Source organism: Abramis brama, assembly GCF_963993115.1.
Source record: "Abramis brama genome assembly, chromosome: 24".
NCBI lineage: Eukaryota > Metazoa > Chordata > Actinopteri > Cypriniformes > Leuciscidae > Abramis > Abramis brama.
Genome location: NC_139986.1, coordinates 21,279,278 through 21,351,366, shown reverse-complemented (window position 1 = coordinate 21,351,366; position 72,089 = coordinate 21,279,278). Strand labels below are relative to the sequence as shown.

The following is a 72,089-nucleotide window of genomic DNA, read 5'->3' as shown; positions in this document are numbered from 1 at the left end:
GTTCATCCATTTCATGTTGTCCTGATCCTATATTCAGAAATCATATTTATAACCCAAACAGAGTGTTTATAGTACCACTCTCTTAGATTAAACGGTTAAAAAAGTTGTTGTAGCACCTTATTAAAAAATCTACTTACTGTAGAGGGTTAAGTTGGCTATGTTTCTTTGGAGATTTAAAACTTTATTGATGTTTCAAAGGTTCTTTAGATCCGCATATCTATCTATCTATCTATCTATCTATCTATCTATCTATCTATCTATCTATCTATCTATCTATCTATCTGTCTATCTGTCTATCTGTCTGTCTATCTGTCTATCTGTCTGTCTGTCTGTCTGTCTGTCTGTCGATACTAGATACTGTAATAGATACTATTACAAAATTATGGATTCAATTACTTCTAATGTGGCAACTGTAGCCTGTATTACTGTAATTATTTCAGCAACAACGGTGATTTGAAACATGTGTCTTGCATTGTTTGCTGTTGAATGAACTGATTGTTAAAAGTACTAAATTGAAAGAAGATCATACTGTTGTGTTTCTGTGATTAAACCAAATGTTCTCATTACATATTACAATAATCTTGTGTTTGAAACAATGGTTATGTGGACTTAAAAGTGTATAACTGTAATGAAAGCATGAGATCAGGTTTTGAAAGAATGACTAGCTGTGTTACAAGTGTGATCAGTTTGGATTTTTGTACTAAGAGTTTTGAAAATGTACACCTTACTTGTGAAAATAGTACCAAAGCGAATAAAAAAAACTGTAACAAATAAACTAAAGCTTTAAACTCTTGTTTCAGAGGCTTTAGTCTCTGTATCTGAATCATCGAGATTGATTACAAGAGAGTTTCAAGCATTAAACTTTATATAAAGAGAAAGTTGAAGTTAAATATAGGACCTCAAGAACATGTACGAGTGCATTATCCCAGAGTGTGTGGAAAGGTGAACACCCAGTTTGTCCCAGTTTGGTCAGCTCGCCTCTGGGCATTTCTGGCTGGGCTGGGGTGTACAGTAGGACTTCAGAAGACTGTGTATGACTCTCTCCACCCACTAGCTAACTCCTGCCCGTGCACCCGGGCTGATTAATCTCCATTTCCACTGCAGAGCATGGAGGAGTGTAGAGGGGATATCACATGCTCTCACTTATTCCCTGCATTAATACAGTGGGCGTGGGTCACCTCGCTGAGGAGTCTGTAGACGCTTTCTTTATCTCTCTATTCTCAGCCCACGTTCTGAATCAGCTTTCAGGGCTACAGAGGTTCCTCTCTTCCAGCAACTTTTGTTTCGGCTGAATATTATAAATAAACCTCAAACACACCTCTCGATAGGATGGGAGATTTAGTGTGATTTGTACAGGTTTATCTGCTCCATATAATTCCCTTGTCTTGCATGTCACTGAATGGATGTAGTTACTCTTTAGTGGCCTCTCAAATTTTGCCATTTTTCTTCCAGGCATTTAAGTTTCCAGCTGGACTTTTCCGACTTTTCCTCAGGGAAGGATGCGTGTTTTGTGTCATAATATTTATTTTTTATAAAGTTGTCTGTAGGGAAGAAAAATTAAAAATAGATCTTTTGAATGTCCCTGTTTCTATTAGACAGCAATGAGATTAAATAGAGAGCACTGCATTATAGCACTGTACTCTCTCTGTATGTCAGCAAATGTATAATTTGGTTCTATTTTATTCTTGAAGCATCTGAGATAAAGTCAGTACTTTTGATTTTGCCGTTTTAAACGATGTAGGCATCGCAATGGAACAAATGGATCAAATTATGTCTCGCATTTATGTAGCGCATCTCATGACAAGAAAAGCACAATATGTCAGCCTGTAATGTGCACATATGTTCAATACTGCTGTTTGTTGACACAATCAAGTATTTATATCCAATAGCGCATTTTAGTGCAAATAGAGGCAAGAGGCAAGAAACTGCTGCCATTTGCTGAAAAATGTCTGTTTATTTGAAAAGAAAAAGACTAAATACTAAGCTTTTAATTGTCTTAACCACAAATTATTAGTCAGGAAATTAGCTAAATTTAAGCAAATGCACTACTTAAAAAGCCATTGCTGTCTCAGAAAAACATCAAAGACAGAATTAAGTTTTTGGGAGAATATGGGAAGTTGTGTGTGGAGTGATGAATCATAAGGAAACACGAGTTGCATGGTGATGCTCCAGACAGTGTCTTCGAAAATCTGTCGAGAAATATAATGATAAATGCATCTCTACCACAGTGAAGCATGGAATAAGAGGTGTCGTTGTGGGGAGCCTTTTTAGCTACTGGTATTGGTGAGCTACTTCACTGTGATTTACTAGTGATTTCTACTGAAAAGTTGGAATGATCAGATGTTATTTTTTAATGAGACAATGCTCCTGCCCAAATTCCAAAGAGAACCAAGAAGTGGCTTGAGAACATGTCCATCACGCACATGTTTTGGCCTGGTCAGAGTCCAGATTAGTGAATATTTGGTCTCACATTAAACTCAATCTAACTGGGAGACATTTTTTCATGAACTGTTTGAAGCCATTAACATTGAGTGGAACAAAACTCACTCTTCTACCTGTAAAAAGCTGTCTGCAAGTTTGGGAAGGCTATTCCATGCTGTTACTTTATCAACAGCATTTGTGCAATTCTTGCTAATTTCCTGACCTAATTTCCTTGCTAAATATGTGATGAAAATGGTTAACACAATGGTTAACACGACATTTTTGCCATTTTTGGCTGCTGTTCATTACAAATGCATGATTAGCATTTTGTTTTAGTAAACAATCTCCAACCATATTTTTGATGTTTATTAATGTATTTTTATATGGTTGCAAAAATCTCTGAGAAATGCCTTTCTCTATATATTATGCTCTATAGCGTCTGAGGTTATAAATAAGCCCAGATATATTTTCTGAAGCCCAAGGTAATAATTTAACACTAAAAGGAAGCTGTTGTAATTGTATTCCACTCAAATAATACCCTTCATTACTTAATCAGAATAACTGCATATTATCCAGCACAGCGTTTACATTTCTTTTGTACCTTTACACACTCTTTCTTCTTAGATTCTCATTACTCTCCCTTGCGGTTTCTTCTTACAATACAACAGAAATGGAGCTTTAGCCCTTTCGACATAATCAGCACAATAAAATCTGCCTTGTTAAAGATGATGAAATAGAGTTTTCAGCCCAGACGGGGAGAGAATAGCACTGATTTCTGTAAAAGCATATAGCATAGCACTGCAGCACAGTATGATGAACTGCACTCCAGTAATGTTGCATAACAGCATCCTACAGTACCGCATATCATTTTCCCCCATGTAACAAATTCCCTTAGTGTTGCTTCGATCTACTCCTCTCTATTCTTCTTTATGGATTTATGTGGGTTTTACTGTGTTCTCAATATGCAGAATGCAGCTCTTAAAGATATAGTTCACCCAAAAATGAAAATTTTGTCATAATTTACTCATGTCGGTAATCAGACAGTTGTCACGATCACCTGTCACCTCAGCACTTCATTTCCCATAATCCACCCGCACCCGCACCTGCACTCAAAAAAATTATATGTTAACTCTTATGTGTCAACAGGTTCCACATAACTGGGTTAAGTTAAACAAACATAATTTGTTCATGTAACTTCAACATCATGGAATGAAGTCATTTTAAGCGACCCATTTAAGTAGTCTCAAAGTGAATTTTAAATTTGAAAGTGACATTATTCTGAGATTCATGTTTATATATTCATTCATCCATTAAGATTTTATTTATTTTAATAACACACATTTGAATTGATAAACTATAACTAGCTATTTGCTAGCAATACCACATATTAGCATCTTAAATGCTTAGATTGACGTGCTCATTTAACCAAAGATCAGTCCACAGCCTAACAAAATGCTCCACTCTTCTCCACAATGGTAACCCACTGTAATTTAAATGGTTCTAATAATTCCAATATAATTGAACATTAAGCACAATTACACACTATCAAGTCTTCCCCTTTTCTCATTTTCTCAAAAAAACATAAAATAACACTTAATTTTAGCATTTATTCTCTCTTAATTCAAGCATATGCAAAGCATGCTGGGAACTAACAAGCACCGCCCAGTTTTAGTTAATGCAACACAAATCATTCATGTAATCCAACACAAACGGATTAAGTAAACCTAAATTTTACATATTATATTTAAGCAGATTGAACACAATCAAATTAAGTTAGGACGAAATGTATAACTTAAGCTCATTTTAATTAAGCAATTTGAACAAGCAGCAAAAATCATTTTTGTCTGTGTGCCCTCTATTTCCATCATCAGCTCCACACCATAAAAGCCTGCACCACACTCTTCTTGTGACTCTGGTCTTTGACTAGGACTACCAGTGATTCTGATGATGTTCTTTCTTGAGATACTGATCCCCTGTGTGCTTCCCGTCTCCAATCTCATATGATTTATTCTGCTGTCTCCCGATCTCCAAGTCCAGCAATCTGTAAGAGAGAAAGATATCCTTTTCCCAAGTTATCAGTGAATCTAGTGTGTATGTGTGTGGTGCAACATACCTTCGTTGGATTGCTCCATCTTCGTCTCCATCCTCCTAGTCTTCATTTACCTGCGAATACTCACCTTTACGTTCTCCTGTTTATAAACTTAATTGTTGTTATTCACTATTCCTGTGAGTCTGTGTTTCCTGACAACAGTTGACGGTAGCCATTGACTTCCATAGTATTCATTTTTTCCTAGGGAAATCAGTGGGGCCCAAAATAGTTTTTGCGTTCAAAAGAAACACATTCAGGTTTGGAACAACTTGATGGTGATAGCTCAGAGCACCTGTAATCTAAGTAGAAATGAGATGTTTGTCTTTGTTTTTTCAAAGAAATCATATTTTACTGCCCGATTCATTTGGAGATAATGTGAACTATGATGTTAAAACAATAAAACAAACTACACAGTCACATTTCTGAGAATGAGAGCTTTCTTTTTGATATGTAAAAAATATATATTCATATTTACATTTCTGCATCGCCATTTTGGGGGAGGAGCGATTTTGTGACGATTGTTTTTTAAAGCTTTATATTAATTATTTGTGTTCCATATAGGCTACACAAATATCATTATATTCTGTGTAAAGATGAGATTTTAAGATTTAAAATGATACTATATATGGGGTGATAGTATCTCCAGAAACATAAACAAAATAAGTTTAAACATAATGACGTAGCTCTATTGCCCGCCCACGGGCAATCAGAGTGGAAGAGGTTAATAAAGTCTACATAGACCAGATCATTTTGTCCTGGAATAATTTGATTGGAAATTTGCATTTTATAATAATCTCATTATACTTTTGAATATTTGGTCTCTTGGTAAATATAAGCACAGTTTGAGACATTGACTTTTTTTCTGAAGCTCTTAAGGAGCTGCATGTGACATTTTTCTCAGGAAAAAAATCCCACACTGTAAAATGTAATGAGTTGAGTTAACTTAAAAAAGTGAGGAAACCGATTGCCTTAAATTTATAAGTAAAGTAATGCATTACTTTTGAGTTGGTAAAACTAAGTAGTATTCGTAAATTAAACTGATTCATTAAGTATAGTATAGTATCCATTTTAAGTTGGCAAAACTAAATAGTATTTGTAGACTAAACTTAATCATCGAGTACAATTAAGTACTGGTGACTCAAAAGCATTAGTTGAGGTAACTTATTATTAGTGTTCACTTTACTAGTAAATTTAAGGAAACCGATTGCCTCACATTTTTAAGTAAGCTAAACTAACAAAAACGAGTAAAGCAAAAAACGAACTATGTTGTCAAAACATTCATTTTATTGTAACAGTGTACAAAAATTGTTTCTTTAAAGCATTTTTAAAGCAAAAAGGGCTGATGGTGAGTGATTTAAACAACCAATTAATCAACCCTACAATAAAACATTTGTGTTACTGCAAACACCCATCAATCTGGATACAACACCCAAAATGCAAATAAAGACCTAAGACAGTCTTGTTTCTGCTATTACAAACATTTGAAAAACAAGTTTCGTTACTGCAGTTTTGGTTTTTGTATCCAGGCTGACAGTTGATTAAATAAAACTCACAAATTACGTCAGAATTGCAACAATTACAGTTTTGCTTTTTAGGATTTGTATCCAGGATGACAAAATTATACATCCAAAGTGTAAAAACAGACCTACAACAACAGTCTTGTTTCTGCAATCAGCTCAAATCCCTTTGAAAAACCCTTTGAATGAACTCAAAAGTGTTTTTAAGATGTGAAGGGTACTCCATATTTAAAGCATAGATCAGCCCAAAAACAAAACACATGGCATGTGAAACATTCTCAAGTCCATCCATTGCTATAACACCCTCCAAAATTATTGCTGTATCAGTGACCTCCAATGGCAAACCTTGTGGAGACATAGGGCTGTCCTCTGGCACCACAGTGAGAATTCCTATTGATACTTGAGGTGCAACAATATCAATGTCCTAAGAAAGACAGAAAAGCAATATTAAAATACATTCTTATATTCCAAACGCAAAGAAGTGCATGTTCCTTTTAAAAATTTAAACTGCTTAAGGTGCTGTTAAGTAACTAGTAAATTTGTAACAGGGCTTCAGTGGGAATTGTCAGTGATAATTTGGATCTTTTCAGCAAAAGAATCATTGAAACATTTAATAGCAATGTCTTTAGTAAAACATTTACATCCATCCCATGATCGGTTTGGTTTCAAACATTCCTCAAAATATCTTCCTTCGTGTTCATCAGAACAAAGAAATTTATACAGGTTTGTAACACAATGAGATCCTTTCCCTATCCTTTTAATGTTCAACTTATTTAACGCTAATTATTGGTCATCGAAAGGCATTTTTGTTGTTACTGCTTAAACCGTCTGTACCAGCAGAGTGAGGCGATAGGGTGGAGAAGGGATGCTGCTAAAACTGTCACGGGACATAGGTAAAGAATGGCTATATATACAGACCTCTTTGCGCTGAGTAGTTGGATTGAAATTGAATTGGAAAAATTCAAGACACTATTCTATATGAGATTTTTATACTTTGAAAACGGTTTCATCCACATTAAGATTTATTTGATCAAATGTTATGGAAAACAAAGAATATATTTTACTTGCATTTTATCTATCTTCTATGTGCTTTATATAAGATCTCTTAAATAAACGTAATGCTGACACAGAAATTGGGACATCCTTCTTGTAGCACTTTTTACAGATATTAAATTAGAAGAATACTTACAAAGCATGTTTGGAAGAAGTCTGTAGTGTCTTCCCCAAGAAGGACCGCAAGACCACGGAGAACTGCTGTCCGTCGAGCAGTGACATCAGTGATGTTCTAAGAAATAATATATAAAACATCAAGCTCAACAGTGAAAACAGATCACTTTAAACTTGACAAAAAACACTTACTGCAGACTTCATTTGCATTAGAAACTCCGAGAGCTTTTTTTCCAGCTGTGCCTTTCTTTGATTCGAAAACTTCCAGAAAACGAGAAGTATGTTTATCAAGGGCTGAGAAGAATTCTTGCTTGAGGTTTTTGTTTGTGATCCGGTTGAACTCAGCAATAATCTACGAAAAGGAGAACAAAAGAAGCACATTAAAACTTAAAACATTTTACATGCCCTAGATAAAATGTGTCTTAATTACCTGACTTTCCCTGAAGAGTGCTGGCCATCTTTGTAAAGTCTCTTTTACTGAAGGCTCCTTTTTAACCAACTCTTTTCTTCTTAGCGAAAAAGTTATGTCCATGTACTGTGCGATCAGTGTAGAACTCTTTTCACAGAAATAAACACAGAACTTGCACTTCCACTGCACTCTTCAAAGAAACAAACTTCTGCAAAAAAGATAACAGAGTTAACAAAGTATATGGATTAATGGTAACAAGCAATTTGTAAAAACATTATTTTTAGCATCCACTTTAAAAACTTGCATAAAATATTGGTTTCTTTGCAGCACATCTCTTATTTAACATTCTTTTGCATTTTAAGGCATTGAATTAATGGTTTTCGGGTCGATTCGTTTGAAAACAGAGAAAGGCGATCTAAACTGGTTCACGAATAACTAATTTGTTCAGTATATGGTCTGAAGGCACGTGAGGTGTTTAAAATCAGAATGAGTTTTTAGTCTTAAGAAAAAACAACAACAATGTCGCTTAGACACACGTGCTTACAGAATATATAACCTTACACGTTATTGTATGTATTTTAGAACAGAAGGCAAAAATCCTGTGTACTATGCTCAAATGTTCAATTGCAGGTATGAGTAACGTTACTCATGTAAAGAGCTTCACTCGTCCATCACTAATCTGAAAACAGTTGTTTATATATATAAACGACATCAACACTAATTATAAACTTGTTACTTTTCCATTGCAGTGTTTCCCACACATAGACTAATTTGTGGCGGTGCGCCACAGAATCAACACCGGCCGCCACATATTACGTTTCGTTATTTAAAAAAAAATAATACAAAAAATACGCTATTTAAAACACGAAGCGTATTCATTCAACTGCATTTCCTTTCCCTGCTCTCCCTCCTTCTCTCTGTCACTCACGCGTCTCTCTCACAAGCAATTTTTTGTCTCGTCAAGACCTTATTTGATCGGTGAGTGATGTAGATGACTGCTGCGCTTGATAGATAGGGCGCATATTACTGAAAGAATGAGCAGAGAGAGAGGCCCGGTCGCGCGCGCGCACCCTCACCGTCTTCAAACTGTCTTGCTCTCTCTCGCTCCCTCGCGCATATTAATCAAAATCAATTGAGAATTGACACGATGGTAAAAGATCGGAAGACCGAAGTTTCACATGAAGCATTCGGGTATTTTTTTTCCTGAATTACTGCTGGAACACGTTTATCTTAAAGCGAGACGACTACCAATTGTTAGATTGCTAAGAGCAATCCAACGTCATCCATCGATTTTATATCAATATTTTAACAAATACTACTGTTTATGAACTTTGATTGGTATATTGCTATTTTGTAATGAAAATGTAGCAGTTAAACTATAAAAAAAAAAGAGACTCACCTCATCATGCTCTCATCCAGCCACGTGCAAATTAATGAACCGGCTAACTGAACCAAGTAACTAAGCATGTGTAGTCTTCTTCTTCTTCGTCCAATTAATGAGCTCTCACTCCTTTGGAGTATTACCGCCACCTACTGTATATCTGGTGCATTCACAATACTTAAACTTTTAAGTTGAGCTAAATGAACAAGTTGAGTTTAAGCACTTTGTGTGGGGAAAAAGTTGGAATTACTTAGTTAAACTAAGTAATGTCAACAAACTTAATAAAGTAAGTTAAGTTTACTTAATCATTTTAGTAAGCTCAGCAATTACATTTTACAGTGCAGAAGCAAGAAGCTAAAAGTCTGCTCTCCATTTCCATTATATATCCTATATTTGTGTGTGAGTGTGTGTGTATATATATATATGTACATAAGGAGCAAAAAACATTTCTATTCTTAAAGTACATTTTGGACATTAGCTATATTGAACATATGTTGAAAATGTATCAAACTAAAATATGCATTGCAACTAAAATAAAGCAAAAAATTATATTATGACATACTCATCAACTTAAGCCCAGAGAATGTTTGCAGTCCATTTGTTGTGATTCTAATGGAACAGAAATGAAGCTCTTCACAAATTCAAGGCAAGTTGCTAAAGATTCCATTTCATCCTTTTATGTGAACTATTTCCCCTCCAGAATGCTCGCTGTGACGATTACTGTAGAGGAATCGCAGACTAAGAGAACAGATGGGAAGGAGTGATGAGAACGAACTGTAGAATCTTACCCATCAATCCTGTGTGAACGCTCTCCAAGGACTCACATGTGGTCGACTTCCGTCTGCCGTGTTTCCAAGTATAGGCACTAAGAACACACACGCTCTTGCACATACCCTCACCCCTGACTCATGGGTGGGCTACAGATGTGCACCGCCAGATGAGCATCACTGTCCTACTTAATTCCTCTTTCGTCTTTTATATCACTCCATCCCCCTCTCTGTCCCTTCTATTACCTCTCTCTATCTCTCCTTTTCTTTCTCAGCAGCTCTGGTCTGTACACTATTCTTACATCGTAATCAGGAAACACTTCTGCGGCCCCTTGAATGTAACATTTAATTAACCCTGCAATTATTGCATCTGGAGCTTATTAACATATCAAATGAGCAACCGCTGGGACGCAAAAGGAACTGGGGCTCTCGGGAGGCATTGATTACCTTTTCAATGCACAGCTTGCTTCAGTATGACTCATTGTGTTTAAAGCAGCCTGTTCATTTTCCCCTGTGCTCATTTTGTAAAATGTAAATGTGTTTTAGCACATTTTCTCAGCTCATTAGTTTGAGGTTCACGTCAGCAGCGTGCAGAGATGCTGCGGCTGAAGGAGTTGGCGGAGGTGATGCAAATCTTTCTGCAGGTTTGCTGTGTAGGGAGAATATATGAATAATTTCTTGTTTGTTTGTTTGTTTGTTGATTACGTGAGGGCTGATGGGGACGTTTCTGTCTTTAACCTGTCACGCAGACTCTGGGATCTGTTTGATCTGGGCTGTCAAGTGCTTGTCATTTCTGAGACTTCCATACTGTATCACTTGTAAAGAAGGGTGGCTCTCCAAACAAAGATTTGACATCTGAGAGAGAGCAGCTCTGTAATTATAGGCTGCATATGTTGGGATTTCGCTTATATATTTGTGTGGTTGGTGAGGGAGCATCACTTCTACTGTTGCTCATACTTAGGGTTGGGGGATTGTTCAAATGTAACACTACATCAAGGTGTTACTGCATGTTGATGGAGCACAAAATAGATCACAGAGAAGAAAACCATGCACCGATTATCCAAAATATAGCTGGATTTTAATCTAACAATAGGTGTTTATTATTTTAGTGGAATATCTGCATTAAACCACTGAATTTTATTGTTTTACCCTTTAAAATTCTATTGTTTTACAAAGAGTAAAAGGTTAATATAACTCATGAAAAGAATATTTTTATTGTCATTTCCAGTCAAGCTATCTGTACACTACAGTTCAAAAGTTTGGGGTCAGTAAGATTTTTTTTTTTAAAGTAATTAACACTTTTATTCAGTAAAGGTACATTAAATTGGTTAAAAGTGACACTAAAGACATTTATAATTAAAAAAAGCATGAACTATGTGACACTGGAGACTAGAGTAACGGCTGCTGAAAATTCAGCTTTGCCATCATAAGAATAAATTATATTTTAAAATATATTAAAATATGTATTTTTTTTAAAATAATATTTCGCAATATTACTGTTTTTACTGTTATTTTTCAATATATCAAATACGTGCAGTCTTGGTGAGCATAAGAGACTTCTTTCAAAATATTAAATCTTATTGAACCCAAGCTTTTAAATGATAACTTTGTATTCTGTGTATTTCTTTGCTGCAACAGGGCACTAAATTTCAAATGATCTATTCTTTTTTAATTACAGCATGTTTGTTTTTGACCTCCAATGTTGTTCTTTGGATCCATGGCTTGGCACAGATGGCTTTAATTGTGATTTTGCAGGCATGATGAGTTCTGCCCTCAGAAAGACAATAAGCACTTTGGCACACAATTCTATGTGTTTGTGGGTAGTGGAGCATATGGAGAGACTTGCAGTAGTGAAGAGGGGTACCAGGTGCTAGGGTTTTGTGATGAAGTCTTTTGTTAACCAATGGACAGCCATTGGAGTCAAAGGCGTACCTTCATGAGCAGTTTTTTCACAAGATTGCCTTGTCCTTGAGACAAAAAGAGAGGGAGAGAGATTAAGGGGTTAATAATGCAATTATTTCTGAAATTACAGCACCTTTGGAGTCTGGTGAACATATGTGCGATCTCACATATGGAGAGAGGTCTGATTGGCCATGAGCTGATCTGATGAGAAAACCTGCACAGGTGTGTATCTACCAATCTCACAGTCCTCAGGGGGTCAGAGACAAACTGCAGTGTGTCGTTCACGAGATACCCTTCACCATCTTTCCGCATGTTACACAAATAGCATTTGGCTAGGAGCAACAAAAATAAGTTTTCACAAAGTTGCAACATTTACAGTCCTCTATCTATATTATGTCAGTTATTTTTCATAAAGCCATTTAGAAATATGTCAAGGGCTTATAGCGTTCACAGGGGTCAATATTATTGTTTTTTTGTGTCACTTTCTGCGCCAAGTGAAATTCCAACTAAGTTCAGAATTGAATACTATCATACTACTACTTTTAATATTTATTCACTATATGTGTACACTGCGTGTCTCTATCTATCTATCTATCTATCTATCTATCTATCTATCTATCTATCTATCTATCTATCTATCTATCTATCTGTCTGTCTGTCTGTCTGTCTGTCTGTCTGTCTGTCTTAATTCAATTGTTTGTATTCTCTGTCTGTCGTTCATTCTATTGCTTGTAGCCTATTCTCTGTATGTAAGGCTCGTAAATCTTCAAGCTTAAACTCTGTTACATGTTTTTGTTTGCATATATCTAACAGGTTAAAAATGACAATATCAATATGAATATCATTGAATTTCAGTTACATTCAAAACCATAATGCCATTCTGCATCCTGTTGTATCTCAATTAAAAAATATATATATTTGGATCTTGAAAGGCTTTCTAATTCACTTCTGAAGGGTGCACAACCCTGGTGTGCAGTTTGCTTATGTCCATCCGCCCTTGTGTTTCATTGTTTGAGCAAACCGATAATCCTGTCCCAAGATCACCCCATTGGTTGAGCCATAAACTCATTGGGCCAGTAATGTTTTAAAGCATCACTGCACAAGTACTTGAACTTTTAGAGAAGTCTGCCTATATGGCTTGGTTATAGTTGTGTATGCACATTAAAATGGAATAAGAGAAAGTATTTTAATATCAAAATTACACTAAATTATTTTATGAAAGAAATAACCTGATTTAATAAGGGCCCAGAAGAAAAATTTGAGCGCTTTCCGTCAAGGTTACTAGAAACATTTTTGTCATTTCTAGTCTCCTTTTGTGTCAGTATTTGTAGATGCATGTTATTTCATTATCTCCGAATGTGGGCTGTTTGATGCTGTGATGGAAAGTATGAATTTAACAACACTTTGCTTTCACAGCGGCTCAACAAGCCACCTTGTCTCTGAGAGGTGTGTGGCTTTGTCTAATCTAATTTTGCTTTGCAGCTGCCTTGGTCTCTGACGTCAGCCCTTTGTGCTTCATAGGCGAACCCACAGAAACTGTGTGACAGGGAAATATGGAAGGAGTTATTCTGCTACACAGAATCTGTGGCCTCAAGCAAATTCATAATTTTCACACTGATACGCTGGAGCCAGTGTCTTTGCACTTAGTGCCTTTTATAGCTTTTTGAAATGTTCCGGCGCTCAGGCACACTGAGTCAGAGGAGACATTTATTCTCATTTGTCACATTAAATGACCAAACTATTCACGCTGGGGAACATCATGGAACATTTGTAACCCTGAAAGTCTCTCCTATGTTAAGACCCCGATATACTCACAGCAAAGGTTTTTTTTTTTTGACCTTCGCTTAGGGGTAAAAAGAAGTTTGAAATATGTGGCCAGAGTTATACTTTTAGCAAACATCTCAATCTTTAGATGAATATGTAAATGTGCGCTGTGCGCTTTTCTCTCAATAACAAAATAAACAACTAAAATGTCAGAGGTGAATAAACCAGCAGTTAAGAAAGCATCTGATTATAGCGATGGATATGTTTGCACTAGCTCTGCGATTCAGCACTTCAGTCAAGTCACAGTTATTCATATTACCACTTTATATAGTGTATATACGTTATATATGTATTTTTTTTAATGAAGCAGTTTTACAGTATTAAACATGAAAGAAAAAAACAGTGTCTGTGTCTCTTTCAATTAAAATTACAACTTAATTTTCTACTATAAGGCGGCTCTCCAGTGTGTTCATGTTTTAACTCGCGGACGTCCGACGAAGAGAAGATTTCAACTTCAAAGAAGGCAGAGCCTCAGTATACACCTACTATTATGTAATCGCCATTTACCAATTGTATTTCGATGGTGTTTACAAGCCAGAGTGAACTTTTCTGGTTTCAAACTCCTGATATGAACTTCAAACGAACTTTGTTTTTGCCTGATTTTGTTCAAATTTACGCCACACAATTTCACTTGAAATATATCGGGCCTTTAAAGTGCTCTAGTCAGATCTGTTGGGTTGGTTGCAAACAAGGTGAACGTCTTAATGTCTCTACCTCAAAAACATGGTTCAAATTCCACAAGCACAGATATGGGTCATTTAATGTCTCTGGTTCATTAGCAAACATGTTTAACCATTGATTGACCATAACATGAGATGATTGCTGTCTTTCTTTGAAGATAACTTATTCAACTTCACTGAATGAAGTCTAACTTAGAATAAACTTCAATAGCCATTCAAATGCAGTATATAATGTCCTAGGTTATCTGGGTGATCTTTAACTTGTGGACATGAGCCCATGAGATTACATCACACTTTTATTTGAAAATTTAAAGGTATAGTGGAGGATTTTCCCGAATTTTAGAAAAGAACCGCCCCCTCTCCACTTTTTGAAAAAATGCACATGCGCAACACTCTACCTGCTCCCGAGAGGGAACTCCTATTAAACGTGTGCACGAGAGAGCATTCACGAGCCCAGTTCTCCTCGTGCACGCTCTGTTTACAAGTTGCTGTCTGCATGGCTCATACAAGCCTACTTTCCAAAAGAAGATTTGCACTATTATGTTGCAAATTATAAACTAACTCAAAAACATTCATGCAAGACAAAATGTCAAATGCCCTTCCGTGTTTTATTTACTTATTATACTGATCGATTGAGTGAGGACTCAAGACATGATCTGCAATGGAGAAGTAGCTTATTGCATTTGTGTAATAAATATTATGGTGAACACATTGGAATTATCAAAAATGAACACACAAGGTTTTAGAACATTTCAGCGTGATACCTTTTACCATTTGGTCATAATGCTACTTTAGACAAATTGAGATGTTTACTGTGTCTGTGCGGTGCGTGACTTGTGCCAGGGCTAGCATCGCTAATCATAGTTTACATTAACTTTTACTAGCAGTGATTTTAAATGGATTTCTCCAAATAGCATGACAAACTTTACCTGTCGAGTAGAAACTTAATGACTGAGGCATCAGTTGGAAGCCCAACCTGTGCTTTTAGCGCACGCCAGCGTGTGAAATATTCTCCCAAAAACACTCTGGTCTTGTTTCTTTCTTCAGAGGCCTTTCTCTTCTTGTCATCCAATTCGTAGACACTTTTTCTCTTGCGACCCTCAGACATTTTGAAAAAACCCGGTGAGAACGGCGAGCTTCAATGAATGGCTGAAACCGTAGCTCACCACACATATACACCTGAAAGTGCGCATGCGCAGAAAGCGAAAACTACCTAGGGACGAGCACGTACGACGGCCTTACGTAAACATATCACCAGAATGATTGACAACTAGGAGGACCAATAGTCTTGATGATCCACCCGGAAAAAGAAAATCCTCCACTATACCTTTAATACATTAAAATAAATATATCAGAGTGTGATTGACTTGCAGTACTGGTCACTGACACTTTGGCAACACAATAAAAAAAATGGGGGTTTTTTTTGTTTGTTTTTTCTAAACCAATAAATAGAAATAATTATTAATTAACAGAACCATTTTGTAATAATGTACTCCCTGTTTTGTGTTTTGGAACAAAGCAAATGGATACCAGCTCTGAAAAACATTTCATGGTCTGTTTGTGACCTCTCTAAGCAGGACAAGTTAAACACATTTCTGAATATCTACACATCACAAAGTCAGTACAAGGGTGCAGAATGTAACGGTACAGGAAGTGTTTCCTGTTCTGTGAATCAGTAGATGTTTAGTGTTCAGTGGAATTCAAGAGCAACGTGCACTTTACTGAGATCTGCTCCTGTTTAAAATGAGCTGTCTGATGTGTGAAGGTGTCCTGATATGATATGAATATGATCGTCTACTGTTTTAATAAACAACACTGACTGATGAAACAAAACTCTTATTCTTCTGTATTGAATTTAGTCAAGGTTTCTCTTATAAAGCTGATACTAGCACATCTGCATTATTAAAAGTCATAAAGGACAACATGGCTTTTTATTTTATGAGTGAAGAAAGGTTTATCATCACTAGTGGCAAATTCTCATCCAAAAATCAAATAATGAGAAATGAGTTTAATGAGTTTTTTAAAAAAAGCAAACCATCTGCATTACAAAGTGACGTATTGATTACAAAACAATACAAAAGTGACACCAGACATATTGCATGACAGTCTTTTTCCATTTAAAATGCTGTTTGCCTGGATTTTCCATAATGATCATCTCTGCTTTGGGTTGGACTTTAAGATCACTGGTCAATAAGGAGAATAATTAAAGGCAATTCAACTTGGAGTTCGGTTACATGTGTCCTTGCTCATTATAGGAACTTGAACCACTTTCTTGCTTCAATGCTTTCAACCCCTAAAGGCAAATAACTGCAGTTAAAGTCAGGGACACTCAGACAATGTTCTGTGCAAGGCCAGGTCAGATGTGATGAATTACACCAACAACGGCAATTGTCACTCAGGTCCTTCTTACAAAAACATTTAATTAAATGAGTTCCTAGCTCTCATGCACAGATTCTCACTGGGTTTCAATTAATTAAAAGACATTCCTGAACAACGGTAATAACTTCGTCAGGTAGTACTGTGAAATTTTGTATTGAAAAGGGCAGCAAAAAGGAAATATAATCTTCACTTTGCAGGAGTCCAGATGAGCTCAAATCACTAGACTCAGCCGTCTATAATGGAAACTCAATTAACCTGACTGGAGATTGAAGATGGATGTAGTTTGCACAATCAATATTAGTCATTATCTTGCAATATTTGTATTCACAAATTAGGTTACTGTGTGTAATGACTTCCTATAGGTCATATGATCAAAGTAAGTTTCATCCATCCATCCATCTGCTTGTCTTCTGTAGAATTGAGGGGATGATGGAAAATGTATATAAAAATGGTGCTTTATCCCTGTCAAAAAGGAGTAAAGGTATACCCAAAAAATGTGAAAATACTTTTACCTATCCCAGCTTGAGAATCTCTCTTTGTTCCATTGAAAACGCAAAACAAAATGACCTCTGACCAAACGCATGATGTATTGATGAGCGCTGAAGTGCAGGAATAGAGCAAAACAAAACACTGGTCATGAATTAGAAATGTATAGAATATTTTTTCAAAGGGAGATGTTGGAGGAGCTTGAGTTTGCTGCTAGCCCCATCAGAGTTCACTCTTCGGCAGGAACTCGACTTGCGTACGGCATTCCATAACCGGAAACTAGTGATTATGAATTTAAAAATATGGATATTTTTCTTACAAAAACGCATCACTTCGCTTCAGAAGGCCTTTATTAACCTCCTGGAGCCATATGGATTTATTTTATGATGGATGGATGTGCTTTTTTCGGCTTCAAAATCCAAGTTTCCATTCACTCCCATTATAAAGCTTGGAAGAGCCATAATATAATATAATATAATATAATATAATATAATATAATATAATATAATATAATATAATATAATATAATATAATATAATATAATATAATATAATATAATATAATATAATATAATATAATATAATATATACACACCTAGGATGGCTTGAGGGTTAGTAAATTATGGGATAATTTTCATTTTTGGGTGAACTAACCTTTAACTGAAACATTTAGTGACAATATTTCTGTCATTTTGACAGATTTACCTGCTTTAGAATCATTACAGTAAACACTGCTAGGGATTAGAAGTGAAAAAGGGAGACAATTAAATTTTAAAGAATCTGTGTGAAAACAACCCTGGAAAGAGACGTGAGGATTTAGGAATAAAACAAGATATCTTTATGCATTCCAGTGAATTATTTATGGGATATATCATAAATTAAATCGGGAGAGCAGACCACAATTGCACAGTAGCCTATATGTTGTATTTTTCACGCTGTTACAGTGGAATACAAAGGGAAAAAGAAAAAAAACATCAGGAGGAAAAGTATGCAGCGACTGAAAAGAGCTCTTGCCATTGATATTCTTGCATCATGTCACATTAAAATACCAAGCGTTGTTATTCTCATCTGAACATATAACATGAAGGACATTTTTACAGTTCATTCAGTCAAATGGACGGATAAGGTTTCTTTGTAGCACAACCTTATGATTTGAAATGATTTGTTTCAGGAACTCCCCCAAACTGGTAGTGCCTCCCATAATCTAAAGGTGAATAGAACAACAATTCCGAATCAACCAATGACATGAGGGGGTGTGGCAATCTGTTCTTTCAATTAAGGTTATCGCAGTTTAATAAAACTAAAACCATAAAAACAGTGTAAGGCCTACTTGAAATAAGATTTCGTTACATGAAAAAAAAAAAAAAGATATATAAAAAACAAACTGATTTTATTTTAGCTAGCTGCTAAAGCAACATTTCTCATTTTCATTTAGTTTAAAGCACTTCTGGCCCTCTATAGCGGTTAAAAAACAAAAACATGTTTTGGTTGGCTCTGTGTGACTGTGCGGATTAATATGGTTCGCAAACAAAAAAAAGTTACATAGTGTACCTTTAACTAAAAATAACTCAAATAAAAATGAATAAAAACTATAGACAGAAGAAGCAATATTAATAAATGACAAAAACACAAAACAAAATTATTAACTCTAAAAATAAAACAAAATTATAAACTGATTCAAAATTCAAACTAAAGTTTCTTAATGATACTGAAAGCATAACATTGCTTTCAATCAATTTTTGCAGTTATATGGTAAAAATGTCTAAACATTAATGAACTTACAGTATATGCCTGCTGATAGTAGATGGTGAAATGTTTTATTTTTCATATTGCATGATTTAGCAACATACAACGCTGTGATGGCTCCGCTGTTATTTCATTTATTTGTTAATGGACTCTCTCGCATAGAAAAACATTGCTGATTGCTTCATTGAAGTGACGATAGAGAGAGTTCACCTTTGTATTATCAACAAATACGCCTGGGATCAAGCGATCCATTTCAGCTGAGCTGACATAAATGCAGAATTTTCCATGGATATGTAGTCAGGTGAACTGTACGGTGAGGCTGACACTAAAGGTGCGCTTAAAGCTCTATAATCATGGGTTTTTGAGCTAAAAGGGGTTAAGGTCAGGCATTCTACTGAAAATTTAGACTGACGAATGGAGTAAATGACTATAGGGAAAATTGAAGGCAAAGCAGATTTTAATGGAACATCATTCAAAAGCTGAACAGGGTCTATGTGGGTTCGTTCACAGTCACGACAGCCACATTTAACATAATGTAGGCTTACTTCTAAGCCTTATTGTCTCTGATAGTGTGTTCTGAAATGGAACATTAAAGACCTAAATATATTGCTTTACTTGCACTTAGACTTAAATTCAAAAGCCTTAGAGGTTCAAAAGCCTTCCTGTGTCACGAATCAACAATGTCCATAAATCTCTGTCTCTGCTTTTAGATGTACTCTGGAAATAAAGCTTAAATGCCAGAACTATAAGATATAAGAACACGTTAGAGGTTTTTAAAGAAGGAAACCATTTGTATATGTTATCAAAATATCATATACAGTTTTATATATATTAATGCATCATAGTGTAGGATGGGGGAAGATATAGGCTAGTTGAATAATTGAATAACTGATGGCAGGCAAAGCAGAATCCCAGTAAAAGAGATTTGTCTGAAAGGTAAAATTATTCTATGAATATTTCATACAGGCATATGAATATTTACCTATTTAATTGCCCATATTTTAATTAAAGATATAATAATTATTAACAATAATTAACAATAATTATTTAATACCTAACAATATTCAGGGGCGTTTGGTGGGTCATCTTGTCCCAGGGGTCATCTTATCCCATTCCCAACGTACCGGGGTATTCATATATGGAGGAAATTTTCAATATTCCATTGTCAGCCGTCGTACTCCTCTGTGTCGCCCCCTATCAGTTCTGTGTGGATCAGCGGCGCTAACTAAATCTCCTCAATTACTACAAGATTGATGTTTTGGTTCTCGTACGGAATTTATTTGTGCTCCATGCATTGGCATGAGGCGAATTATTTATTTTCAGTTAACTTGTGTGCACCATAAAACATTAAACTGTTTATTATTAGAGTCGACTTATTAATGGAAAACATTAATAATCTTATTTTTTTTAAACCTTTTTTTTTTAACCAAGTGGCTACTTAGGGGTTCTGTGGAATTTTTCAAAGAAAAAGTTTTAAAAGGTATCATTATATTTCGCGATATTTGGCATTAAAAATGTAATTTTTAGTTATAGTTGCATAAAGTTATTTAGTACATATCTACATTATAGTCAACATTGTTTGGTTTTTTTGGGTTTTTATCAACCAAAAAATAAACTGCAAACGGGAACTCCAAACGAAGCATTAAAGCCCATTTCCTCACAGTTACTAGTGAGAGCTTGATGTGTGTGGGGGAAAGTGGGTGTCGCTGTTTAGAATAATTATACGAGACAAGGGAGGTATTTTCTGACTAGTCGCTTCACAGAGGACTCAACAACTCGAGGTCTGAGAGGACTGCTGTGCCTTCATCTGCAGCACGGGTCCCGTGAACGGATTTGATCTGGATTTTCGACAGGTATAGGACCGGTCGAAATGTGGATGTAATGTATCCAAGCACACATTGTCTCGAGATCTCGAACTCTTAAGTGGACCTATGATGATCTGTCTACGAAGAGACGCGAAGGGTGCAAGCCACCACAGAAGCCCCTGCTGTTGTCTGAGAAATGATAACAAATGAACGACACGGAAAGGAACATGGTTGAAAGGACCAGTAAATTTCTGTTGATCGTCGTCGGATCGGTCTTCTTCATGCTGATTTTGTACCAGTACGTGGCTCCCGGGGTGATAAACTTCGGCTCCCCGCACGGGTACCTTCTCGGCGAAGAGGACATGACCATTTTCCCCACTCCGGATCCGCACTATGTGAAAAAGTACTACTTCCCTATTAAAGATCTAGAGCGCAATATCGATTTCGAAATCAAGGGAGAAGACGTGATTGTGTTTCTCCACATCCAAAAGACCGGCGGGACCACCTTCGGGAGACACCTGGTCCAAAATGTTCGACTGGAGCTTCCGTGTGATTGTAGACCGGGGCAGAAGAAGTGTACTTGCTACCGTCCGAACCGAAAGGAGACCTGGTTGTTTTCTCGGTTCTCCACCGGCTGGAGTTGCGGTTTACATGCGGACTGGACCGAGCTCACCAACTGCGTCCCGGGAGTTCTCAACAAAAAAGAGAGCAAGTCGAAAAAAATGAGGTGAGTTTGTTTGTTTGACCCTGCAAGTGCTGAAAATCTCAAGGTTTTCAAAACATTCAGTGTCGCGAAGAGTTACTCTGAGAGCGTAAGTCAGATTTTGGGTTTATCGTTGCCTGTATAACGTTAGATAACTTTAAGGTTTTAAACTGTTGTAAAATCGCCTCAGTAACGTTAAATCTCCAGTCGTGTGTAAACAACAGCATTTCTGTAGCCTAGTTCTCGCTTAGAAAACGTTCAAGTCACCGTTTACCCAGTCAATCTTAAGGTGAGTCCGAATGAGTTTCGTTTGGGCAATATCGCTTCATTTTTTGTTTGTTTCATTTACTGCTTCGGTGTGGGATGGTGTTTCCTCATTTGTTTTACCGAAGTTATGCTGTAGGAGTTGAAAGGGACATTCCACGGCATTTCCATTTTGAAAAAGTGATTTTGACGTATTTTGTTTTTTAAAAACATTTAATCAGACAAAAAATATGATTTAGATAGATCATTTTCATCTGTAGTATTCTCTGGGACCTATATATAGCCTAATAGCCTAATATATTGCCATATTGAGATGTAGTATTGCTGTGTCTTTGAAAAGGCTGATGGGAAATAGTTGACATCTTTTAGTTAATTTAGCCATTGGTCATGTGTTCAAGCCACGGTAGCACTACAAGTCGTATGTTAGAAAGATTTAATGCTCACGTTTGATATGTCCATATTTTTAATAAACAGTTGTTTACTCTATATCATGGTTACAGGACTGACTATTTAAGACCTACTGACAACTCATTTGACACTTGTCCTTAAAGCGTTTACATGCTGAAGAGATGATGATGTCATTATGACATTTAAAAAAATATATATATTAATGGAATATTACATCATTAAGTTGAAACTTTTATTTAGTCACTTGAACTTGACCTAAAGAAAAATGTATTACTCAGTGGCACAGTAGTAATAGGGTTAGTTTATTGCTCCATCCCTTTGAGTTTAAACTTGTCCTTAATTTCTATGAAAATGTCCCATAGTTTCTGCAAAATTATTTAGTATTTGGAACTATCAGAACTTTTTCTTATTTAGTTTATATTTTTGATGAAAGTGATATCACAAGTCCTTTGGGTGAAGGTCTCTGCGTTACTGCCTTTCTGCGTGGCAAAGTAATTTAATTCCATTTAAGCTTTTATCTGACTCCATTTAATCATGACCTTGAATTTAAGCTAGATTGCCAATTGGTTATTGGTCAATTATATAATAGTTAAGCAATAGGCCTACATTGGATTGTTCAATTTAACTTTTTACTTATATTTTACCCGTTCATATTAGGAAGCTATGTTGCTCAGAGGTCCTCACGCCTTGTTTAACGTGGGTCTCACGATCACAATCTCGCCTGCTTCGATCACTAAACAGAGGTTATTGCTATATACCTGAGATTGGTCGCATTCACGCTTACACAATCAAAGATACTTTGGTATAGCCCCCGTGATTGCATACACTTGAGACTAAAGTAACGTTTACTTCAGTAGAGGTATGGCCACTACTACAGATATAAGTCAAATTACTTTACTTGTCTTATAATAGCTTTGGATTGGCCATGCCGTGGTTTCCCACGTACACTTTACTAAAGTAACATTAAATTAAAACAGAGGTAAGACACATCCAGATTTACGTTGGTCAAGCATCACTTTTGCTGCCCTAAACGGAAATTCACTTTTTGTCTTTGCAAAACACGTACACTTGAATTAGTGCCAAATATTAGTCATCACTAATCTGACGCAAAATTTGCAGTAACATACGAATCCGTTTAATCTACTTGGGAAAACAATTTCAGAGTCAGTCGGAATAAAATCAAATGTAACAATTTATTATGTACATAATCAGTTCAAAGATAATAAATACAAAACCTCAAATGCTCTGGAATAAAGAGAAAAGATGCAAACCTGACATTAGAAAATACATGATGCTGAGAGTCTTGGCCACTCTCAGTATCACAGGCTAATTTGAGCTACAAATCGCCCTGAGCATCTTGTTGCATTTTTTTATATAAACGGAAACTTCTTTCACATGGAAACATTTGATAACAATGGGAATTTGCATTCAGAGTTTACACCTTTTGGGAGCAGGATGCCATTTGCCTGGAAGACACACCCTCCTCCGTGTGTGAGTTATCTCTAAACTCTTACACACCTTACCTTTTGGTTTACTTCTTTGGGAATGAGACCTTTGTACCAGTCGCACTGAGACATTTCAAATGATACCAAACATGTGTAATACTGTATGATAATTATTCACATTAAACCATATAGATTCTTGGGTGAATTTTAGTGATCTCAGCATGAGAGAGAAGGAATGGGGGGAAGAGGGAAAGAGATGTAGATTAGGGTGATTCTGAGGTGAGACTTGCATCTCGAATGGTGCACAAGAGTTCGAATGTTAATTTCCTTTCCCTCTCAGAGAGTTGCCCTCTTTTCCAGTTTTTCCAGTCTTACATAACTATGGTATTTTTGTGGAAATTGTGGTTCCACCACCCCATGCAGGGCTTGAACCTATACAGGGTTTCATTTTATAGTTTTAACCAGTAAGCAATATCACCCCTATTTCTGTCCTGCATGTCAATTTTTTTAAGCTGATCACAAAATGAAGTGGCTCAGTTGTGTTTATTGTCACAATGACTAGAAAACACCAAAGCAGTTTCAGTTTATACACAAGGAAGCTCTCCAGCTGTGTAACCAGTTAACTCAGACGCACAATGGGGTGTGTTTTAGCAGGCCTGCAGGGAGAGCTGAAATAACATGCTGATATCTTCCTATTCCGGACAGCTTAAAAAAACATCTTTCATGACTTCTTTGCGCGTTTAAAAATCACTGGGACTAAATGTGATAATGGATACTGTGAGTCATGTTTCAGAGTTACTAAGTGCAAGGAAAAGTCATCCTAGAACTTGCCTTGCCTTTCACTTTCCCAGGTGGTTTTCTAAAGGATTTTTTTTTACTCTGCCGGGGAACTTTGTGGAATGACTGAGCATTCCAGTGTACGTTTAGCAAATGGCCAGCTAACCTCTTGGACCTCTAATTGACATGATGTTTGGATAAACCTGCACTTTTCAGTCAAGACCTTCTAAATCCACAGGTTTCTCAACCATTGAATGGCCACGTTCTGTCAGCTGTAGGCTAGGCTGATGAAAATTGGAAATTTCATGGATGGTTATGTCCAATAACTGAAAGAGAGGGTTTAAAAGCTGGCCCAACTAGCCTAATAGGTATCCCGCTGGCTGAGTGCATCACATATGCCTTGATGCACAGGCCTAAGTGACTCGCACTACCAAGAGAGCCATCAGTTGTTACTGGCTGGTCTCAACAGCCCCACGCCATCAGCCACAGTTACACTTAAACAAGTAGAGCGCCGTTCACACTCCCCTGCTGTTGACATGTTTTCAAGATGGAATCGCCCTGTGTTCAGTGACTACAAAGTGCTTTATAGTACACAATTCACTGGGTTTTAATACAGAGATAATGTGACCCTGTAGGAAGGTTAAGTTAAAATCTCTAAGAAAGTTTTAAAAGAGATTAAGAATTGTGTTCACATGCTAATGAAATTGATGGTATACACAATATAGCAGTACTATATCAGTTATCAGACTATTATAATATATTTAAAATTTTTTCATTCAGATTATGTTTGCCATCTAATTCTCACTTGAAGTTAATCTACTTTTTTATAAAAACACTGTACTACAATGTATACTACATTCTACTAGAAGTTGAACCTCCTTCTCTAATGTGTTTTATGGCGGGGGCAGTTGCTTGTTAAGATTATCATAAAATTCAGAGAAAGGTCATTATCTGTCCTTCCCCTGGGTAACGTCTTAATGACACACGTGTGTGTGTGTGTGTGTGTGTGTGCACGCCGATGAGAGAAGGAGAGCAATTTGAGACTCAACCAGAAATAGAATAAGGTTAGTTGCACTTGAGGAAAATGTTGTAACTGATAGTTTGGATGGGGTCTACCGTCTGTGCACTACTGAATTAACATCGCATGCAGTTGCATGGAGAGGTGTTGTGTAAATGACTCATTTGTGATTTGTGACTGTCTATGAATACTTTGTGTATCTTGTGTTTGTAATAGGCCTTTATCACACTACCGTGTTCAGGTTCAAGCTTCAAATAGTAGTGTAAAAAACGTCCGCTGTAGCCTGTATCAATGGCTGTGCCCATAGCACGGGATTGTTGTGACGTCAAATTCAGCACAGATAGGCCTACTTCTTCTAAAGACACCAATCTCATTTTACAATCATTAATTGAGTATTGTGAAACAGGAAAAAAAAAGGTGTCGTAATATTCCGACACATATTTTGTGATTTACTTCAAGTCCTTAACCTAACTATAATGATAACAACATAGAGGAATAATATTCCGTTTTTCCCACAAGATTTTGTGAGACTTCATTTAAAGGGGAGTGCTTAAGCCATACTGTATGTGTATGCGCAATACTTCAGAGTCTGACACCTTATTTTATTAGAGAACTGCAAGATTACAATACTTATTGTATTCAACTTATTGTATTAAACAATAATGTTCGCATTTTTTCACGCACTTACTTCACAATGTAATCATCAATAATTAGATCAAATTGAAGTTGTTTAAATAAAGGGGTGTTTCCAGCCCATGCACAATTCACGAAATTAACTGGTTTGGTTTGAGCTATATCCTCCATGTTTGAGTGTAATGATTTGATAGCATTATACTGTAGTGTAGACAAAAATTGGTGGTAATATAATGCAAAATTAAAGAAAATAGCTTTAAAAACAAAATGAAATCAGTCAGATATTTCCTCTGGCAGTAACTTGAGCTGCGTGCTGCCCGTTAACCTCATGACTAGTTGACAATCGCGTCTCAGATAATGTGACACAATAAAATAAAAGACGACATACATAGGGTCTGTAAACAGTTTTAAATATTTTTGATTTGTTTGATTAAATTAGTTTATTTTAATTTTCTTCTCAAAACTGGCGTCCGTCCATTGACAATAATGCAGGCGGAAATTCGTTTACGCTACTAATCGGAGCCGGTTGTGAAGACGCTGACTGTGATAAAGGCCTATACAGGAAATGCAAGAGCAAGTTATTATAAGCAGAACAGCTTCAAACAACCTTTCAAATATTTGAGCAAACTCAGCAGATTTCACAGTAAATAGTAATTTCAAAATAGTATTCAACAAGTCAAATTATTGGGGTATTAATCATGCCAGTAGCACAAACTGTAGACATTGCTAAAGTTTAATACTTAGCGTTTTGAAGAACATTGCATTCTGCCCTGCGCTTAATCCATCACCCACACACACCATGTTAGTTTTCACCTAAGCATGCAGCTATTGACAGCTTTAAGTCCAATCTGTCTGTAGCCCTTGGCAACAGACTGTTTACATCGTCTGCATGTCATGAGGGTTGCTTATCTTAACGATTATATAGGAAACTGCAGTTTAAATGCAGGGCTGGCATCCATAAACCTTATATAATAAGATTATGTTGCAATAATGTTATTTATTAATCTTTATGTAATTTAAGTAGCACCACACCTCTCTACTTTCTGGGCTGATGATGTGCAGTTCAAAGTTGGAGATGTGATGAAACGCTGGCTGTCATAGATCTGGATCAGGCGGGATGGTGACATAGATTTAGACAGAGCTGCTTTTGTGCTAAATTTGGGTCTCGGGCTCCACTGGGAACTGTTCAGGGATATTATGTCTAGGTAAGGTCTCTTTGTAGCTTGAATGATTATAAGAGGATTTGTTCTGGACATAAATGCTGATAAGAATCAGTACAGCAAATCTTCAGCCTGATTTTTCCACCACAGCTATTATGAAACTAATGTGCAGCATAGGTTTATTAGGAATTGCTTTGCAGTGTTCATGGTGCTTGTGACGTTTTGTGATGAATACTTAGCCCACTAGAGTCAAATGGCTATTTCTGGAAGACTTTAACTGACTAATAGGTTTCAGTCGAAGATGTAGCCTACTGTATGAATAAAGCAATTTGTGTATTAAAACTAAAGGAGACTGTAATAACGTAATGATAGAACAGAAATGTCTGTTGGCGTTCCTATTTGTCATTATATGTAGTTCTAGCATGTGTTTAGAACGATATCTGCATCATCAACATATAAATAGCATCTGAAATGTATTTCAAATGAACAACTTTAGAGATGTAAAAATGTTAATGGATAGTTTTAGGTTCGTAGGATATTGAATTCATTGAGTTGTTTTTATTGTGTTTAATCAACACGAATAATTCAATCTGTTCAATTCCATCAAATATGTTTAATATATTTACCTCATGTCACATTATTAATGGTTTTATTCTGCTCTGTGTGATTTATGATGCCATATTTAACTAATGTAAAAGGACTTCATCACTTTAGTTTAGCCTAAAAATAATAAACTAAAGAAAATGATTAATTCTGTTACATAATCATACAATTTTTGTAATGGTTTATACTTTTTTCTTTTTTGAGAAGGTTTTTGGCTTAGTGTAGGATTGAGGTGTGGTTTATTTATTTGCTTTTTTGAGGGGTTATTTATTTATTGGGGGGTTTGGACTCTTAAGATTTATTTGACTTTCTGAAAGTATGAAAAATGACTGTTTTCTATTATGTCAACAGATTTTAAAATGTAATTTATTCCTGTAATGGTAAAGCTGAATTTTCAGCAGCCATTACTCCAGTCTTCAGGGTCACATGGTCCTATACAAATATATTTATGATATAAATATGACATAAAGGATTCATAAAGATTTTTATGCCATTTTTAGCACATTTTTTAGCCTTTTGAGCACCGGTAAAACATAATATAATAAAATAAAAAAAAGTAGTTTATATGTTGCTTGCAAAAAAATATATAATTACGTAGTTTTGGCATATACCGGTAGGGCCTAACGGCTGAACATAACCAGCTGAAAAATGAATACAATGATCAATGAGATCGAGGGGTCACAAAGGTTATAAATAGACTCTGACTGGGTGAATCCTCTTTGCCGCACTGGTGTAATCTTGAAGAAGGTGTGTGGACTGGTAATAGTAGTGGTGCTGGCTGCAGGATGTGATTTACAGTGAGCCAGAGAGACAGGACAGCAGCCTGTGAGGGAACAGGCCAGCGGTAAGCCACTAACTACCTGTCCGCTGAGACAAATTAGGGCCAAATTCTCTCAGACTTTCCCCTGCTCTTATTTTTTTGTTGTGCTCATTACCTCCCTCGCTGTATCTACTGCTCTTTCTTACCAATTCATAGCTTTTCTCTCTCTGTTCTTCTCTGCGAGCATGACTGAAATGTCTCCTTTAATGTAAAACTGCACAATTATGACCATCTTCTTTTGTGTTGCTTGCGTAGTAAAATGATGCTGGAAAAGTATATAAATTGTGGTTACCTGACATGCGAGTTTAATGCAGAAATCTGGGCATGGATTTCCTGTAGCAGGCATGAAACTGGATGAGCTCTGGATGAGCGGTGGTCTGTAGCGGCGATGAGAAGCAGGAGGTTCGTCGCTAAATTGAATCAGATACTGTCAGGCTGTGATGGCTCACGGTTCAGTGAGAGCCACTCAGACACACTTTGGAGGTAATTGGAGGACTTTTCTGTTCAACCTCACTCGTTCTTACGTTGATTTATCTTAAGAGATACCATACCGGTGTAGAGCTGATATTATTCTTATTTTTCACTGATATCACTCATTCAGACCCTTTTCTAGGCCTCATGGTCTATCAGTCTCATGTTGAATTTTGAAGTCCGCATTGGAGCTTATTCATTCCAACAACCACACTGTGAGACATTTGAGGTAAATTGGACATAATTTTTCAAGTAATGTGGAATATAATAGGTTTTTTTCTTCTCTCAAACTCAAATCCATTTCATTTTTTTGTAGTCTGAACTCTGAACAGTTATTGAAATTAGATTCAAAACAGATTTTGTTAATGCATCTCAGTCTGAACAACCGTTGTCGTTTTTTACGATGCATTTGGATTTGGTTAACTGACCTCATGAAAAACATAATCAATGGCGGTCCATCAATTGCACATTTCTTGGACATTGCACATTGAATTGGATGTGGTGTTTGCAAAGTTCAAAGCCTTTGATGATTGTGGTAAAGCTCAGTATTAAGGTTAGCTGGTCAGAGGATACACCTGAACTTTGGGACGTTAGCTGTGTCAGTGACTGTACATTGCATGATAGCGTAGCGCACAGCTATGTCCATATGAGCTGGGACAGCCTTAGTGTGTTAATCCAATCAGATCAGCGAGGGATTAGAGGCCGTTGTCTCCGAAGAAAACCATGGAGTTATGCTAATCTCTTTAGCGATGTGTGCTGGGCCATTGCGTCTCTCTCTCTCTCTCATGAGATGGAGACAGACAGTTGGTTCCTGTGTTGACATGGGGTAATTTCATACAAAAAAGAACATCCACGATGATGCATTTTTTTTTTTTTTTTGGACCACAAGGGTTGGGAACATAGAAACATCTTAATGCCAATTCACACTGAACTGACAGACGCCGACCAACGGCAACAGGTTTTGTCGGATCAGTGTGTTACCCCTGTCGGCGTCTGTTGTCGTTGGTCAGAGCACGTTTTCACCATTTGAACGTGTTGAATCTGTTTTTTAGGGTCGTGGAATGTCTTATATATAAAAAATTGTAATGAATCAGAAACATGCAGCACAACCATGGCTGCATTTCCCAAAAGCATCGTAAGCCTAAGTGGATCGTAAAGAGCATTGGTGGCAATTTTTCTACGTTTAACTTAGGCTTACGTTGCTTTTGGGAAACACCGCCCAGTATAGTTTGATTCCTAAATTAATTAATATAATGAGTCAGTTCTTTTTAGTGAATCAGAAACATACTGTGCAACCAGTTTCTTCATTGTATAAATCTTATGAGTCGGCTCATTTTAGTGAATCAAAAACATAGAAAACCGTTATCGGAAACACTTTAGTTTAGGATCCAATTCTCACTATTAACTAGTTGCTTATTAGCATGCCTATTACTGGTTTATTAGTATTTATAAAGCACATTTTGCCTTATTCTGCTTGACCATATTCTACATCCTTTAATCCTACCCAATACCTAAATTTAACAACTACCAAGTACTAACTATTAATAAGTAGTAATTAGGAGTTTGAGGCAAAAGTTGTAGTTAATAGTTAGTGAGAATTGGACCCTAAACTAAAGTGTGACCAAATGATCTTATTTGGGAATGCAATTGCATTTTTTCCCCCAATGTTTATTTCCGACAATCACTAAGAAACCAAGAATTTCAAGAATCGTTACTGGAAGTGTTATCGGAACCAGAGCCGTTAAATTCTTTACAATTTTGATCCCTACAGTGTTACGGAAAAGGCTTAGTCAGGCCTCGGTTTTAACAAACTTGAAAGTTTTTTCTTAAATATGAAACTCTTGTCTGTACCAAACCGAGAAACACTTTAATGTCTTATTCAGCATGAAAGTTGAAATTGATGCTTACAAATGCGTCACACTTTTAATGGCAAAAAGTCCTGCTCGAATACGCCCTGCGCTGCCTCAGTGACTAGATGACTGATGTTCACATCATTTGCCGGGACTCAGTGCTGTATGAAATTGAATTCAGGGAAAGCGAAGCCCGCAAGATGGGGATTTAGTAGCTGATCATTGTATTCTAGTAGGGAGAGAAATGTTATCAGTTACTCCCTTCGGGAAAAGCAGGCTTAAACCGAAGCAAACCTATACGGACTTCACCACACAAGAAGTACACGAAAACTGGTCGATCTGTCAAATAAAAGAGTTTCTCATGATCTGTGTTCCTGTCGTTCTCATCTAGCATCAAGGACATTAGGGGGATGAGGAATTTATGTTGGCAATAATGACAGTCGTGCTTTTTCATTTTTAATTCAAACATTTTGCCATGAACTTCCTTGCCCTCCTTTGTCTCGGTGTGTGAGATGTCTGCAGTTGAATGACATCTCACTTAGCAAGTCTTCAGATCTATACCGGTGCGCTCAGGAAATGGGCCGTCCTGCCGTCTTGCACTAGATTGATGCTCTACAAGGGCAAATTACAAGGTAATGAGTGGTTAGCAGGAGACACTCTTTAATTATGGCCTGATGGTCTCGAGTGAGTCTCAAGGACAACTATGGATTATTGTGTGCCTGTTTCTGTGTGTCTGGATGTTTCAAGTAGCTACTGGTCACCGTCTCACACTTTCTTCTGTATTTTTAGTCGATTCCAAATCTGGAGGCCCATTTCAAGGCGGACTAATAATAGCCCTGGGGCCTATTATGACAATGACGTGCAATCTGTCTCTTTCTACTGAATGGTCGGCAGGACGCAAGCCGACTGCAGAGATTCAGCTCGTGCTAGCTGAAATACCCTCATTAAAAGTGGTCTTAATGAAACATGTGAAAACGGGTGATGAAGGAGAGGAGTTTGTGCGGGAACGATGACAGAATCAAAGCTGTGACCAAATGGTGGTTCCCAGTGGGATTTCATTATCGAATTGTCAAGCACATGTCAACATATTTGCACATGCACACTTAGTAGTTCATGTAGGAGGAGTTGTTTTTTTTTGCTTTTTCTTTTTTTGGCTACATGTGGACGTCATTGGTGACATTGGGCAACACAAGCTGTGTTACACATAATTGTGCCTGCACAGAATCTCACTGATTGTGGAGAAAAATCAGCTGTATTAATGTAAATATAATTTAATTTCAGTGAGAATTTTGCATCGATTTTGCAATGTGCACATCCGCGATAGTCACATGTGCGATGTCAAGTATAGGGATCGTAGTGATTCGTATAGAACAGGCCCCACAGTTCGAAACGCACATGATTTGCGGATTAATTACAAAGTTTAACAATCATAGAGTGAAGTGGAAGTTTATCATTTGCATGTGTTTTAGGTCCTGTCAGTTTAAACGTTCAAGCAATTAAAAAAATTTAAGCACAAGACATGAAATATAACTCAATTTGGAATTTGTGCACTGTTTTCTGTGCAGACAGCATGCAAAAACAGAATTCCGTTCTCTTTCACGTCTATTTGGGCTTGAACGGACATATACAGTTAGGTCCATATATATTTGGACACAGGCACCATTTTTCTTTTTTTCAGGTATTTACCAAAACACATTCAAGCTATAGTTATTTAATGGATATGGGCTGAAAGTGCACACTCTCAGGTTTAATTTGAGGGTATTTACATCCAAATTGGAGGACGGGTTTAGGAATTACAGCTCTTTTTTACATCCTTTTTCAAGGGACCAAAAGTAATTGGACAATTGAATCAAAAGCGATTTCATGGACAGGTGTGGGCTATTTCTTCGTTATTTCTTCATCAATTAAGCAGGTAAAAGGTCTGGAGTTGATTCTAAGTGTAGTATTTGCATTTGGAATCTATTGCTGTGAACCTACATCATGCGTTCAAAGGAGCACTCCATGCAAGTCAAACAGACCATCATTAGGCTTCAAAAACAAAATAAATCCATCCGAGAGATAGCAGGAATATTAGGAGTGGCCAAATCAACAGTTTGGTACATTCTGAGAAAAAAAAGAATGCACTGGTGAGCTCAGCAACATAAAAAGGCCTGGACGTCCACGGAAGACAACAGTGGTAGATGATCGCAGGATCCTATCCATGGTAAAGAAAAACCCATTCACAACATCCAGCCAAGTGAAGGACACTCTCCAGGAGGTAGGCGTGTCATTGTCAAAGTCTACAATCAAGAGAAGACTTCACGAGAGCAAATACAGAGGGTTCACCACAAGGTGCAAACCATTCATAAGCATCAAGAATAGAAAGGCCAGATTAGACTTTGCCAAAAAGCATCTAAAAAAGCCTGACCAGTTCTGGAAAAGCATTCTTTGGACGGATGAAACTAAGATCAACCGTACCAAAATGACGCGAAGAAAAAAGTATGGAGAAGGCTTGGAACAGCTCATGATCCAAAGAATACAACATCATCTGTAAAACAGGGTGGAGGAAGTGTGATGGCATGGGCATGCATGGCTTCCAGTGGCACTGGATCACTGGTGTTTAATGATGATGTGACAGAAGACCGAGGCAGCTGGATGAATTCTGAAGTGTATAGGAATATACTGTCTGCTAGGGGTGGGCGATATGACCTAAAATTAATATCACGGTATTTTTCATCTTTTGAACGGTGACGGTATAATATCACGGTATAACTTTTTTTTTTCACCAATAAAGAAATTTTCATTGATTTACTCCTTGATATTTATTCCTTTATAAGCAGTTATATATTACTGTATTCTAAATATAATTAGTATTCTAAATGTTTTATCCACAACTTTAAATGCTTTAATTTAGGCTATTTTGTAACAGCGCCACAGTTTAGCGCACCACGTAGAACACTCGGGAACCGCACCTGTGGCTGGCTGCACTGCTGCTTCGTGCTCAGTAAGGAATATAGGTAGTAATCTCTATGTGTCTGTCTGTCCGTTTGCATTTTGATTATTTCGAGAACCGTTCATCCAATCGACTTCACAAGGGAGTGCAGTGTCGCATTTGGTGCAATATAGACAGACACGCGAGACGCGACACGTTCAGAATTAATAGTAAACTACAGAACAGCGCGAGCGGGAAGCGGCGCACCTCACGCGAGCAGGGCGGCTATATTCTCCGAGAACGGACACTGCACTAGTGATATAAAACGCACACAGTCTGTTAATTAAGCAATACTTTTAAGGTAGTCTAATATTTTTCTGACTAACAAATTACTGACACAGTAAAGGGTAGATTTAAATAAAGAAAAACGAAATTTAAATAAAGAAAAACGAAATTTAAATAAAGAAAAAAACGAAATTTAAATACAGAAAAAATGAAATTTAAATAAAGAAAAACGAAATTTAAATAAAGAAAAACGAAATTTAAATAGGCCTAAAGAAAAACTAAATTTAAATAAAGAAAAAACGAAATTTAAATAAAGAAAAAACGAAATTTAAATAAAGAAAAACGAAATTTAAATAAAGAAAAAAACGAAATTTAAATACAGAAAAAATGAAATTTAAATAAAGAAAAACGGAATTTAAATAAAGAAAAACGAAATTTAAATAAAGAAAAAACAAAATTTAAATAAAGAAAAACGAAATTTAAATAAAGAAAAAACGAAATTAAGTTTGCCTAAATTAAAAACGAGATTAATTTAGATTGATAATAACGGGTAAAAAGTCTAATACATTTTGTTTATTCTATTTTCCACAATGTCAAAGCAACAGCAGCAATACAAGCTCAGGCATGCACTTCGGTTCATACAAACTCCGCTGTTCTGCGCTCTAGCCAGAGAACACTCTTGTTGCAGGAACACTCAGGCGTCGGTTCTATTTCTAGCATGCACGCGTTTTCCGCGTGGCTCGAGCCGCGCCTGAGACGCGTGTCTCACGCAGGCAGTGTGCAAACTCCAACCTTTTAACATGGGAGCCGAAATAAAAACAGACACCCAACGCAGCTGAGACTCTCACGCCAGCAGCCAGTGTGTCGCCGGCCTTATTCAAGCGCGAATGAGAACCGTTTCGCGGGGGATCCCAGGTGTCAATAAAACAAAAACAAAAACGTTTTTTCGTTGTTGTTTTATAAATGCTCTGACAATTGTTTAATAAATGTTCAATCAAAATGCAAATAATCGCGTCTTTTTTATTTTTATTTTTATTTTTTTTTATTTTTTTAGTCGACTAATCGTTGTGCAGGACAGGACTTTGGTCGACTAAGCATTTCTTTGGTTGACTACAGCCCTAATGTAAATGCAGCCGTTCAAGGAACATAATTGATTTATTACGGTTTTGACGGTATTAGAAAATCCATGTCGTGGCGCAATGTCACACCGGTAATGACTATGACACCGGTGTACCGCCCACCCCTACTGTCTGCCCAGATTAAGCCAAATGCAGCAATGTTGGTTGGACGGCGCTTCACGGTACAGATGGACAATGATCCAAAACACACTGCAAAAGCAACCCAGGAGTTTTTTTAAGGAAAAGAAGTGGAATATTCTGCAATGGCCAAGTCAATCACCTGATCTCAACCCGATCGAGCGTGCATTTCACTTGCTGAAGGCAAAACTAAAGGCAGAAAGACCTACGAACAAACAACAACTGAAGAAAGCTGCAGTTAAGGCCTGGCAAAGCATCACAAAGCAGGAAACCCAGTCTTTGGCAATGTCCATGGGTTCCAGACTTTAGGCAGTCATTGCCTGCAAAGGATTCTCAACAAAATATTAAAAATGAACATTTTATTTATGATTATATTAATTTGTCCAATTACATTTGAGCCCCTGAAAATGGGGGTACTGTGTAAAAAAATGGCTGCAGTTTCTAAAATGTTTACTTGATATTTTTGTTCAACCCCTTGAATTAAAGCTGAAAGTCTGCACTTCAAATTCATCTTAATTGTTTCATTTTAATTTTATTCTGTTGGCATACAGAACCAAAAGTATGAAAATTGTGCCTGTGTCCAAATATATATGGACCTAACTGTACATGCAAAATTTTGTCAAAAGGCCAGACTCTGCGAGTATCCTCGCAAACAGTCGCTTAGCCTATGGCTTAAGTGAACGTAAACAACTACAACTAAAAGATGTGTACCAGGATCCATGCATTCGGTCTTAAAGTGACAGCAGCCTAATAAACCTGCTGCTGTCTGTGTCATTAATGTTAATCAAACTGTATAAAATACAAGAGCTATTCAAGTCATCTGGTGTTTGTTTTTATAAATAGTTTTTATATCCCAATATATATCACAGAAAAACAAAACATCACTATGTCTGTTTTTTCCAATATCGTGCAGCCCTCCCAGTGAGTATGTTTAAAGTGCGAGCTCTGCAGTGAGGAACAGCCTGGGTAATGTGCTATAGTGGAGAAGAACAAAGTTCCCGTGTAGTTGTTATAGAGCAGCACGGTTGGTTCTGATTCATTGGATTCACTCTTTTGCAGAAGTTCACCTCCCACTGCCTCTAATACGCTCAGCCCGTCAACACGCGTATAGTAATTCCAGGCTCCCTCTGGCTGCTTTCTGGCTTTACAGTAAGTCCTGGACACAGATCCTGCAACACTGCACCAGATTGATTCCTTTTGCATGCCGTAAATCTTCCCACACCCCTGCTAATGCCTTGAGAACTGAGCTGGGAGAGATGCCTCTTCATTACCCCAACAGCGGGGCATCCGAACCAACCTGTGACACAGCCGATTCTCAGCACAAACCGCATCTGTTATCCCAGAAGATGTTAAATAAAGAAAAGGAAAGGCTGAGCGTGTGGAAAATGATAATTTGGCTTGAATCTGAAGTTTTTTTTTTTTTTTGTTTACCCTTGTTGTTGTTGAGCAGATGTCTTCAGCCAGTGCGAATTGGATTCCGTGAAATCAGGGCTGGCATTGTTTTATTAGACATCTGGATGCTGTTGTCTGATATTTGGCTGTGCAGCAGTTGAGGGCTTTAAACCAGCAAATTTTTCGATTTTTGTGCCTCTTGCGCCCACAGTTGAAAAAGCATAAACATCTAAACGCTAGAATGAACATGAGAGATCGATGGAGATGGAGCATATATGCTGGGAAAATAAAAGTTTAAACTCATATTTTGAAGCTTCCCACCTCCCTGATTTTGAAACATAAACCTAGCTGGATTGGGAGGGAGGGAAAACCAATGCACACATCACTGGAGATATTATTACCCATTTATGGTACTATTTATACCTCCACTGGGCCTGCAGAACACTGAGGGGAAGTGAGGTCATATATGTTGAGATTGCTGGAGGCTGATTTACATTCTCCTGAACATGTTTTATTTATTAATACTATGATGGAGGTCAGTAACGGGCGCTTTTCTGCACATATCCAGCATGGTGTTGGAGGCGGCGAGAGCACCGGCTCGCCTGCAGCGAGTTGAGGGATGTGGGTGTGTTTTGGTTTATGCTCTTACCTGGACATGGATCAGAAAGGCAACAGGCCGTTCAGGCTTTCAGTGGTTTGAGATGTGAGAGCATGCCCATGGGTTGTTGTTGGTGTTGAAATTGAAGGAGAAAAAGAGAGGGAGAGAGAGAGGAGTGATAAATAGATAAATCTAACCACATTGATGAAAAGATTTACATTGACCTCCAAAACTGTCTGTGAAGAGTAATTGTGGGAAAAGATGAATGGTCTGTTGCCTCCCTTCAAAATCACAAAAGGGGATTGGGTGCAAGACCGTCTATTTATCTCTCTCTCTCTCTCTCTACATATATATATATATATATATATATATATATATATATATATATATATATATATATATATATATATATATATATATATATATATATATATATATATCCTGTTGACGTTTCTGCCATCTCCCCCTTGGCAGGGATTGAAAAAAGTATCAAGTCAGAGTTTTGCTTCTAGTGTCACAAACATAAATAAATTTTAAAAAAACATCTGAAGGCCAGTAAATTACAAGACTGCGCACTGTACATCATACCCGAGGGATGATGGAATATCATGTCTACTACTTCATCTTCTGCTGTTTTGCATTATTCAGCCGTTTTCAATTAGGTAACAAAGTTTTTTATGCAACTAAACATAGCACAGGGCCACTGGTCTCCAAAGCAGCTAAAGGATTCAGTTTTTGCTTTATAATCTGTTCTCCAAATAACTATAGAGGAGATTATGAGCGAGTTTTACCTTAGGATGCTGATGTTAAAGGGATTGGGACCAAGAAATAAAAATCGGTCATTATTTACTCGCCCTCATGTCATTTCAAAGCTGCATGACTGACTTTCCTCTGTAGAACACAAAAGGTTTTCTGGAGAATATTTTGGGCTCTCGTTTGTGTAACAGAAATGAATCAGGACTGTCAAGCTCCAAAATGACCAAAAATGTACCAGAGAAGTAGCACATCTCATGCACTATATTCCAAGATAGCTTTGTGTGAGAAACAGACTGAAATATAAGTTATTGACTTATAATCATCCACCCCAGTGAAGTGTTAACCTATGCGACTGGATCTCAAGAAGTGCTCGTCAGTCCCATTACCTTGAAAAGTGTGGCCAGGCTTTTTGTATAAGAAGGAAGTCATACAAGTTTTGAATGATATGAAGTTGAGTAAATGATGACATAAGGTTCATTTTTGATGAACTATCCCTTTAAGGAGCTTGAGGAAGACACTCTCAGAGTTGTTTGTTGGTTGTGTGTGTTTGTTTAAATTTCTTGGTGTGGCCCTGAGTGTGGGTTTTTAATATGTCTAGATTTTTATTGCCATTGGGAAAGGCTGGAGCTGTTGTGAACTACAGCCTAAATTGACAAGTAGATTGAATTTGTGCAAATGGATGATGAAATGCTATTGAAATATTCATTTTTCCGTTGTGCTACAGATGGGTTGGGGCTCCCACCCACATGTCCCGGTAGTGCTTCACTTGAGAAAAAACTGTCACAGATTCGTCACCTCACAGCTGTTCCCCAGAGGAAGAGAGTTCCCATAAACGGACGCATTTCTCTTAATGATCAAACCACTATTGAAGCTGTTCCTCAGAACGAAATGAAAAGAAACCGAGGGAACAAGCATTCTTAATACAAGAACATCCAGTCTTCTGTTATTAAATGTTCTGAGGTGTTGTCCTGTGTTGCTATAATACATTTAAAAGGGAAAACTTGGGATCTAATATATTAAAGGCAGTGCAGGAATCTTGCAGTATGGAGGTATGTGAACTGGTCTGTTCGATGAGCATGATAATTGAATTGTTAGAAATGCAAATCCATTTCAATGGCATCTGCAGACAATGACCGCTGCAAGAAAAAGAAGACCCACCTGTGAAAGCTATGTGCAGGGAATTGTGGGTAACCATTGCTTTGCAAGCAGACAAAGACCCTTTGAATCTCTGCAAGCTTTTCAGTCTTTTCTCTCTGGACTAAAAGTAGTTAAGACCCATCATGTCTGTCAATCTTTTCTCTCCTTTCTCTCAGTCTCTCATTCACTCTTTCATTTTCAATAGATTTAGTCAGTGTAGAAGTTTTTTTTTTTTTTTTGTAGCAATACATTGATATTGAAAAGTCGACATGGAATTTTAATACTGGCCATTTAAGGGTTCTCACTCATAACATGAAAACACTAAGCAATTTTATAATTAATAATAAAATACTAAAAACCCAAATAAACGGTTTTAAGTGCTACAAGTGAATTTAGGCATCACAACATTATAATGTACAGTACGAAAAATGGACATTCGTTTTGAGATTTGCAAAAGATTGCATTTAATAGTGTTATTAAATATTAGCTTTAAGTCTATCGCTATCCCTTTAAGTTAGCGCTTTGTATGTTTCACTTATAAGACTTGTTTGTATTTGTTTGAGCGAGGTTGTAGTTGGGCGAACACAAGTAAATCCAACCATCCATCATTCTCATCAGCCGAGCATTTCTTTACCTCAGCAAGCCGCCCGTTCCCCCTAAACTCCTGAGTAGGTGCTTTGGAAAGTTTGTTCGTTGAAAAAAAAAAAAAAAAAAAAAAAGTGCTGAAGGGAATTTCCTTTTGAAGCGCAGCGGCCACGGCTACGTACAGGCCTTTGCTGTATGATGGCGTGATTGAAAGCTAAACATGCAGGCTTTCTAGATCAAATGATACGAGTTGCTTATTCCTCCAGTGCAGTGTTTTCCTTGGATTAGCGCTGATGTGCAGGGGTTTGAATATGTTAGTAGGTGTAGTACTCGTTGCTTCCAGGCCTTACACTTCAAAGACATCTCATACACTATTTCAGACTGTTTTAATGGCCACTGGTGGAGGAAACTGGATGTGATTTATAGGTTGTGAGTGAAACCACTTGATTTACTTTGCTGCATCTTACGTCATTTCGAAGGAACTCTGCTCCATCATCATTTTCTGGCAGCCCTGTTGAAGCCACGGGGACTGTGACCAGGGGATTTTTTTTGTCATAGAGTGTTCAGGGTTTTTTCCAAAGAATTATAGGCTAATTGATGACGCAGCTCGGCAAGAATAAAAAGTGCTGGTGTCTGCCAGTAAAACTGGATTGCGACAGAAAACAAAAGAATCATGTCTTTCTTGCGTAGCTGGGTTGACTTCATTTTTTTATGTTCTATACGTTATGTGAAGCTGAGTCCGGTTTTGTTTCTTTTTCAGGTGCATTTAAAGCATCCGTGCATCCGTCCATCCCCGACATGGCAGAGTACTTTCCCTTTTAGTTTAATGCTAATCTCATAGCGTTTACTCGCTGCTTAAAGATGTAATTGCCTTTGGTAGCAAAATATTAAACCTAGGTATGCACAATATATCAGTAACATAGCTATTAAACACACTGTAAAAAAAAATCCCGTAAAAAAACGGTAAATCTCTGGCAGCAAAGTTTCCAGACGGGTTCTGTTAAATTACAGCAAATTACCATTTCACAAAATTACAGGCAAAAACCGTAAAAATACAGAATTGACCTTACGGTCGAAATTAATTAAATTACAGTACATTACTGTTAATAATGGCTTATTAAACCGTGGAAAAACAGATAAATTATGTCAAATTACATAAAAAGAACATTTAACTTTAAGGTTAAACTGTAAATTTAGGGGTACATAACTTACATAACTCTGTAAAAATACAGACAAGTTCCTTTTAAAAAACGTAAAATTGCTGTAAAACCAAAATACAAGCAATTACCTGTAAATTTAACAATGGACCTTTAAATTACAGCAAATGCCTTTTATTTTACAGATATTTGCTGTATAATGACAAAACGGTAAAATTCTGTAAAAAAATACAGACAATTACCTGTAAAATTACACTTTTTTTTTACAGTGCAGGTTTTTGCATTCTCATTTCTTCTATTCACATTTAGATTACATTTGCCGTCATTTAACGCTCAAAGTTCATCTTTAAAACATGAATAATTTAAAAACACTGTTAAATGAAATTAAAATTTTGTGATTTGCTAAATTAATTTAAAATGATTGATTTTAGCCTGGGATTGGTCGATTGAATGAAGCTTTGCTCATGACACCTCTGCGCTAAAAATGGCTGGGTTAAAAACAACCCATTTGGCAACCCAGCACTGGATAAATATCGGACAGAACACATGCTGGGTTAAAGGAAGTGTGGGTTGCACACTTTAACCCAACTTTTGCTCATATTGACTAAAAGCTGGGCTAATTTGGGTTATTGTAACACTCGCTTAACAGGAGATACTTCAAAATGGCCATGTCTCGTCTCTCACTCTGTCTGCAATGCAAGCGAACCTAGCAGATGTGAAATAATGTTGGTTACTCTCTCTGCAGGACACCTGTGTGCATGACCTCATACATGCACTAAAAATGATGTGTGTGCGCTCTTGCGTTGTTCGGTTGCGTGTATGGAGTTCAGTGCAGGATGCAGTGGTCTGGGTCCCTCTGTGCTAGTGAAACACGAGGTGATCTGTGATTTATTGTGTCATTTATCACCTTCTGTGTCCCAAGTAGCTGTTGCCCAGATGGTCTTGTCGTTAAGAGGTGTAAATTTCACATTTAAATGGAATCATTCCAGAACTATGTATGCGCATACATGCCTTTTAAAATGAGTTCTTTATCATGCTATTGTGCACATTTTAAACAAAATAATTCAAAAATAATTGATTTACTTTTTTTTCACAGTAAACCTCATTGCTAATGTAAAAAAACTCTGCAGCCATCTCCAAATATAGTTTGTCAAAGCTTTTATTTGCCATTTTGTGGCATGTTTTGGTCCTGTTATTGAGGATTTTGTGTGTGTGTGCTTGTGTGTACACACATATATGTGTGTTTGTCCTGATCCTAATGCTGGCAGCTGCATCCTGTTATCATTTACTAGGGTCAGCAAACCCATTGAGTCTTTGAATGATGGCTTTAGCCTCCTTTAGCAGGTGTTTAATGGAAGAATGAGCCAAAGCCTCCTTCCCTTTACCTTCAGTTTCATTAAACCTTCAGACTGGAGCTTTTAACAGCAGCTGAGGATGGACCGAATAAAGCCGAAATCATATTTAAGCATCTTTCAGGGAAGAAATGGCCTTTCAAAGCATTGAGAAGGAAAACGGCTCACCTGGGATTCTTCCTAAAGGTTTTGGGTCAAATAGGATTTACAGAGGGTTCTTCTCAGGACTGCTTTGAGCTTCATTTAAGAACATAAGATGTTTCTATTTGCCTGTTTTTTGGCAAACTTGTTTGATATATGATTGTGTAATATTATTTGAATGTTAATGCAGCGATATTGATGTGTGAAATTTGCTTGTCCTCTATCCTGTTGCTGAACTCTAAATAGACCATTTGGCCACCTGAGAGAAGAGGTTCGAACAAACCAATGTCCCCTTTCACATGCTAACAACTATTCAGTTTCACGCAGTATTCCATACAAATGGATAGGGTATCGATTATAGCTGTCATGTTAAGAAACATCAAGGGACAGGGTTATTTTTTTAAACAATTAAAATGCAATGATGGCTGAAAGGTCTTCCCCCTCGTTGATGTCAATTATCAAACACTGTTTGGAAATTGACCTGTGAAAGACAGAAAGTCAATGAAAAGCACTTAACCGTCATGTGGTCAATTAGTAGACACATGCTGAGTGATTTTTCCATTGGTCAAGGAATGCTGAAAACCTTTAATGGTTTGTTTACATTTGCCCTTTAAGTTTTACAGGATTGAAGGCATAAAACAGCGTTCACAATGCTGTTAACTTGTGACATTTCTAAGTGAAACATTTACATTTTGGCAGATGCTTTTCATCCAAAGTAATTTCCAAGTGCTTTCTTGGAATTAAACCCATGATCTGGGAAAAATATTGAAACATCCTTAAAGCAATATAAATGTATTTCAGATTCAGGAGCGAAACTGTGATAAAGACAATAAATTGAATTCTGTATATTCTCTTAAACTTTTTTTTTATATAATCTTGTGTATATTGTAATTTATTTTGTTTAAAAGATGTTTATTATGATAGGTTTTTTAACTGGAAAATAAGACAAAATTACTGATGAAGAAAATTTGTTGTAGTGTATTCAGCATGAAATATTGTAGGGCAGAACTTCGACTTGGCTCATTTAAGCTATAACATGGTTGACTAATGTTATATTTCATTTTAGTGGATAAGAAAATTACATTTAGATGAAATATTTTAAAAACAAACTTTTTGCTCTTTAGAATAAAGTGCAGTGAAGAATCGTGCAACAAGACCAGAAACATTTATTTAGAAAGTCAATGTCAATTTGTTTTCTTGTTGTTTTGAAAAAGCGTTTCTCTTTCTTCTTTGTTTTTGTAGCAAGGCCTGGCTTGGTTTAGCCTTGTCTTATTCTTGGTTTCTCTTAATTACATGCTCGTCATACGCCCCTAACTGTAAGGCTGTAATTAACTAGAAAGCGTTTCGGCGAGCAGCTGTTTGTGGTCTGTGGTGTGGGTTGGGTACGGAGCATGACAGCCGAGACTCTGGATTAACAAATCAATGTGTCATGATCTGTTGCTGAACGTTATGATAACGGTGGTCATGATGACATGATATACAGTCACAGAGTTTTCTAAAGTCAGGCAGGGCTAACAGTGGCAGGTGGCACCATGGCCCAGAGAGACTCTTTTGTCCATTATTACATTATTCCACTGGTTCTCTATGTGAGTTCCTACATTAGTTGTTTCAGAGCCATCTGGATCCACTCACTCTTGTCTTAAAGCTCTTTTTCTTCCGTTTAAAGGTCAGTGGCCAGCAGGAATCTGAGCCTGCATGTGGGCTAGAGTGGTCACCACCATTAACATCAGGCGTAGAGGTCAAAGGGTTAGTCCCTGTGGACTTATTTTATGGCATGCCGCCTCCTTGTCAGAATGATCCCATTGCTTTTTCCAGATCGGACATCAAGCCCGATTGGTCGAAAGCAGAATTGTCTTGCTCACCACAAATCTTTTAGGTACAATATAATGGATTTGATTTCAGTTCAGTGATACTTGACACAATTCCAAAGTGATTCTTGATGCATCTCAATTTTTCAGCTACATTTGTATGTAAATCTTTGTCGAATTAAGACAAATTCTTAATTCAAAAGCAAAACAATTTTTTTTTTAATAATTATAATATATAATAATAGAAATTATATTATAATTATAAAAAAATAAAAAAATTCTGTTTATTTAATTACAAATGAATTCACAAATCTGATTGAAAAAACAAAAACATTTCTGGATAAAACCAGATTAGCTTGATGCATTTGTAAAGTGTGTGAATCACTGGTGGGTTAAATGGATCGACTTAGTTTCTGCAAAACAAAAATGTTTAGTTATTTTTGGAGAAGGTCTTTGTGGAGATGCCGTTTTATTTTATTTATTCATATATTTTTTTTTCTAAGATGAGCTTTGCCATTTAAAGCCCATTAGGTTGATTGATTGTGTCTGTGTTATGGTAAATGGCAGCGTTGGGTTGATGCCCCTTTTCATAAACTCCGTTTTTAATCTTGCAGAAAGGTTCACGCATCTGTTCATTTTTCATCCTGGCGGCTGGCTGAGGTTCATCGTGGCTGGGGGCACCATATGGTTGAATTATCCGAAAGCCACTGGTTCATCACCTGTTTTTTCCCTAATATATAAAAACAACACTGGTTGAGAGTGCTTGAGTGGGCAGAGAGGGCAGAAACACAGACTTGTGAAAAACAGCATACACTGAGAATGCCTTCTCTGACTGACTGAATGTCATGCGGTTCACGAGGAATTCTAGGTGTGTTTAACTAATCCAAAAATGTGTCTGTCACAACCCTGTCTGTTAAGTTAGCATATGTTACATATAAAATGCAAGTCTCAACTTTAGATGGCATCCTTAGCGAACCATATGATGATGGGTTATATTCATATTGCTCTGATATTAAAATTGTTCAGATATCCATAAACCAGTAATTATTTTCATTTTATGGCTGATAACTGATGAATGGCAGGTATTCAAATTATCCATTATAACTAATGTTAGATTTTATTATTTTCTTTTGTTATTTTTTCCTTTATATCTTTTTTCTTTGTTTTTAAATGTAAAATAAATCAATGTAGTTATTATTATTCTTATTATTCAATTCATGTTTATTGTTTTATTACACATTTTGCATATTTACAACAGAAGACAGGGAACATACCAACTTTTAAGGCATTTTTTACAATAAAAATTACAATAAAAAATAAAAATAAAAAGATTTGAAATGGAATGGACTCAATTTAACAAAGATGTAAATCAGGACAGCATTAAAAAGAGCATAAGATTTCATCAAGCATATAATTTCAAAGAATTATTAGAAAGAAATGCATGTTGCTATAAAAAATAAAATAATTGTATTAAATATTATTTAATGTTATTATTGAATAATTGATTGTAATAATAAAAAATAAAATAATAATAATTATTTTTTATTTTATTTTAGCACCTTTAAAGGTAGCTTCCATAGGTTGCATTTTAAAATGATGATTATTGCTGTTGTTGTCACTTTATGGCACGTAAAGGGGAAGGTAAACCTCTGATCAGATCGTCCTGTCTAAGTTGGTTGGTTTTTGGACAGAATAACCTGCATTGTGAACCAAGTGGACAAAGTCTGCCGATGCGAGACTAATAGGACTTTGATAAACTGGTGATGATGACAGTTAACTCCATAGTGCTGGTAATCCGGAGTTCATTGGTCTGTGCGTTTGATGTCCCTCAGTTCTCAGATTATCCCTGTGGATCCCTCAGTTCTCAGATTATCCCTGTGGATCCTGTTAGTGTGATGTTCACACTGCTAATCTGAGCCAGAAACATGCAGCACACATCTCATATTCACATCCACACATGAACACCTGCTCATGAGATCACAGCTGCGATAGAGAGGACAGGAAAAAGATTTCATTTGACCTCATCAGATGTTATTATTTTTCTGCAGCGTGCGTTCATCTCTCGTGTTTTCTCCTTTTGTCTGCTTCTCACTGTTTTTTTATCTCCCAGATCGGAGAAGAAAAGATCTGAAATGAACCTGTCACTGTTTGCAACGTTCGCTTGTAAAAGGCAGATTTCACAAATTAGAAACCATACTGATCTTGCTCTACTGTTGTCTTTCTTTATCTCTTTGGAAAAGACTATCTTGCATTCCATTTATGTGCTGCTTTAGTGCTGGTCTACCTGGATTTATTCAAATCATTTACCTTTTAAAGGGATAGTTCACCCAAAAATGAAAATTGTCTTAATTTACTCGCCGTCAAGTTATTTTCCAAACCTGTATGAATTTCTTTCTTCTGTTGAACACAAAAGAAGGTATTTCAAAGAATTTCGGTAGTTTTGAAGAATATATTTTTGAATTTTAAACATTAATTATAGCCATTCAACATTAGTGGAATTGAAAGCTATCAATTTTAAAATGTATTAGGCTTCAAAAAATATAACAACTTTGAATTTAAGTGATCTTAAAACAATCCTCACATAATAAATGTATTTACCTGTGCCCTTCCTACCTGTCTAACAGGTAAATAGACAGAAATTGAATGGTTATCAAACAGTCTGCACTGCATAAATAAAAAATTCAATATAGAATAGATGAATCCTTATTAAAAGCTACAAAAGTTCAAGAGCAGTGAGTAATTTTCTCTGTTCCCTTTGTTCTTTGATTTGCTTGAATGGTTTAAAAGCATTTGCATAAATAGAGCGTGATGATCATATAATGTAACGGTAGCCAAAGGATGCCGGGAAAAACAGATGCTGTGTTAATTGCACTAAATATTTTTAACGCGTTAAACTGAAGAAAAACATAAAAATGTGTACAACGTTAACGTTGACCGCACTCATTTTTATATATACACGTTTAGACCATGCACTTAACTTAGTGATTGCTATCAGGATGCAAAGAGACTTTCAACCAGCATAACAAAAATGTTTCTGGAACAAATCACTTTCACTGCCTTTAATTATGAGCAATAGTAAAAGTGCCTGTTTAAAACTAATTTCTTTCTATTTTTCTCTCTTTTTGTTCTCATGCTGACCATCTCTGCATCTCTACTCAAGGTAAGGACATTTTATTTTTCTCAGTTTCATTCCCTTTTATAGTGTGGTATCTCAGTGTGAGGTATTTCAGGTATCTCTGATCGTGTTGCCAATAATGACGCCTCATGGGATCTAGGGCCCTTCTGTGTCAGTGGTCCTGCCTTGAGACCATCTGGGTCTTTCGCTTTTGTCTGTCATCAAAGACTAAGATTATCCAGATATCTTTGATATGGACGACTGCGGATGAACATGCACAGGGTTATACAAGCTGTGTTTTTTGCTATTTCCGTTTCCTTTTTTGCTTACTTTACCGTTTAAAAGTTTGGTGTTTAAAGAGAAAGAAATTACATTGTATACTTGCTGTAGGTTTTTGCATAGCCTCAGCCACAGTGAAATATAATTTCTCAAAAAATTGTATGACTGCATAACCGTTTATCAAATAATGCTCTGATTGGCTGTGATTTTTGTTACTCAGTGAGGACCAAAAAAAAAAATTGAGGCTAGAAACTTTAACAACTGGTGGTGAATCTAAGATGTTCAAAGACTGCTTAGTTCAGATTGCTATTATTTACAGCTTACTAGAGCAGATGATTTCACTGCATATGATATTGATCCAAGGGTATATCTGTCATCTGGATGATCTCCACCCAATGCTTTAAACTTGCATTCCAGCTTGCCCTTCCCTTTACAGTCAGCAAATGGTGGAGGATTGTGGAAGGGTTTCTGTTGCTATGCAAATGCGTATTTGGTTCATGTAAACCAAGCCATAAATAAACCAAAAAACAGTGGCCTGAGAGTTTGAGTAGCATCCAGGGGAGTGCATAGCCTTCTGTCAGAAGCTGCTCTCCTCATTGGACAGTGCAGTTGTCCATCATTTTGGGCAGCCAGTCGGTGTGAGTGAGTGAAATGAGGTCTATTTGCTGTTTTCTGATTTCTTAAAACAGTTTATGCAAGTAAAAGTTCTGCAAGCGAGGAGGCGAACTTCTTCGAAGTGGAGTTTATTCTTTTACACACTCTTTCCTTTTCCTGAAATCGGTAAAGTTACCATAGAGTTACAACACCGTGTCTCTACCAAGAGACAGTCCTTTCACTGAGGGATCAAAGCGCCAGCACTTTTGTCTCAAGCTTACAGAGGCTAAAGATGAGACCGTAAGATAGAAAGCGAGCGTTTGAGGAAGGTATTCAGAGGTTCCTCTTTGCTGTTGCTCAGTTTTCATCTACTTTTAACTGACTCCCCATCCGTGTGTCTCTCATACTCTCACTTTCTTTGATTTGCTGCCTCTCTCTTCACATGGAGATATGAAATCTGGTAAATTGCAAATTGTGAGGCTCTGTGCCAGCTGTAAATTTTCACAAAATGAAAAATCTGTCATTGTTTACTCACCCTCATGTTGTTCCAAACTCATATTAGTTTCTTTCTAGTAAATAACAAAAAATAAGACAATTTGAAGTTACGGTTTTCATTATTTTTCCATGAAGTTACAATGAACTGAAGCTTAATGCTTCCAAAAGGATTCAAACAAATCATTCTGACTGGTTTTGAGAACCAAAGATATATATTCATTAAGATCTGGTTCAAAAAAGAGATTAATTTACAAATCTGACATTTCTTCTTCTCTAAATTAAGGAGAGTTGTCAATGTGAAATGCTTAAGTTGTACCCACACAAAACTCATTATGGTTTCTGAAAACTTGGAATATTAGTCATATGGACAACCTTTATGATACTTTCACAGTTATTTTGGAGCTCGACAGCCCCAGTCCTCGTTCATGTTCATTATATCAAAAAGAATGACCAGGGTATTCTTTAAAACGTCTTCTATATAAGAAAGTCAGTCATATGGGTTTAGAACAACATAAGGGTGAGTAAATGATGACAGAATATTCATTGTTTAGGGTTTTGTTGGGGGTGAACTAGGGGGTGAATCAGATAAGGAATCCTACAAGTCAGGCACTTTTAATTGTTGTTGTCTTTCTTTCATCTGAGCAAAGTCATTTTTGATTGTCTTTTGGTGTAGTTTTGTGCTACTTGAGTGGATGAATTTGTTAGTATGACAACTTTTTTTTCAATCGTAACTATTTTTACACGACTGATTCAGAGAAATGATGTTTCCTGTATTCTCAGAAAAGCGTCAATCTGCAGTAAAAAGATGTAGAATACTGATCCGTGTGCGGTGACGGCTGCAGTGTCTATCATTTTTTTTTTAAGCATTAAAGGTTTACTTGTTTCTTACATTTCAGTCATTTGACACCGTCCCAGGAAGATGTTTACTTCGAGTGTTCGCCCCTGGTGAAATAGCGTCTCTTTGAACAGATCGTTCTCCTAACTACCATGTCCTTCTCAGAGGACTTGCCCTGTTTGTGTGGATTCTCTGGTGACTTACCTTTTTACTGTCAAGTTTTTTGAGTAGCCTGAAGAGAGCTGTCAATCTAGTTGATTGATATTGAGACTACATTCGCACCTTGCCTTTGGGTTGGGAGTTTTCCTTCTGTCCATTCATGTGTGCCATTATCCGTCCCTGCAGCCCATGGCACTAAGTCCGTCACGGCGGCCTGTGAAAAGTCACGTTCAGTTGTGTGTATATGTGTGTGTGACCCGGGGGAATGTGGCACCTCATTCTTCAAACGAGACAACAGAAGAGACGATCTTTGAAGCCTGCGGTTGTGCCGGAATTGAACCCTGTGTGACTCCGTGACCCCAGTATGGGAGGAAGCTTGTACACTGACAATCCCACACAACTCAAGTCGGGGAACTTCCATCTCCCTCATGTGCTAACTGCTCATTAATGTTTAACATGCAGCATATGCCAAACACGCACACAATACTGTCACCCTGCCAAGTAGTAGTGAATGTATTGGAATGGTTAGGCTATTGTATTTCAAATAAATGTTTATAACTAAATATATAAAACTTTCTATTAATCAGAGTCCTGAAAAAAAATCACGATTTCCATAAAAATATTTTCAATATTGATAATAAGACATGTTTCTTGAGCACTAAATCAGCATATTATAATCATTTCGGAAATATCATATGACCGTGAAGATTGGAGTAATATTCAGATTTTGGATGACCAAACGAGTGTCCAAACTTTATCGAACAGGACCTGTGGTGGACTCTGATATGTGTAATATGTGAATGATTTTTTAAAGTTAAACATAAACATTCTTTTAAAACCACCTTAATTGTGTTTAATTGAAGAAAGAATGTATATATAATGACAGTTTTAATTTGTGGGTGAACGATTTCTTGAATTAGTTTTGGCAACGATAAGCTCTTCCGTTTGGCAACAATCACTTGTGTTGCACAGCAGTGCAGAGCTCAGGTGCATGAGTGCGTCTGCACATCTGTCCCAGCCATTGTCTCTGTTTTTTTCTCTCCAACAGTCATCTTCGTGTTTTCTCATTCTCTCTCTCTCAAGGCCTGTTCACACCAATAAACAGGAAAAGAAATCACAAAATAAAGTGATTTTCCTCACCAAAACTAGTCCTGTTGGAGTCTTCGAGAGTATTTGCATGCAGTTTAGCTCGTTTTGTTTTACTCTGATTGTTTTGTAGCTTTTAAAACCCCACAAAATGTGAACTGTGAACAGACCTCAACTCTTTATCTCGCTAGCAAAAGTGTATGTTTGAGGAGGAGGGTGTTCCCGCCAGCAAAATAATTTGCTGACGTGCCTCATGGGACCTGAAGAAGGTTGAGCTATTTTGTGTGTGTGTGTGTGTGTGCGTGTGTGTGTGTGTAATGCACCAGGGCCCTGTACTTCAGCCCCAGGCCTGATTGGTGAGCTGTGTTAGTGGAGGTGAAGGGCTGACATGAGGTGAGGGGTCTAACTGTGGCAGGATCTCCACCCTAGAGCTGCTCTGTGGCCCCAGCAAATGTTTCTCATTCTCAGCTGTCATCCGCTCCTCACAGACAGACTGGCAGGGATCACCCCCGCCCAGAGCCCTGGAACGCGACATGCCGTAATGCTCCACCCCCAGTGCCGCCCGTCGGGGTCTATAGAGACAGAAACGGAACACAAGCTTCTGAGAAATTTACAAAATATGCTTGTGAGCCGCCACATAGACGCTGCACTCTTTTTAAACCGAATAAAGGAGTAAGACCACCCCTTTCTTTCTCTCCCCCCACTCTAATGGAGTTGCCGGTTCAGTCCCAGAATACAGCTCAAGAGGATTTGGGAGAAGTATAGATTTAGAGATGAGTGCTGCATAATGACCTGTTCATTTATTAATTATCTGATACTACTTTCCCAATGTAAATAATTCCTGATAACATGGGTAGCTAATCAGGGATATACTGTTAACTTCTATTGTTTTTAAATGAAAATTTTTTTTTTTTTTCACAACATTTTAATGGCCCACAGATTATTTTGTTGTATAAATATCTGAACATGCAATATATCATAAGAAAGAACAGAGCCTCTGCTTAAAAAAAAAAATATTTTATTATTATAGCTTCATGCATTCTTTTTTTATCAACACCTGAATTTGGGTACTTTTCATTAAAAAAAGCAACATTTTGAACAAAAAAGCTTAGAAAATCACATTTTTTTTCAAAGACTATGTTTGTATCAGATTCAGAATGATGATAAAAACATAAATGGAGTACATCAACACCCCCAAAGCTTGCATAGTCCTATAGCTCGTCCTGGGTTGACATTTCATTCAGTAACTTTAGGCAGTTTTAATTTATATGCTGTTTAATGTTTGATGATCGTGTTTTTTTAACATGTACATAAGCAATGCTTTTATAATTGTTTTGATCCGGAGATTCTGTACTCTTTCAGAAGATGCGTAATAGCGCCCCCTACCATATCGCCATGTCCTAACCAGACGCGATGCGATGAGATTCCAGCGACAAATTATTTGTCTTTCCACACCAGACGCAACGCGATAAAAATCACAGCCAATCAGAAGAGATCAGAGGCTGAGGCTGAGACTAACAATGAGTTGACAGTTTGAATGTTCTTTTTCACTTTTATCTATTTTGAAGATCTGAGGTGAATTGTTGCTTTCAATATGGCTATAAAAGGCACACAAAATGATATTCAAACGCACACAGACGCTTTTAACATTAAATAATGCACATAAGCAGTACCTGAGATTATCATACTTTCTGTTTTTATTCCAGCCGCGATGTCGCAGAGATGGAAACCGTTTCTAAAATAGAATCATCACGTGTCGCCGTGGCGGCTGGTTAGGACAAAACCTCTGATTAACATGGACAAGATACCTTTTATCGCATGTCGCGGCGTTGAGTTGCGTCTGGTTAGGACATGGTGTATAACAGTGAAAAATATGGATTTCCAGAAATTTCCATCAATGGCGGGGAAGCATTGTCTCATAAATGACAGAAAATTGTGTCAAATGGCGTGGGATGGCAGATCGGCAGATCGGGTCGCGTTTCTGTAGTTCTAATGAGACATAAGAAAACTACAAATTTGACTTGCTTTACGGCAAGCGTTACAATAGATTCCAAAGCCGGTGCTGGATAAACAGCGAGCGTGCGCATGCGACAGTAGGGTGCGGTAGGCTAAATTATTTACGACAGAGGTAATGGACAATTCCGCTTCCAACCTGTAGGGCGACCGCAGAGGAAAAGTTCCTCGGTGTTGCTTTAAGCTAATTAGAATTTCTACAGACTAAAACTAACCTAATTTAACTTTAAAAAAATTAATTTGAATTAGATTTATAATAAGACTTTTTTAAAACACTTTTCAAACCTCTTATTCGTTTGGGGTCATTACCAAGAAAGGTTTTGTCAGATCTAGCTATAGATCTGGGGATATCGGTCAGTATAAATAAATGAAAAAATGCAAGATATCGGTTATCTTTTTTTATATATATATATATTTTTTTTTATCTATCTACCACTATTCAAGTTTGCAAAACTTCTCCAGATGTGCACAGGGCTTTTTTCTCTTGTCCCTTCCTCTTCCTACATAAACCCATAAATAAAAAAACAGACAGTCTGAGAAATAATTGGGTTGTTAAAGTCCAAGGCTATCTTTTAGAGAATTTCTATTGAACCATTTTCTGAAAGTAGTCCTACAAATGAACGCAGGCGACTGTCAGATCGATAGAAATCATGTGGTTAGTCAGACCATCTCTCGCATGTGCCAGAGGGAGAATAGTCTCTTCTACACAAACTCCCATAGACATTTACTTCTTCTGTCTACAGCTGTCTACAGTGTTGGGAAAGTTCACTTTCTACATGAACTAGTTCAAAGTTCAGTTCACAAATGTTTAAATGAACTAGTTCAGTTCATAGTTCATACTCAAAATTTTGAACCAAGTTCATAGTTCTTTTTTTCCATGTTGCTGTGAGATCTTATTTTTCAAAATGATTGCCACAGCCCATATAGAACCACAGACAATTATTTTTTCAGTTTTAACACTGAAGCTATGCGTCAGATTTTTCCCATCCTCACCGACCTTGTCATAAAACTCGCTTAAATGATCATACAACGCCTCCTTGCTGCTTTTTGTTTTGATTTGTAACGTAAGTGATGAGTCGTTCATGAACGATCCATTCATTGCGTCTGTCACGTGACAAACGAACGAAAGACTCGGAAGGTAAAGTAATTATGTTCCCTGTAAACGATTTTTGACTGCATTATAATGATTTCTTAATTCAGAATATGATGAAGATTGCGTAGGTGGATGTGTTATGGGAATTTGCCAGTTAATAGTATAACATTTAAAGCCCCTTAAATGATCGAAATGACTCGAAAAAAGATTTGTTCATTTTGATGAATGAGATCGAACAAGAGAGTCAGTAACGTTAGACACTGGTGGCTGGTGTTGCCAGATTGGGTGTTTTTTCCGCTACATATTAAGGCAGGTTTACGGTGTGTTTTAGCTGGGTTTTCGACAGGAAGGCTCTATAGAAATCTGGCACTCTATTGAGCGAAGTTAAACTGAGAGAGCGTGGCATTCACAGACACCAGAATGAACAAGTTCACAGTAACGTTCATCAGGCAGTAATACATTAAGTTCAGTTCACGTTCACTCAAAATATGAACGAGTTCATGAACTATCGTTCAATGAACACGTTCAGGCACAACACTGGCGGTCTAAATGTAAAAAACTTTTTTTTTTTTTTTAGTATGGCTATTACACATTGCTGTGTGGTGCTCACATGGGGGATGTGAATTCGATTCTGACCCACAATGTTTCCTGATCCCATTGCATCTATGTACTTTTGCCACAAATAACATAGGCTAACTAACTAGTTTAAAAAAACTCTTAATGTAAAAACGGCAAAAATGCCAAAATAATAATAATAATAAAAAGTTTCTATAGAAATATTTTGACTAATTTTCTCTTTTCACTATAGTTTCTGGTCATGTCTACTTCTGCTATGGATAAATTAGCTTGAAAGGCTAAAACCATGCTTTTTTAAATAGTAAAACGTAGAAACCACAATCTTCATTAATGTCCTCCACTTGCTCTCTGTCTCTCACACACACACAGGCGAGTCGAACATTAGCGAAGGGAGGTAATTGTGTCAGAGCCTTAGAGGGAGGTAAAATGGAATAATGAGACTCATTATCATACTAAAGAAGGAGAGAGAGGGATGGAAGGACGAGGAGGTGCTTCCATCAGTTTGCGAGCGAGAGCGTCTGTGCTCTTGTTAACGGAGTTTAGCTGAGGAGCAGTGTCAGTCTGGCTTTACCGAATATTCTTTCTTACGCCACCGAAATGAAACCACTTTTCCCTCTGCTCAGTTTCTTTGATCAGCCCGCTCCAGTCTTCTTCCACAATGGATGAATGGCTGGGAAATAAGACTAGTGGAGCGCGTTACTGCCATGCAAATGACAGGTGAAGGGCAGTTTCCTCTCGCTCACTGGCAGGGCTGATCCGGTGACAGACTTTGAAGTTTAGAGGAATCTCCTCTTCATGTTGAATCGGGGTGCATAAAGCACTTCAGACTCTGAGATGTTTTTGTCTCCGCTCTGAAGTGGGCGAGATTACAGCGTTTTGAGTTTTTTAATCCTAACCCGAGCGTGAGATTAGAAACACCAGCACAAAGCAGGAAGTAGAGGAGGAGAGTTGTTCAAGGACAGGAGAAGTTTGTGTCTTTGAGACAAATATGACAGGCAGAGACCACGTTTTGCTGCATGTTGCTTTAATATCAGAAGCCTAGCTGTAATATCTCTCACATTAAGAGAGGGTGAAGGGGGGAGAGAGAGAGAGAGAGAGAGAGAGATAAAAGAAAGCGAGCGGTGTTGTTTGATATGATGCACAATGGTGCAATATTTTGTGAAGGAGACTCCTTTTTTCTTTCTGTAGTAACCAAACTTTTGATTATTTTAACTATACAAAAATAAAAATACTATTAAAATTGTGCTACATGTTGCTTTGCTGGCTGTAAATGCAGTGAATCCATGATGAATGCAGTTAAACTAAAACTCAGTTATAACTAAATGCATTTGGTGGCGCTGTGGAGCGAGTAAACAATTGTATTTGATCACACATTGTGAACAAACAGTGTTGGGTTAAACTGAGTTATCATATCACCACCACAATGAGAAATCACATGATGTCCAAACACCGAGCCATCGTTATTGACCAGCCAGATGAGGAAAAACAGGTGTCCATCAGCCGAGAAGATAACTTATCTGATAGCAAAATGATTGAGAGACATGCTTCCTTTAAGTTTAGTACAGGGAGATGGGTTTAAAAACACAAAGCGCTGCAAAAAACTTCGCTTAGCACACCGTTATCTTTGTGTCCCTGCAACGCCTGTGTCAGCGGAGAGCGTTTTCTCTGCAGCCGGCCTTATTGTTATCAGACCGAGGAGCTGAATTTCACCCAAGCATTGGGATATTCATGAACATGTGAAACGATGTAAACACGATAACCATATGCCGACTCAAGTGTATTCTGCACGATATTTGGCGCAGTCTGCTTTATTAGTGTTTTTTTTTTTTTTCATTTGCACTGCTTGAGCTCATATGCTTTCGCTCTGTATATTTTTTGTTTAGTGTTTTCAACTAAAAGAAAACCTCAAGATATAATGTAAGCTTTTATCATGAATTAACATGAATGAACAAATTAACATTAATCTAAATAAAAAATGCTGAAAATATGGTCATTGCACTGCAGTGTTGGTTCGAAATACCAAAATTGGGTCAAGCCAGCCAATGAGAATGACACTACAGTTTTTCAGCCAGCACTTGCCATTTTTGTGTGCAGTGTGCTAAGAGAGTCATTGAACGGATTGTGGATGGTCTGTGGGTGTGCTAACTTAGGCAAAGATTTGTATGTTATTTAAGGGTAATTGCGTTAGGATATGTATATTTAGAGCAAGGCACAGATTCACAGATGTTAGCACTCAAACCTGTGATCACCATGAATCATCACTGTATACATTTATATGTCTAGCACTAGAATTTTTATGACCTTTGCCAAGACCAAAAATAGATAGAACTCAAAAAGCAGATTAAGTTTTTAGCCATCTGATCGCTATTTAGTAGATTTGCACGTAATGATATGACGCAGCGCCTGAAAATAGGTCTAATAGGTTAGACAAACTTAGTCCCGGTCACGTTGGAAGTTACCGAGCTGGGGACTATTTTCAGGCGCTGCGTCATATCATTACGCCTGCTGGACTCATGGTACGGCAGCAAAGTTTCTTGATTATTACGCAGGAATGAGAGTATAGTTCCTAGCCATATCAGCCTAGAAAATCGCAACTTTTCATTTTCCGTCGGTCTTAGTACATGATGTAACCACAGAAGAGTCAAGTTTTAAATAGGAAAAATATCGAAACTCTTTGATCATTTTTTTGAGAGAGATGCTAATGGTCCTGTCCGATTCAATGATCTATGCTAAGCTATGCTAAAAGTGGTACCGCCAGACCCGGAGTTCGCCTGAATGGATTCGAAAACGGTAAAACTCATCTGTTTAACTCTGGGGGAGTTGTAAAATGAGCCTATTTCCAAAAAAAGTGGAGTATCCCTTTAATGTTTTGAAAGAAGTATCTTAAAGGGATAGTTCAACCAAAAATGAAAATTGTCATCGGATACTCACTCTCAAGTTGTTCCAAACCTGTATGAGTTTATTTCTTCTGTTGAACAGAAAATAAAATATTTTTAAGCACATTACAAATATTTAAATAAAAAATAATTAATGTAAAAATATTTAATTTTATTAATAAATGTTGAACTTCGCATAATAGCTAAGATTAATATATGCTGCAGAAGTATTTTTCATTCTTAGTTCATGTTAACTAATGGTAAAAAATTAAACATAATTGTAAAGTCTTACTGATTTTTCTATTTTATTTTTTATTTTTATTCTAGAAACATGCGGCACTAACACTAGGGCTTGTTTAATAGTCATAAAAGGTGAGAAACACTAACACATTTCTGTTTATTATCAGTTAAAGAGATGCTATTTGTGCTCTTGTGGTGTGCTCATCTCTACCGCTGAGCCAATGAAAATATAATTTGATTACCTTTTATTGTGTGATGCCAAGAGCTCTTGCTGAAATTATGACTCAGTTTTAATAGCATCATTACTCTTTTATTTCATGTAAATGAGTCATTAGCTGTGCGATATATCTACCATCTTTGGCTTTATGTTTTGGCTTTTGTTGTTTATCTGTAATCGTTCATATGAAATATTACTCTTTGTGTATACCAGTAAATGTGGTTTATATTTAGTATTTTCCACCAAACCTTTGATTACAGGGTGGGTGGCATGACCTAAATCTTCTATCACGCTATGATGTTTTATATATTGCATAACGGCAAAGCTGTCTATGTGAGAAATGACTATACTGTTCTTTTTTTTTTTAAATCGAGCCATGGATGTATACAGTACAGCCATATTATTCAACCGTTTTCAGCTCTAAAAAAGATATATACATGCTTTAAACGGACAGTGACCAACTCCTGTTTGACACTTTTGTTGTATCGACACTGTAACCAACAAAGAGCTGTGTGTTGTGATTTCAGATTCACTTTAAAGCCTACTGGTTCTTTTGATGGATCACAAGGAGGACCAAACACACTTCACATGTCACTTGCTTCTCCAAGGTTTTGTGATTTGAAGAAAATGCTGAGCAGGCCACATGTCACCTGTCACTTCACCTGCTATCAAACCCGCTGAGGCATAGACGCTGCGCACGGTGCCTACCCATACTGTGTGTTTGTGTATCGGTGCATGTCCGTGATGTTTCTTGAGTGCTTTGACGATATGTCTTATCTTTGCTGAGTGGCTGCGGTCGTGTCTCGCTGTGGGTCTCGCTAAGAGTGCTGAATATCTGTTCTCCACTTCCGAGACATTTATATGCTTTCGACCGCTGTCCTTGGTGCTGAACAACTGTCTGGGTGAAAGCTGGAGTGATTGAGTGGGGCGCTTGTACTCACACAGGTGGAAGGAAGTGAGGGACCTACCTAGTGTGGATGGTGAAGTGATGCAGACCAAACTTGATCACATTGTTAATTGAGTCCACTTCCTCTCTGGCACCAAACCCTGCTGCTCTTCAACCCCGACTGACTAACATAGTGGATATGAGGTGTCTTAAGTACCGTATCCACGGATAAAGTGACCCGGGATTTGACCCGGGTTCGTTTGATTTTGGTTCATTCACACTGCCAGTGATTTTCCGGAATCAGTTCACACACAACCCGTAAAAATCCCATAAAGACACGTGACATCGATGTGACTTGTAATGTCTCAGCAGCGTCTTGAGTTTGCTTATGAGCTTGTGCATGCTTGTGTGTTTTTTTTTTTTCCTCTGATTCAATCATAAACTTGCGCATTACGTACCGTTTCACAGCTGGCGAATGATCCCGGCTTCAGCGTCATCACTACGACACGGCATTATTACGGCTTTTGTTCACACAGCGTGCGTTCCGGGACTGAACACTGCAATGTTACTAGGTCCCCATCCCGGCATCGATACCGGCATCAATCCCAGGTCGTGTTTGCGTTATATATATATATATATTTAATTTTATACTCACAAATAATAAATCTGTGAATTGTAATGCAACACAGGAATGGGAATATACAGCTGAATGTACAGTAGATACTATAATGTTGTATATATACAACAATTAACATAGTTACATAACACAATTAACAAGTTAATTGTTATAGCTTTGGTTCCAATAATTGATAAAGACGTCTCATAAAGACACTGAAAGAACTGATTTATGACACTTGAAAATGTATATAAATATATATGCAGAAATCAAGTTCATTTACTGATGAGCAGTCTGAACAACACAGCGACTCTCTCTGCGGGAGATAACCAGTTTGTAGTGGTAGTGAAACGGGCTACATTTGTATGGCCTTTTCTTGCTCTCTTTGTATTTTTTTAATTCATTTGTGTATTTTTTTTCTTTTCAGTCTTTCCTTCCTTGCAATTGAGATCAGTTAAAGAATAGACCGCACTGAATTGCTAACTAGCAGCCAGTTTGCTTAAACATAGCCATTATGTCTTAAGTACTGATATGACCAACTAGCAGTTAGTCAAGGGGTGACCAGTCATACTTTTTGGTTTTAAATTAGACCAATCTACATTTTTATGTTACTAGCTTTAAAAAGTTATGAATAGTCTTAAAGAAAAAATATGATGACTAGCTTGTGAGACAATATTCTTAGCAGTTTATGCAACCGGCCCCAGTTTGACTGATTCATTGAAAACAACTGAATCAAGATTTGTTTTTGAATCGTACACTATCATGTTCTCTTTTTTTTTTTTTTTTTTTTTTTTCTCCCTTTTTGTCTTCCGTACTTTGTTCTTTCTTTTTTTTCTCTTTTTTTTTCCTGCATCTTACCTTTTACTTTCCCTCCTATAATTTTTCCATTAATTCCATTTTTTTCTTTTTTGTTTACATTCCTTTCTTTGTCCTCCTTTTATACTTCCATTCCTTCCTTTTCTCATTTTCTGTTCTTTTTCTTTCTTGCTTCTTCCTTTAATTTGTATCTTTCCTCTTTTTTTCTTATATATGTATGTGTGTGTGTGTGTATGTATATGTGTATATATATATATATGTATATATATATGTATATATATGTATATATGTGTGTGTGTGTGTGTGTATATATATATATATATATATATATATATATATATATATATACACACACACACACACACACACACACACACACACACACGTGTGTATATATATATATATATATATATATATATATATATATATATATATATATATATATATATATATATATATATATATATATATATATATACATGTATACACACAACATATCCTTCGCTCTTTGCTCTTTCCTTCTTTTGTTCTTTCTTTCTTTCCTGATGACATTATACATTGAGAGTTAATATATTCTTAGTTAAAATATACACAACTTGTAATCTTGTCAGACTCAGGAATTATGCTCCTTTTGTTTTGGCTATACTTTGGCTATTAGCTTTGTGTGTGTGTGTGTGTGTGTGTTAGTTCAAGTGTGGGAGATTGACATCTGGCCCTGAAGGGTCTCCAAGGCCCGTCTGCTTTTATCAACCTTCAGGCATATGAAGGTCTCTGTCTGACCTCCTTCCAAGGACCCTCAAGGCCAATGCAGCAAGGCCAGCAAGGCCAATGTTTCATTTGAGCTTTCACTTTTTTTCTTGTTTATCTTTATGCTGGTTTCTCTCAGCGTCACCATGATAAAAATGCTGTCTGTGATTTAAAATGACAGAATTCACAGATGTCTCCATTTGCCCGATCTTCATCGAACAGAGCGAAAATAGACTTTGCAATTATCCAGGAGTATCTGATGTGTAACAGGCATCCTGGAGAGGTCAGAAACACTTATTAACATCAAACTGTGCGAGCGTGCGTCATGTCTTCCTTGTGCGTTTGTTGTCTTTGTACACTAAATAAGACATTCTTTGTTTATTTGCACAGAATAATGTGAACACATGTTAAACGTGATGGTTGAAATATAAAACCGATAACAAGCTAAAGATAGAAATATCAGCACACACAGTATATTCTGACTAACATAAACCAATCCTAACTAGCAACACAATGCATACTGGTCTCATTGTTCAGCATGGCAGTAAAATTAATGTGTATATTCTAGTATAAATGAAAAAATTGCAGTACATGGTACAATAAATAGACAGTTTAGCCTGAAAGGATGGATGTGCAACACCAGCACAGCAGTGATGTGCATTAGCCAGGAAAAAAGGGGAAAAGCCTCTGGCCTCCTTCCAAACAGCCTGAGAAAGAGGAGCCAGAGAGAAAGAGAGAGTGAGAGTGAGGATGAGGAGGAGCAGAGAAAGGAACGGCATCTGCTTCGCGCCTCAGTAGTTTTAAAAAACAAGCGGAGGGGAAAAACGCTGGATGCCAGAGACTGTGAGTACACCTGTCTGTGTGTCACCATAGCAACCTAATTAAAAGGCCAATAGGATGAAAAAAAAACAGTTCAGTGGGAAGATCAGAGTGAGACTGCAGGAAAAACGCTTCAGCTGGGGTGATTGAGAGAGAGAGAGAGAATATGTGACCCTAGACCACAAAACCAGTCACATGGGTCAATTTTTTGAAATTGTGATTTATACATAATATGAACGCTGAATACAGTAAATACACTTTCCATTGATGTATGGTTTGTTAGGATAGGATAATATTTGTCTGAGATAAAACTATTTGAAAATCTGGAATCTGAAGGTGCAAAATTATCGAAACATTGAGAAAATCGCCTTTAAAGTTGACCATTTATGTGTGCGATTGTGCTGCATTCACTCACAAAAATAAATGTTTTATATATTTACGGTAGGAAATTTACAAAATATCTTCATGGAACATGATCTTTACTTAATATCCTAATAGTTTTTGGCACAAAAGAAAAATCGATAATTTTGACCCATACAATGTATTGTTGGTTATTGCCACAAATATACCCGTGCGACTTGTGACTGGTTTTGTGATCCAGGGTCACATATTTACAATTGCTTTCTTATTATTTCATAGTATTATAAAACATTGCTTCTCTTTGTTTAAATAATATAATTTGCAAAATAATACCTCTTTTGTTTGTTTTTTTCCTTTTTTTATTATTATTATTATTTTTTAAAATAAATTTTACTTGCTAACCCATATTTATTCTTGCTTTTGTTATTTAGCCTTCTTTTATATTTCTACTTCATATTTTTTTACTTTTTAATTATTATTTTATTAATATCATATTTATCTTTAACCCAAATTTGCTATTGCTTGTATGTATATTTGTATGTTTTTTAGTTCATATTTCCTCTTTTTTCTTTAACTCAACTTTACTATAACCTTTTCATTATTTGTACATTTATTTACAATTTTATTAATTATTGATATTTTATGTATTTTTTGCTATCCCATTTTGGTCACACTTTAGTTTAGGGTCTAATTCTCCCTATTAACTAACTAGTAATTACGACTTTTGCCTCAAACTCTTAAGTACTGGTTATTAATAGTTAGTAAGGTAGTTGTTAAGTTTAGGTATTCGGTAGGATTAAGGGATGTAGAATATGGTCATGCAGAATGAGGCATAATAAGTTTAGTGCTTAATGAGCACTAATAAATAGCCAATATCTTAGTAATATGCATGCTAGTTCATATAGTGACAAATGGACCCTAAACTAAAGTGTTACCATTTAACTTAATTTATCATGCGGTAAAAGCACACTCCGTCTCAAACTGAAAGTGAGAGTGATCATTTCAGAGAAATGGACTAGAACAAAGGTCTCATGTATTTCTGTCTCACTCTCTCTTTCTCTAAGATCTCTTTGTCTGTCTGGTAAGACTAGTGGTCTAAAGATGCCCGGGGTTAAACACATTCCATCCTCGTGTTCCAACACTAAAACCTAAAACACTAAAACAGGCACCTTTGTTCTAAATAAAATTAATGAAAGAAAGAAATAAGATTAGTTTAATTAACTAAACAGACAGGGAAAGCAGAGCTGTCTTTGGTAATGGAAATAATTCAATTTTAGTCTGGACTGTATGCATTAAATACCCAGGACCGAAGAGATCATGTTTCCATTTTATTCCAAGCAGTTCTGTAGGAATTGTGGGTTCTGTTGGAATTGCAGTGTGTGTCCGTGAGAAGTCAGTGAAGGTGAAATGGAGGATCTTCCCCTCAGGCTGTTAGGGGGTCTCTTCGCTATAAACATTGCTCACATTCCTGCTACTAATTGGATCAGAACCGTAGAGTTCCTGGTGGAGAGCTCTTTCATTGTGCTTTTAGAGTCTTACGTGGGTGGTGGTCTGATTCTTCTCTCGCTCACACGCTACTATTTTGTCTGGGTTTTTTTTAGGGGAACATGGTGGTTTCTTCCTATTTTGGTCACATCTGGTGATACATTGGATATTTATGACATTAAAATAATAATAATATATATATTTTTTTAAATGGTTGTTCTTCTGTTGTGAAACTTAATAAAATGTTATTTCGAATTTATTTTACAATAATAGTAATAATTTATTATTTATATTAATTATATATCATTAGTAGTGATAGTAGTAATCGTCGTTGTAAAATCGCCGTTCTTTTTTTATTGGCCACCAGCTTTCTTAAAGACTGGTAGGCTTTTTTTTTATTGTTTTGTTTTGCTTTTGTTGTTTTTTGGTTCTAGTTTTGTTTGGTTATCACTCAAAATATTTCATGGAAAACCTTTTTCTGAAAACTTTCCCCATAGCACATCCGCAAGGAGTAAATATTCAGGGTTGAATGTAAAAAGGCCAGGTCATCCTAGACTCTCTCAGGAGGGCATCATATTATGAGAAGGATTTATGAAATCCTTCATTATTCCCTCTCTAGTCTCCAGTCTTACCTTAGTCCCTCCTGAATCGTCAATCATACATAAACATGAAGAACTGCATGCAACAATAAGCTCTAGCTTTATTAAAGTGCTCCATCCTTATCGACTGTTTCGCTGCTGTCTGTCTCTCCAGCCATAACTCTCTCTTTATTTAAAGTTCAACTGCAATCTTCAGTATGTTTTCCCTAATACATCTCTTTTTAAATTGCACAGCATATGTCAGCTCACATTTTCCATCCATCGTTCATCGCCACAAAACATTTAATCATTTTCTGCTAATATTTCATCCTGATTCCTAATAATCTGTTAACAGCTAATTTATTAACATGTTGTGAATTGTTGCATTATAATATGTTAGCATGTGATGCTCATTTCGGAGTGTGAGAAAAACAGATGTTCCGACTTCAAAAAAAGTTGAAAAAGTTCCAGATGAAATCATAGCTCTGCTTCCGCACCGCTCACATAATCTTCAGACAACTGATGCCCGTCACAATTCACATCATGACAGCTTTTTAATGACACCCAAGAGGTCACGCAGGGTTCCTTCAGTGTGTTGGTTTGGTGCTTGATCTGTCCTTGCACATTTGGCAGATCTTAAACCTGCCGGGAGTCTTTCCGCCTGCTAGCATCTCAACATGCAATTTATCACCCGTTCTAAAGGGGAACACCTGTGCTGGTTTAAGATTGGAACAGACCTGCAGGGGGTCCACACATCCTTACTGACTTATTTACCACATTTCCAAGATGTTCTCTGTTTTATTTGTGGTTCCTCTTGCGGTTCCTCATCTATTTGGGGCACTACTCACATTTTTTTTTCCATAAAAATCTAATTCTTTATAGCTCTCTCCTCATCCTTTTTCTCCTTTCTTCCTCTCTCTCATGGACACACTGCCATCTTTATCTGTGTCTCTTCCTCCCACATCCCAAGACGAAAGAGTCGCAGCTCTCTTGTTAGTCACGCTCTCTCAGCTGTAACGGCTAGCGTGCGACAGCGAGCGCCACGAATAAGGTGGAATTTACATTCATCCTGGTGAAAGCAGTTGGGGTGCCTTTGATAGTCAGAGAAATCTAGCTGAAATCCTCCATCCCACCGTACTTTAACAGGTTTGATGCCATCACAGATGAAATTACCACCTTCTGAAACTTGGGGAGACCCTCTTTCATTCTCAGGTTTCATCTTAGATCTGGTTCCCTATACACTTCATCATGTTTGTGTATATTCACAGATCAGAGTAAAAATAGCTTATCTTGTTTCAAAGGATTGTGTAACGCATCATTTATCAGGTTATATTTTAAATGTGTAAAACGCAGCGTTATGTGAAATGATTGTGATATTCTACCTCATTCATTGCATATTTTAGCCTGCTTACTGTTAGCATGAGCGTTGCGTTATATGCACTGCTGTTCAAAAGTTTTTTGGGTTTTTTTTTTTTTTTTTAAATGTCTTCTTTTTTAGCAAGGATAGATCAAAATCTATTGCAAATCTAAATGCCCTTTTGAACTTCCTATTCATCAAAGATTCCTGGGGAAAAAGTAGCATGGTTTCCACAGAAATATTAAGCAGCATGACCGTTTTGATGATTGAATGATTGAGTAATGGCTGAAAATTCAGCTTTGCCATCATAGGAATACGTTACATTTTAAAATAAATGAAAAATACAAGACCGCTGTTTAAAAGTTTTCACAATATTACTGTTTTAATATATTTTTGATCAAATAAATGAAGTCTTGGTGAGCATAAGCGATTCCTTTCATAAACTTATTGATCCAAAACTTTTGAACCGTAATATAATTAATATAATTCATACAGACCTCTCATTGGTCTATAGGGTTGTTCCAGGCACTTCTAAGACAAGAATCCTCCTAAACGAGGTTAAAAATGATCACTGACACCATTGCTTTTCCATTAGGGCTAGGGCTAATTTCACACCACGCACAAAAGCCTGTGTAGATTTTTATTCTGTGTAGATTAACCTTAAGGATGTAAATGTGGACCGCTCCATGTTAACAAGATTTAATTACAACATTTCAAATAAGAGTTTATAATAATTCTCAATGGCTCACTCCCATAAAGTATGGTGCAATTTTTGTGCATTATTAAAATAAATGGAATAAATAAACTGGAAAGCAACTTTGTGAAAGAAACAACCAGGCCCACCAAACCCTGAATAGCATGTCAGTAGAGTTACATCATCTGATGAAAGGTATAATCATATCGCATGCGGTGGACTAGTTCAAAATGACTTGTTGTGGAGCCTTGCATCAAAATTTGAAGGATCAAATGCTTGTAATCATAAAAAACCATCCTGGTGTCATTGTGTAATCATCCTTGTGTGGTCAGGAAGAGGTAATGTTCAGTTGTGTGTGAGACAGAGTTTTGTGTGTGTACACAAATGTCCACACTGAATTGTCAATGCTTTTCTTTGTGTTTTTTTTTTTTAATACTCGGCTCTTACAGAGAAATGGATTTTCAAGTGGACCATCTCCAGGATGACAGACTAGAGTCATTTTGCACAGTCTGGTGCTTTTTGCCGGCAAAAAAAGAAACTTTCATTTCCCAAACCGCACTCAGAGCAGCAAAAACAGAGCTGAAACACCCAGGACAGCACAACCCTCCCTGATGAAATTAAACCAGTCAAGGGTACTAACATGTTAAACCAGTAGAAGTTTGGAGGCTCTGGCGAGGTGAGGGAACCCTGTGTCAAGAGTCAGTGTAGGTACTGCATCAATAATTCAGCAATGCTTCACTTCTCTAGTTTAAACACACTATTGGGTGGAAGTACTGGGAGTGAAACTTCCTAAGAAGCCAACAATGGAGATGAGTTGCCTTCTGGGTGTGTATGTGAGAGAACAAAAACATATTGGACCCAACAAACACTATCAGGGTTAACACACTCATCCAAACCAAACACTGGAAGTTGTTCTCTCTATTTTTTTTCCACTTCTGCTGTGCGTTGTGTGTCTGAAAGAGGAAAAAGTGCCCCCACAGCTGTTTTGTGTCGGGTCTGTCAGAAAGGGTGACTGGTCTTTGTGCAGTCATCATATATTTGAGAGGCTGATTTGCATGCGGGGTCGTGTCAGATGGAGAGTTGTGACGGCTCCACTGTGAGCTGTCACAGCCTGAGGAGGAGTCTTCCAGCATGCTCTGTCTTCATCTCTGACCTTGAACTCCAGACTCTCCAGCGGGCTGTTCATTCCGTCTCTCTCAAGAGCCACATTTCCTTTCCCATGTCTCAGTGGAAGAGAGCAGGGTTGTAACCTCAATAATGGGATTTTTAATGAAGTTGTGGATTGTTTTAATGTTTTTGTTAAGTGTGTTTGATTCAACAGTGAAAAAGCATGGATGGAGATGAATGATGAACCACCACAGACATACCAACCGTTGGTATGTCTGTTCATTTAGGCAACCCATCAGTCAGTTTATTTAAAACTATGTAGTTTTACACATGTATACTCTTCCTGACATTGAGGTTTTGTAGTACAAGAGGAATAAACAAATACTTAAAACAACATCTGCCAGATTCCTACACTTCCTGTTGACTTTGCCAAAGCAGCCTTGTACACAAGCACACATGCTGAAATCCTTCCACCCAAGCTGGCCTCAGCTTGGTCTTAATTTAATTATGAAACACTTTTATAAAAGAGACTAGTGTTCAATAGCTTAATTTATGAGTCTGCACACTGCAGCAGTCCAAGCTCGTAGTATGACCCTCAGTTGCATTGTGAGGTGCCCTAAGTCTCAGTACTGGGTCCATTCTCATTAATAATGTGGCTGTTTCGCTGTGTGTTATTAGTATTGACCGACCTTGCACAGAGCAGGCAGCCAGTTATTGGCTGGGATTTGGATCTGCCATGCGTGTTGATGGGGCCCAGAGTTTAATCGCTGTGGAAACATGAGAGTTATTAAAACAGGAAGACTTGGCACTGCAGAGGGATCTCAGATGTCTCTCAGGCTCACTAATGATTATAAGCCTGTAGCCTTGTCACCAAATAGTGTGAAAGGAAGAGGGAATGAACAAAAAGAGATCTGAAGATCCTAAAAAGACATAAAGAGTCAAACAAATTATTCTATTGATTTAGGAGAAAAGAGGAAAAGATCAACGGAAGTCTGAAGAAGTCAGAAAGTCACCTTTAGCAACGATCTTGCAAGTCTGAGAGTCGTCTTGCTGTGACAGGGAAGGTATTGAAATGTGCATAACTGCCCTATGCTTTTGTTAGGGCCTGGTTAATACATGCACACTGCCACCATGTGGTCAGTAAGGGAACTGCATGTAGAGTGTAAGGGCATTTGAGTGCACAATGTTGGCTGGATTGCCACCTCTTGGCCGGAGGCAAGATGATTGCTCAGTGTATCTCAGCACCCAGTGATACCTTTAAGTGCAATGTGGGTCACCAGCAATGAATTTCAGCATTGCTCACTGTTCTTGTCTAATCAGAGATTTCATGCTGTTTTCGAATGTGTAATCAGCTCTCTGGCACTTTGAGGGGAATCTGTTACCTTGGCACATTTGGTCACAGGGGTGTGAAGAGGTAATGTAGGGTGAAGCACAGCTGGAGCTGGGTGGTGACGGGGGCGTTGAATCAGTAACTGAGAGCTAAAGCTCTCTGTCATCAGTTTGGTTGAGATTAATCTGTTGAAAACCACCTGCTAGGTTGTTGGCAGTGCTTTGTCTACCTCCCACTCCACATATCCTTTGCCTGCTTCCGCCAAAACTCGTTTTCCCTGTGGCCTTTGTCCCTGTAGCATGCTGTGGCAGAATGCTCTGGTAAATTATTTTTGCATATTTTTCAGGAAAGGTCCCTATAGTGTGCGTGTAAGCAGTGTAAGAACTAAGGTCTTTTCTTGAGGTGATTTCATCACCATCGTTATCTGACTGCTCTCACTTCAAAACAGCCTTTCACTAAAAGACTCTGAGCCATGCCTGTTTTTTCACTTCAGCTCCATATAATGATGGTTTAAAGATGTCTGCAGATGTTTGGGTATAAGGATTTTTTTCATCTCTTGTTAAGGCGGTGTGCATGGGCGTACAAGATTTTTGTAGTGTGTGTGGGTGAAATTTGAGTTTTTATTCAATTAATTTTAAACCGATTCACTGAAATTAATTGAAACTTACTAACTTTAATGCCATTTTGCTACTTACATTTATGCATTTTAGCAGATGCTTTTATCCAAAGTGACTTAGTTACATGCTATATCAGTAGAGCTTGTATTATAACATTATGATATTAATTTATATAAATTATATTGATTTTTAAATTATATAATTATTTTAATACATAAAAGCACACCAAATATATTGTGAATATCACAATGATGTTTCAAGGTCCGTCGATCACAAGAGAATCTAAGCAGGCAGGATGTGAAGTGGTGGGAAAGGATTAAGACATTGGTGCCCCAGGACATGCTGGGAAGACTGAGCAATTCAGGCATTTGAGTCACGGTTTACACCTGTTACATCCTGTCTTTCAAAACAAAGTATTAATTGTAGGATAAAGTTATAGACGTACTATACCCACAAAACAGGTTGCATTGTGATCATTTTCTTTTGTTCTACTGTACGTGTTTTGTTGAGATAAATAGAATATTCATGTAAAGCATGGCACTAGCAAAGCCAAGGTCATTCAGTTCCAAGAGTATGCCTTTACTGATCAAATGTCGCTTTGGATACAAGTGTCAAATTTTTTAATAAAAATATCATAATCTTGTTTATTATTGGTTTGATTTATGACTAATGGAGTTCTCCTATCCTGTTTCCTACAGAAAGTTCTACTACATCACTCTACTGAGGGACCCTGTTTCCCGCTATCTTAGCGAATGGAGGCACGTCCAGCGCGGGGCCACGTGGAAGACGTCCCTGCACATGTGCGACGGACGGACCCCCACACCCGAAGAGCTGCCGTCCTGCTACGAGGGCACGGACTGGTCAGGGTGCACTTTGCAGCAGTTCATGGATTGCCCCTACAACCTAGCCAATAACCGCCAAGTGCGCATGCTGGCTGACCTCAGCCTGGTAGGCTGCTACAACCTCTCAACGGTCCCCGAGAAGAGGCGCTCGCAGCTCCTGCTCGAATCAGCCAAGAAAAACCTGCGAGACATGGCTTTCTATGGCCTCACGGAGTTCCAGCGGAAGACGCAGTACTTGTTTGAGCGCACCTTCCACCTCAAGTTCATCCGGCCGTTCATGCAGTACAACAGCACGCGGGCGGCTGGCGTGGACCTGGACAACGACACGATACAGCGCATCGAGGAGCTCAACGATCTTGACATGAAGCTGTATGATTACGCCAAAGACCTGTTTCAGCAGCGCTACCAGTACAAGCACATTCTGGACCGGCGGGAGCAAAGACTACTGAGAGGACAGGCGTCTTTCCACAGCCCGTTCCGAGAGGACGGAGTCAGGGGAGAGGGTATGGCACGCCTGCCAACCGAGGACTACATGAACCACATCATCAATGGATGGTAACCGCCCACCCCTCTCCAGAGAGACCGAAAAAGAGACAGTAACGAGGAGAGGGGGAATAAACGTACCCAAGTGGAATACCCATTCCCAGGCTGGAGAGTTCATTGTTCCATCCTTTGGTCTAGAATACAGGACCAGAAAACGTTCTAGAAATGTGTCTGTGAGCGTTTCGCTTAGTGCAGCATCTCAAAGGCCTTTTTAAATGAAAGTTCTGGCATAACAGGTATATTAAATTATCGATTCTTTTTTTTTTGTGCCACAAAACATTTTTTCTCGACCTCAGTGCTGCAGTGTTTCACAGAAAGAGTGACTGAAATGAACAAATAGGTATTTCAATACCTGATTCACATGAATATCAAAAAATCTATTGATTGTTAAAAGATTGTTTTTTTTATTTACATAAATATGTATAATAAATCTTAGATTGCCTTTTTTTAAATCCTCGTGTGAAGTGGATGGTGCAGTCACAATTGGCTGAGAATTACTAACAGGTGTTGTGAGTATGATTTTATAGATCTTAATATATATAACACAGAAGATTCCCTTTTTCCATGAGTGTTTTTATTATTTTTCCCCCTTTGAGTGTTGAACAGATTCCTGTAAGCCCTGGAGATCGTGTTGAAAAGCCATTCCTGAAAGTCAAATGTATCCAACTGCAGTTCTGTCAATACTGATACCTAAAAAAAAAAAAAAAAAAAAAAAAAACGCCATCATGCACTGTTTTGTTTGTTTTTATTTTAAGCATGTGCTAATTTATACAGTATGCACTGTATGCATTCTGTGCTGTGAACCTTTTACCCATAATCCAGTGCAGTATATTTGCATTGTGAATCACATACTTTAAATGAACCAAATCTTTCTCTTCCTTTTCCGATCCTGATTCACACTTGCCCTCATAAATTGTTGAGTTTGTGTGCATGTAAAACATGTTAATTGAACCTGCACTGAGCATGTTGAGGCTTGACATCGCTTACAGATAGTTCTCGTTTGGCTCTGTCTACAGAGACTCCTTAACTCCCATCTTCGCACTTCCCTCCTGCTGAAACTCAAAATAAATAGACTGCTATTGAAGCCCATTGAAGATCCATGTTAAAATGCTTATGGGAAAAGTGTGAAGAAATGGATCATATGTTCCATCTGTATGTATCAATCAGAATATGGAGAACAATCCTGATTAAACCAAGAGATTGGCAAGGAAAATGTGACCTGTGTGTGTGTGTGTGTGTGTGTGTGTGTACACAAGTGTGTATGTATGTATATGTATATATATATATATATATATATATATATATATATATATATATATATATATATATATATATATATATATATATATATATATATATATATATATATATATATAATATAGTGTGTGTGTGTGGGAGAGGGAGAGCTAATTTGAGGTGTCGAGTTTGCTTTCCAACATGATCATTACTGTGAGTATTTCTGTTATTCAGGACACCTGTATCTTTAAAGGTACCAATAAAAATATATTTCCCATTTTTATGACACAGTTGTGTTGTCCTTGTATAATTTCTATTTTTTTTCTCTAAAGAGCAGTATAGCTTTAAAGGACAAAACAGCCATTACTCCAGTCTT

At 37.2% G+C, this 72,089-nt stretch overlaps 1 protein-coding gene and 1 long non-coding RNA gene across 2 annotated transcripts; one reads left to right on the top strand and one right to left on the bottom strand.

Annotated features, from left to right (window-relative positions):
* Nucleotides 1-5,427: 5,427 nt before the first annotated feature.
* Nucleotides 5,428-7,760, bottom strand: LOC311075887. Its single transcript, XR_014604588.1, has 4 exons — nt 7,625-7,760; nt 7,387-7,546; nt 7,217-7,312; nt 5,428-6,451 (listed from the first exon to the last, which is right to left on the bottom strand). It is a non-coding gene; the product is annotated as an uncharacterized lncRNA (long non-coding RNA).
* A 12,759-nt stretch (nt 7,761-20,519) lies between these two features.
* hs6st1b (heparan sulfate 6-O-sulfotransferase 1b) lies at nt 20,520-71,167 on the top strand. The gene is made up of 2 exons (XM_084102565.1): nt 20,520-21,299; nt 69,791-71,167. The coding sequence occupies exons 1-2, from the start codon at nt 20,779-20,781 to the stop codon at nt 70,491-70,493; spliced, it is 1,224 nt and encodes a 407-aa protein (XP_083958691.1). The 5' UTR covers nt 20,520-20,778; the 3' UTR covers nt 70,494-71,167.
* Nucleotides 71,168-72,089: the final 922 nt, after the last annotated feature.

What these genes read in the sequence shown, in the direction of transcription:
- hs6st1b (XM_084102565.1), top strand. Translation starts at nt 20,779, where the DNA reads ATGAACGACACGGAAAGGAACATGGTTGAAAGGACCAGTAAATTTCTG. An exon ending in AGCAAGTCGAAAAAAATGAG is followed by an intron (nt 21,300 to 69,790) that starts GTGAGTTTGTTT and finishes TGTTTCCTACAG; the next exon opens with AAAGTTCTACTACATCACTC.